We start from the raw sequence: 72089 nt of genomic DNA on the forward strand, positions 1-72089 counted from the left end.
TACTAGCAAACTGAATCCAACGGCACCCCAAAAAGCTAATCCATCACAATCAAATAGGTTTTATCCCTGGGATACAAGGTTGGTTCAACATATGCAAATTAATAAATGAATTCATCACATAAACAGAACTAAAAATGAAAACCACATGATCATCTCAATAGATGCTGAAAATGCTTTCAATAAAATTTGGCATCCTTTTATGTTAAAAACCTTCAACAAACTATTAATAGATATTGAAGGAATAGATACCTCCAAATAATAAGAGCCACCTATGACAAGCCTACAGCCTATATCATACTGAATGGGCAAAAACTGGAAGTATTCCCCTTAAGAACTAGAACAAGGATGCACACTCTCAACACCCCTATTCAACATAGTACTGGAAGTTTTAGCCGGAGCAATCAGGCAAGAGAAAGAAATAAATAGCATCCAAATAGAAAGAGAGGAAATCAAACTATCTCTGTTTGCAGATGATATGATTTTATACCTGGAAAACCCAACAGCCTCTGCCCCAAAACTCCTAGATCTGATGAACAACTTTAGCAAAGTTTCTGGATATAAAATCAATGTATAGAAATCAGTAGAATTTCTATACACCAATAACATCCATGCTGAGTGCCAAATCAAGAATGCAATCCCATTCACAGTAGCCACAAAAAAAGATAAAATACCTAGGAACACAGTTAACCAAGAAAGTGAAAGATCTCTACAATGAATATTACAAAACACTGCTTAAAGAAATCAGAGATGACACAAACAAATGGAAAAACAGTCCATGCTCATGGATAGGAAGAATCAATACTGTTAAAATGGCCATACTGCCAAAGCAATTTACAGATTTGATGCTGTTGCTATCAAAGTACCAATAACATTCTTCACATAACTAGAAAAACTATTTTAAAATTCTTATGAAATCAAAAAAGAGCCCAAATAGCCAAAGCAATACAAAGCAAAAAAAAAAAAAAAGAGAGACAGAAGCATCACATTACCCGGACTCAAACTATACTACAAACCTACAGTAACCCAAACAGCATAGTACTGGCACAAAAACAGACACATAGACCAATGGAACAGAAGAGAGAGCCCAGAAATAAAGCTGCACACCTAAAACCATCTGATCTTTGACAATGTCAACAAAAATAAGCAATGGGGAAAGGAATCTCTATTCAATAAATTGAGCCAGGATAACTGGCTAGCCATATGCACAAGATTAAAACTCGTTCCATTCCTTACACCATAGACAAAAATAAACTCAAGATAGATTAAAGTCTTAAATGTAAAACCCAAAACTACAAAAACCCTGGAAGAAAACCTAGAAAATATCATTCTAGACATAGGCCCTGGCAAAAAAATTTATGACAAAAATGCCAAAAGCATTTGAAGCTAAAACAGAAATTGATAAATGGGACCTAATTAAACAAAAGAGCTTCTGCACAACAAAAGAAACCATCAACAGAGTAAACAGAACCCACAGAATGAGAGAAAATATTTGCAAACCATGCATCTGACAAAGGTCTAATATGCAGAATCTATAAAGAACTTAAACAAATTAACAAGCAAAAAATAAACAACTTCATTAAAAAGTCAGCAAAGGACATGAACAGACACTTTTCTAAAGATGACATATATGTGGCCAACAAGCATACGAAAAAAATGCTCAACATCACTAATCATTAGAGAAATGCATATCAAAACCACAATGAGATATCCTCTCACAACAATTAAAATGGTTATTACTAAAAAGTCAAAAAAGTAACAGATGCTGGTGAAACTGCAGAGAAGAGTGAAAACTTATACACTATTGGAAGGAATGTAAATTAATCCAGCCACCAGGGAAAGCAACTTGGCAATTTCTCAAGAACTTAAAACAGAACTATCCTTTGATTTAGCAATCACATTACTGGCTATACACCCACAGGAATATGAATTGTTCTGCCATAAAGACACATGCATGCATATGTTCATTGTGGCACTATTCACAACAGCAAAGACATGGAATCAACCTAAGTGCCTGTCAATAGTCAACTGAATAAAGAAAACGTGGTTCATATACACCATCGAATACCACACATCCGTTAAAAACAACAAGATAATGACCTTTGCAGCAACATGAATGGAGCTGAAGGCCATTATCCTAAGTGAACTAACACAGGTACAGGAAACCAAACACTGCACATTCTCACTTAAAAGTGAGTGCTAAACACTGAGTACACATGGGCACAAAGAAGGGAGCAATAGACACTGGGGACTGCTTGAGGGTAGAGGGTGGGAGAAGGATAGGGATCGAAAACTACCTATTAGATACTATGTGTATTACCTGGGTGATGAAATAATATGTACACCAAACCCCCACAACATGAAATTTTTCAATATACCCAACCTGCACATGTACCCCTGAAACTAAAAGTTAAAAAAAAAAAAAACCTACCCTTCTGAGAGAAGTGCTAAATATGGATGGCTATCAAGCTGTCATTTAGATACAGTTCTTGGCTAAATTATATGTCTTGAAGTGTATTCTTGCCTCTGCTACATGATAACTCTGAAAGTTCCCTGATTTTTTCTAGTGTCAGCACCTCTAAGTAAGCTTTCAATAACTGTTACTACTAATATGACACAGAAAGGGTAATCTATAAGTGTTTGTTGGTAATGATAGTTGTGATTACTCCCCTAGAGCAAAAACTGGGCTAGTTTCTCTGTTTTGGAATGTTCATTACTTAAAATTGATAGAGGGTAGGACTTTTGGGGGCATTAGGCAAGAATTTCTATATATTTTTATAGAAATAAAATGAGAGATTTAAATGACTATGAAAAGGACCTTTGTAGAGAAAACTGAGTAACCAAGCAGCAGTGCAATGAAGTGGAATGAGAAGAGCCTAAGTCCAGCACTGCCTTCTTCTTTGGGAGGAGAAAAGGCAGTGTTTTAGACTCAATGTTTGATACATACTTCAGGGAATTTTTAGCATCATCAGTAAAGTTGCATTATTTTCCCTCTCACTGTCTTCCAGAGGGTCGTAGTCCATTTTCTGTTGCTTATAAAAGAATACCTAAAACCAGATCATTTATAAGAAAATGAATTTATTTCTTAAGTTCTGGAGGCTGAGAAGTCCAAGGTCAAGAGCCCTCATGATTCAATCGTCTCTTCAAGGTCTCACCTCTCAATACTGCCATATCAGGGATCAAGTTCCAACATGAGTCTTGGAAGGGACATTCAAACCACAGCAGAGAGTCACAGTCCAAGCTCTCCCCAACGAAGATGACTGTCCTGCATTAGCCAGCAATTGCTCTGACCACTAAATCCTTTCTTAGCATTGAAGACATATTTGGTTTAGTTGTTTTACCAATGCCTGACATGAGTACCAAGGCTGTCAAACTTCACACAACAAAAGAATAAAGCCTCCCCTCCTGCAGAAAATGGATACAACCAAAAATGACATACCTAACATTATGGATTCTAGACTGGAGTGACTCTGCATATCCTCTGCCCCGTCCCAGGACAGACTTCAAGGTTGAGGTGCTTCTCATATTCTCCATCTGGCAACATGTGGGATTTATCTGTTTTTTAAACTTGTAATTACCTAGCTCATGTAGGTATGGCTAAAGGCATTTTTCTAACATTTGTCACTTTAAGAAAAGGGACTTTTATAGAAATTGTTCATTCTTATACAATCCATTCCAAAATCCACCAATTTCCTCTTTTCATTCCTCTTCCCAAAATCCTGTATCCAAGACAAATGGGATTTAGTATAGCATGCCTTCAGTGATACCACAATGAATAAGACTATTTTAGGAATTCTATTCATCAATTCTCAATAAATATTATGATACTAGCACTTAGGCATTCTAAAGTGACTTTCCTAAGCAGATCTCAAGCTCTTTAGCAACACAGATGCATTAAACCTCCTAATTCTCTTGCAAAACAAGCTAAGAAGCTAAAGCTGAAACATGATTTCTGTAACATAACTGCATAACAAGTCATCTAGAAATGGCCCATCTCTGAAAAGAGAAAAGGTGGAGAAGGAGGGAGATTATGATACCAGCAAATTGATTTGAGTACCAGCACTGTCTCATCCATTTCCAAGTCCAATTTATCTTGAAGCATTAAGTTACAACAAAAGATCCACTTGCTTGTCAATCAGCTATTTAAGAAACATTTATTAAGTGGCTATGGGAGACTGGCTCTGGGTTAGACTCTAGGGCTATAATGAACAAAAGCCTTTTTTTTTGTGAAGTGTGCAATCCAGTAGAACAGAAACACCTACTTAAAAAACTATAACAAAATACCATGTAATAAATAATGCAAGTGTGTCTAGAATGCAGAGATAGCATGTGGGAGGTAGTGACTAACTTCATTTGTGTCAGAGGATGAAAAGATATTTTTTTAATTGCCCTAAGATGCAATATCCAGTGTGGAAGGTTAAATGGGAGTTTGACAGTGTTATAAGCATTCTGTTTCTAAAGAAAAGGTATCCTTGTTGATCGTAATCAACGTGTTGCAACAAATTTTTGTGGCTTCCCTGAAGACAGAATGAAAGATCTATGTGTGAGTTAGAAGATAATGGCCCTTTCTGCCTCCATCTGCTACTTCAAGTGTAGTGTTGTGAGGGCCTAACCAGTAAATCACAGAAAAGTACTTCTTTTTGTAAAGATATGACTGTCCTTATGGTCTCTGTTTCCTTTACTCTCACAGCTGCTTATAAACAGAGCTGGAATTAGAGCAGGAAAAATGGCAAATCCTTGCATTGTATAAATGAGGAAATTGTGGCCCTGTGAGGCTGTTTTTCCTCCAACTCCTACATAGTGAGAGTCCAAAACTCAGAGGAACTAATCGGATTGCACTCTCATTCCATAAAGAACCTCAAGGTCCACAGGTCATTCTATCTCCCAGCCACCTACTCAAAATTAATCAAACATGTGCTTACTTCACACAGACTGTGAACTGCTTAAAGTCAGTGTCTCAAGATAGAATGGGTTTTGCTGTGGAAAAAATAGACCTGAAAATCACAGTGGTTTCAAGCAACAAAAGTTTATTTTTTACTCACACAAAGTCTGAGGTGGATCATGGGAATGCCCCAGTGCTCCTCCATCCAGTGACACAGGCATCTAGACTCCATGTTGTGATATATTATCTCAATATTTGGCTTCCAACATTGCGACATCAAGGTAAGGGAGAGTAGTAGCACCACACTCACTCTTTTTTATATATATATATATATACTTTAAGTTATGGGATATATGGGCAGAACGTGCAGGCTTGTTACATAGGTATACAAGTGCCATGGTGGTTTGCTGCACCCATCAACCCGTCATCTACATTAGGTATTTCTCCTATTGCTATCCCTCCCCTAGCCTCCCAACCCCTGACAGGCCCCAGTGTTTGATGTTCCCTGCCCTATGTCCATGTATTCTCATTATTCAACTCCCACTTATGAGTGAGAACATGTGGTGTTTGGTTTTCTGTTCCTGTGTTAATTTGCTGAGAATTATGGTTTCCAGTTTCATCCATGTCCCTGCAAAGGACATGAACTCATCCTTTTTTATGGCTGCATAGTATTCCATGGTGTATATGTGCCACATTTTCTTTATCCAGTCTAACATTGATAGGCATTTGGGTTGGTTACAAGTCTTTGCTATTGTGAACAGGAGCATACTCACTCCTAACTGTCTCAGCTCAGATAAACATTCCCTGTCTATTGGTCAGAACCAGTCACATGGCCCAACTGCAATGTTGGTTGAAAAATACAGGGAACTATGTGAATATTTTACGAGCACTGAGACTATGTCTAAGAGAATGAGGAATCCACTGTGTTCAAAGAGCTTTTTTAGCACTATCAGGGGATACAAAGATATACAGGGAATAATTACTGTGTTTGCGAAGCTAAGGATCTAATTTTGAATTTAAACATAAATATACAGACAAACCGAATAAAATTAGTCATACCCAGCAATATGGACTAAATGAGAAGTGAAAAATTGTTGAGATAAAGGAAAGAGAAACCAAGATTTAGAGTGATTAGGAAATTCAGTCCTGTATTAATTTTATGCTGAACTTAAAGCATTTTTCCCAATAGATCCAAAAGCCACTTGCTTCGGGGTATTGTTTTAACTCTAAGGACAAGAACAAAAAATACTCAAATAGAAACTTTAATAGTTTTGGAAATCTAGTTGCAATCACAGGAACAATTTTTAGGGATTATTTCTAACATTTTTTTTAAACCTAGAGAGACAAATAGGCCATATCCTATATGAATATGAAGTGGAGAATCTGCAGCTCTCTAGAGCATTCTCTACTTCATATTCGTATAAGACAGACTCATGAGGTAAGTGATCTGATGGCCACTAATACATATTGAGACTTCCTAATTGTGCAACAATAGGAAGCGATAGCCAAGGGACAGCAAAGGACACTATTAATAGAAACTCCATGGCATTTGGAGTAATATATGAATCACTTGAGAAGTATTCATTCTCTGTCCAAATGCTGGCCTTTTTCTTACCAGTTACTATTAACCTTAAGGATGGGAAATTAAGAGCCAGCCATAACATTTTATAGCAACATTTTAGCCTGATCTCAAGCTCAAAGGTTTGCAGGTACCAGGTATGTAAACTGATACAATACTTCTGGAAAAGCAATTTAGCAATATAAGTCAGAAGTCTTTAAAATATTTGTATGGTATACCAACTAATTTCCTTTGTACAAATTCAATCCTAAAGTAATGCTGGCAAAGATTTCACATGAGGATATTCATGCAGCATTATTTATCATTGGGAAAAACTGCAAACAACCTAAGTTTGCAATTCTGGGAAATGATTGAGCAAATGAAATTACGTTTATATGTGAAACTATTATGCAACCATTAAACCAAATTATTACAAATGCAGCATTATCTATCAAAATGTTAAATGGACATCCTTCAAACCCATATTTTCATTCCTAGGTCTCTCCTACAAAAATGATTTACAAGCATGCAAAAATGTTTTCATGTTCAAAGATGTTTGTTGTGGCATATTTATAGTATCAAATATCAGAAAACATGGATAAGGAATTATGTAAATCTAGAAATGTTGAAGCGAACGTTCAACATTTACTAATGTCAAGGAGGAAAAAGTTGTAAAAAAAAAAACTAAAATCCTATTTTCAAAAAAATGTTAGTTATATATCTAGTTATAGACAATAACTCAGATTTGCTTGAGGAAGTAGATTTCTTTTTAAAATTTTATGCATCTGTGTATTTTCAACTTTTATCATGAGCATGTGTTGTTTTAATTGAAATTTAATTTTTTCATTTAAAAACCTACTCATAATAAACACAGTGACAGGAACTCATACAATGTAGAAATTCCAACTATTATGTAGCAGAAACAAGATCATCCATTCTTTGCTCTGTCCAAAATCCTCACCCACAGAATTCATGAGCAAATAAAATGGTTGTTTTTTGATGCCTCTAATTTGGAGGTGACAGTTATGCAGCAATAGATATGTAAAATATCCCTTCTCTCAATATATAAACATATCCAGAATCTTTTAATAAGCTTCCATAATATTTTCCTTAACACAGAAAGAATAATTATAGTCTGAGGACCAGGCATGGTGGCTCACACCTGTAATCCCAGCACTTTGGGAGGCCAAGGCAGATGGATGGCTTGAGCCCACGAGTTCAAGACAAGCTTAGGCAACATGGTAAAACACCATCTGTACAAGAAAAAAAAAAAGGAAAAAGGAAAATTTAGCCAAGCATGGAGAGGCTAAGGTAGGAGGATGGCTTGAGCCTGGGGGGCAGAGGCTGCAATGAGCCAAGATCGCGCCACTGCACGCCAGCCTGGGGAATAGAGCCAAACCATGTCTAAAAAAGAAAAAAAAATTATACAGTTCTTTATTCATCTTTATTCATTGTAATTTCCACTTAATAATAACAGTTAGCATGTATGGGAGATTTTCAAGAGTTTATCATATACTATTGATTTTAAACCTCCATGTCACATGGAGGTTTTAATCCAATAGGATTAAATTTAATATTTTAATCCATTAGGTACTGTTGGTGTCTTCTCATTTTAAAATGAGGAAGTTGAAAACAAATAAGCTAAGTAACTTACATAAGGTCACACACTGATAAATAGCAAAGCTAGAATTCAACCCAGACAGCTGGTAACCAGACCCTTGCTCTAAACCACAGAGCTAGACTCTCTCTTCCTCTGTTTCTGCTCAACATACAGAAAGGCTAACCTGCCAGGAAAATACATCTCAGAGCCAGTTATGAACACAAGACAGTAATCTCATAATTCTGCTTCCTGAAAGATAGATTGTATTTCTATGTTACTGTTATTTCTTGCAGAAAAGACAAAAAAGAAAACCCCAGAGTTCTAAAGCTACATAAATTAGAGGAGAACAAAGAGAATGTAAAAAGCAAAAGGTAGAAATGGATCCCTGTGCATTGGACCCAAGCGAGTGGCCAAGAATTTCTAAAAGGAAGGCACCTAATAGTAAATCAGTTCTGAAGCATTTATTAGAATTTATAAAGGAAAGATGGATGGAAGGCAGAGAGAAATGGAGGGAGAGAAGGAAAGATGGAGGGAAGGAGGGAAGGAGGAAAGGAAGGAAGGAAGGAGGGAAGGAAGGAAGGAAGGAAGGAAGGAAGGAAGGAAGGAAGGAAGGATGGAAGGAAGGAAGGGAGGGAGGGAGGGAGGGAGGGAGGGAGGGAAGGAGGGAGGAAGGGAGGAAGAGAGCAAGAGAGAGAGAGAGACGAGAGAGAGAGAGAGAGAAAGGGAAGGAAAGGGAAGGGAAGGGAAGGGAAGGGAAAGGAAGGGAAAGGAAGGGAAAGAAAGGGAAAGGGGAAGGAAAAGGAAGGGAAAGGAAGGGAAAGGAAGGGAAAGGGGAAGGAAAAGGAAGGGAAAGGAAGGAAGGAAGGAAGGAAGGAAGGAAGGAAGGAAGGAAGGAAGGAAGGAAGGAAGGAAGGAAGGAAGTTAGTTTTGTAATAATGGAATGGTTGAAGATATTCAAGGCCAGTGTGTATGAGAGAGGAAGGGAATATGAAAAAATAAATAGCTGAAAAGAGGAAAACTACTTATAAACCCGGTTTGAGGACTTAAAAATGACCTCAACAAGGGTTACAAATAAGAGATACTGACCACTGAATAAATTCAGATCATGAACAAATTTCCACTCAATTAATTTCAGAGGTGAGAAATGCTCTGCAGTGATGAACAAATAAAAAGGAAATATATTTTCATCTGGAAACTTTACAGGACTAAGTAGAGAGGCCGGTTATTTAATAATCTGTGACCCAATTATATCTAAATCTATTTCAGATTCTCTGTGCAGTAAAGAAACTACCATGGCAAATAAGATGGAAGGGGGTAGAATGTGCTAACATTTAAGAAAATACAACTTCAACCATGAATAATATTGACTTTTTTTTTTAAATAGTTTACCTTATTTTTTTTGTTTTGTTTTGTTTTTTTATACTTTAAGTTCTAGGGTACATGTGGATAACGTGCAGGTTTGTTACATATGTATACTTGTGCCATGTTGGTGTGCTGCACCCATCAACTCGTCAGCACCCATCAACTCGTCATTTACATCAGGTATAACTCCCAATGCAATCCCTCCCCCCTCCCCCCTCCCCATGATAGGCCCCAGTGTGTGATGTTCCCCTTCCCGAGTCCAAGTGATCTCATTAATATTGACTTTTTTAGAAAGAAGAAAGTTAATCTTTTAAAGAAACATGAAAAGTAAATCAAACAAATTTGAGAAAATGAATAAGGGACCAAATGTAAACTTTTACAGAAAAAGATGCAATAACTATATCACACATAAAGTCCCTTTTAAAAAATGTGTGGCCATAAATAAGAAAATACCACTTTTAAATGTTCTTTTATAATAAAAAAGGAAATAGACTTCTGGGAGCTCCTTTTTTTGGGGGGGAAATGTTATTGATTTAAATGAAGGACTCTGTAATCCAAGCAGAAATTATCTCAAATATTCAACTGTTTACTAAACACGTATTGACTACTCACTGTGAAGTGGGCACACTACCAGGCAATGGGAATCTAATAAATAATTGACTTAAATCCTTCTCAAACACTTCTCAAAGACTATAATGAGAAAGAAAAATCTCTAATGCATCAATTCTTGGTCTAAAGTGTGGGTCAGTGTTTCACTGCCTTTTCTTGTATCTAATACTAAGTGTTTCTCTGCCATAAAAGAAATATTCATTCATGACCTATTATTACCATTTTATCCATGTGAATTCCCAAAGGTCATGGAGAGTGTCAATCAAATACCATAAAAGGAAACTAGTCGTGAGAGAAAATCTTGTGAACAGAACCCTAAAATGAGAACATAGGTCAGCTGTTCCTTATAGGACTGTGCTAGAAACTAGCTGAATGGCTCTGTAATCATTTTGATCCTCAGTTAAACAAATAACATTGAAAAAACTTTAGCTTCATTTCACAAGTAAAGAAAAAGTCCCAGAAGTGTTTAGTTATGGAACTGGGGCTAATAACCCAGGCTTGTGCTCTTTCCACTTGCTATTTCAGGCTGCTTTTATTTTTCTTATCTTCTGCCTGCTCTTTATATGAGTGGGAGCTCCTTAATTTATAACAAAAGTCCAAACCAAATTTGAATAAAAGGAGGGGATTCATTGGCTCAAATATCCTGAGAAGTCCAGAGGCAGCAGAGCCTCAGGCATGACTGAACACAGGTATTCAACTTATATTGTTAGTACTTAGTTGTTACTCTCCTTATCTCTTGATTTTGCTTATCTCTGTTGCTCCTTCCACACACAGGACCTCCAGTTGTCCTATCAAAATCCATGAGATTTTAGCTCATTGGATCAATTTGGGTCATGCAGCAATTCTCAATATGCAAAAAGTAGACTCAGTCCCACCCAAATCACACAGAATGAGGGTAGAGGAGGGGTGATTTCACTTAAGAAAAATGAGATTACTAGTATCAGAAGACTGGAAAATGATGCTGGGTGGGAAATAAAATCCAGTGCCCATGCCACTCTCATATAAATGTAGCTGCATATGTCTGTAATTTGTATCAAGGTTTCATTAACTTTCTATTTAGGTGTCTTTAATCTTGGGTTGCATCTTTGCTTTGATCTACAAAAATTGATTTGGAAGAGTCCTATTAAAGACATGTCTACATAACTATACAAGCTTGAGGAATTATTTTCAAGTCTAATTTCTCTGAATTACAGAGGAAGTACACTTCAGGATAAGCTTTCATATCTTTCATCCTCTACAAACACATAAAAAAGTGGAGCTTCATCTTAGACTTGTCCAGGATACTCAAATCTGAAAAGAAGTGTGGACTGGGTCAAGATGGAGAAATTAAAGGAAAGAATTACCGTTGAATTGATGGTTCTTCTGTCCACCCTCCTGCTGCTCTGAAAAGAAATAACTATTAACACCTTGAAAAGACCATAATGACTTCCTGCTCTAGACTACTTGCTGTGAAAGTCCTTGCACCCAGATGGTGAAAGAGCCGGAGTGAGGTCCGCTCGGCTACCTCTGCACTGCCCAGAAATATATAATGTATAATCCAAAAGTAGTGAAACTTTAACACATGGGTGGCAGTCAGCAACTGATCTGTCCCAGCTCCCAATAATGTGCTACTGTCATAATCAGCTTCTCTGAGCCCACTCACAGGGCTACAAATGCTTAGGTTGCTCATCACTGTGGTTACCACTCAACTATTTGTCATCTGCCTTCTCAGGTTATTTTTGACATTTGGCATTTAGCCATTCATGTATATAAAAATGAACTATTTTATAGAACATGAAACAAGCTCAATAAGATAGGACTAGAGTTGAGAGTGTCTGATAACTCTCTACTTCAAGCTTTATTCTTTGCCTCCCTTTAAAGTAATGTTGGCAAGTTTGAGGTTGCCAATTGCACCCCCTCATATTATAAATTTGGAATCAGTTAAGAAATAGACACATAGGTCAACTAGATATCAAAATATCAGTTTAATGTCTGGCAGCACCAGATTCAAGACTGCACTTGAACCTTCCCCTAAATGGGTTTTCTAATAGTTTCTTTATGGAATAAACCCATCTACCCTTTACAATGTTGGGTCTCACTGCAGGAGCAAACTTCTTAACATATAGAAGGAGAGAAGGAAAACACAAATGTACAAAACCCAGATCAAGAGGATAAAGGTCAGAGGTTAGGAGAAGACCAGCCCTCATCACCTGAACCTCACCCAGAAGAACCCAGGCAGTGGATGTTCAACACTTGCTGCCCTGGCATAAACGTAAACTGCTTGCTGTGGTCTGAATGCTTGTGTCCCCCCAAAATTCATATGCAATATGCAGGACCCCACCTCCCGACACAGAAGTTGAAAAGTTGAGACAATTGCTTTCCCTGAACTTATAACCTAGATTTGGCCAATCAAATGTTTGTACCTAGGACATTGACACTAGATAGGTGATTTAAACAAAATAAAAAAGGAAGAAGCAGTTTGGAATTCTTTAAGTGGTAATGGCAGCCTCCTGTGCCCAAGAGCCAGTAGTAGCAGCCCCCAATATAGAAGAACTACAAGGAGGCTGACCTTGTGTTAGGTAGATCACCCTGGCTATGGTTCAAGTCTGCCAATTCACTTGATCCCTGTTGGTAATTGACTGGATTATAGTTCAGTTAACATCTATTCTCCTCAACCCCTACCTTCCACTGTAGGCTGACCATGCCTCCCTTGCCCCACTGACGTTGGGCTTGGCCATGTAACTTGCTTTGGTCAAAGGAATTAGACAAGAGGATGCACAAAGCCCTTAAAGATGCTTGTGTGGCTTGACTTAATGTGTATGCTCCAGTGACTTGCCACAAGAAAAGCATGGCCCAGGAAAGGTCTTTCCTCTCCTAGGGTCTCCGGAAGTACGCACATGGAGCACATCTAAACCCAACTCAAAGCCTGGAGCTGAGCCAGCCAACTTGCAACCCAAAGCAGAGCTACACAGCTGTATTAGTATCTTACAGCTGCTCCAACATATCACTGCAAAGATGGTAGCTCAAAATAACACAAACTTATTCTCTTACAGTTTTGGAGGCCCAAAAAGAAGTTCCACCGAACTGAAACCAAGGTGTGGGTAGGGCCATGATCCCTCCAGAGACTCTAGGGAAGAATCTGTTCCCTTGCCATTTTCAGCTTGTAGAGCTTCCTTCTTTGGCACATGGCTCCTTCTTCCATCTTTAAAGCCAGTAGCATGGCGTCCTCAAATATCTCTCTCTCGTACCTCACACATCTGCCTTCCATGGACAATCTGCTTCTGCCTCCCTCTCATGAGGACAGTTATGATACATTTAGGACGCACTTAGATAATCCAGGATAATCTTTCTATCACTAGGTGCTTAATTATTACATGTTTGCCATTTAAGGTTATATTCTCATGTCACAAGAATACCTATTTTGGGAGGCAAATACTCAGCCTACCACCCCAACCAAGCCCATCCAGGATCCACCAACCCACAGTCAACCTTGTTTCAAGCCTCTGAATTTTGAGGTGGTTTTTTATGTAACATTATTGTGGCAATAACTGATTAACACACCGCCCCTTTCCTGAAGGCCTCCCCTTGATTTTCAGAGCACCTAATATCCACCAATAAATTGTTATTGTGTGTTTAAATGAACTAGAATCAGCATCTGTTATTTACAGCCCAAACAACCTACCTACACATTTGAGAAACTCTGACAGTGGAATATCAAATGATAATGCTGAGAACAAAAAACTCAAACTGGTTGTTTTTCTTGGTACTTGTACCATAATGATCTGTTTGGAGAAAATTAACAAAATAGAGAAGTCAGTAGAGGCAGGAAATTTACATGACTTTAAGTACTTTTAAGTGTATGTCATTTATTTTCTAACCAAAGGAAGCTAAATCAAAACTGTAACCTTCAGGTAGAGGAGATGAGTAATTAAGATATATGTTTTAACACAGAAAGCAGTTGTTAAAATGATTGCAGTAGTGTATGCTGTCCCAAAGAGGCAGTGACAAGAACTCTGACAAGACTATTGAATCAAATTGGTATTTTTTTAACTTTATTTTAACTCCTAGTCATTTCTATCCAGAAGAGATTCAGTAGGTCAGAGAAGTGGCAATGAATTAATGTCATAAAAAAGGTATAGAGACAGCAGGAAATTGCAGACCATCAGTTAAGCCCCTGATTCTTTGCCCTCATTTTACATCTTAAACAAAGTAAAAGAGGACAGGAGATGGAAAGTAACTTTAAAATGTGCTGCTCCGTAAAGGCCAGCCAACAGAGCTTCGGGACATTTATTTGAAGTCAAGACATTAGTGCCGGGGTGAGTAAAGGGACTGTAATAAGTTTACATTTTACAAAGGGGCCTGACAGTTCTGTATCAAAGGAAGAATGTCCAGGAGACAGACTGATGGGATAATAGGAAGTGGAATTAAAACTTGGCTTCCAGGGAGACAAAAAGCAGTGATAACTTGGATTACTTCCAAGGCAATGTGGGAGTAATGTGGGGGGTTAGGGAGGACGTCAGAGCAAAGACACCCCTAATATTGGGTGGGCATAAGCAAAGGAGACTCCCCCGATAGGAAGCCTGTGTCTGCCTTCTTGAAAACAAACAAAGACCCCACTGCAACACTTCACAAGAAGAGTCACAACTCTTTCTTCTTGAATCCATATTACTTGGACTAGGAAGGTCTTCCAGAAGACTGCTGACAATTGAACTAAGCTGATGGGAATGGGTTCTCCTTTCCAAAAAGAAAGATAGATGTTCTGGATAAAATATGATCCCAAAAAGTAATGCATACATAACTGAGTTTGAAATATAGAAATAGAAATATCCAGGTACTTAAAAGCAGAAAGAGATTTCACAGAGCAGGAAGTGTAAGCTAATCCCACAGTCTTTCTACAAAGCTATGCTCCTGGACACGTGCCCTAGGACCAGGAATAGGGAGGTAGCAAAGATTCCAGGAGACGGGGAAGCTGGAACCAGTTCTCCTACGTTAGCCCACAAAGCAAATCAGTAGGAAAAGTGCTTATTTTTCAAATGATGTTTTAAATGGCCACCACATAACCATCCAGCCAGATATACTAAAGCTCTCGATTACTTTTGCAAACCTACCGAGTAAAGCCTGTTTGTGGATAATAGGTAATTCCCTGGTATACACCTACACTTTTGGGTCCCTCATCTACCACGCTTATCAAGAACCAATAATACTGGTTTCTAAACCTGTCACCACCTGGGTACATATAATTTTAACTCCATAATTTAATTAAATATTAAGGTAACTGATAAAATATGAGCATATAAAGAGAAGAACTTATTCTTTCTATAGAAGCAGCTTGAATTCTTTGGAAAGACTCAATAAAGATGAGTTGCTAAAAATATTGCTAAGTTAGCTATTAACTACAAAATGGCAAAAGAGTTAGTCTTAAAAATTTAGAATTCTGCAGTCAGATTGCTTAACAAATGTCTACACATTTTAGTCCACTCAAGTTCCTTTAAAGAAAGTGAAAATTAAAGATGATACTTATGGTTATCCAATTAGGACAGCTTTCACAAAATACCTGCAAATGAAGGGATATTTCACATGTTTTAAGGTAAAATAAATATTGAAGAAGTATATCTTTTTTCAACTCCCACATTAATTTATGATGAAAATCCTTATTTAAAAAGTGAATTTTAAAAATACTAATGGCTGAATCCATTTCTAAATGGAAGTCAAGAGACTGTATTGTACTAACTAGATTTCTGACTTTGAATAGCCATTCAAATATCCTAGCCTATTTTACAATCCATAAAATGAAGGTAGTAGACAATATAATTTCTAAAAATCCTTCCAGTTGGTATATTCTATAGTGTTACTATCCTGTGGAATATACCAATTGGAAGGATTTGTATTTCCTCCAATATTTCCAAGAATTGGCCCGTTTGGAAAACTATTGAGCTTGGGCTGAATTTAGGTGAAGAATCTAATCACCCCAGCAAAGGGACTTCCCTTTGGTTGGTTAACACAGAAAGCAGTTGTTAAAGTGATTGCTGTAGTGTACACTGTCCCAAAGAGGCAGTGACGAGAACTCTGACAAGACTATTGAATGTCCCAGTGTGTGTAGACAAAGCACTCACTGCAAATAACAGAGACGCTCCCTGGGACTAAAAGATATTCAAGTAAATTACAGGACTAACTTAAACCTACTAATCCAGGATGCACAGTGTTAAGACTGAAACCCTAGTCTGGTCCCCAGCATTAACTAAAGCTTTTTGTCTTTTTTCCACTACAATAGTGCCAATTAAGAATAGAGTGTCAGCCGAGAGAGGTGTATAATAGAAAACGCTGACAAATTCTTAACGCTAACAGCTAGAAGAGAGTTGCTTTAATAAGGTGTCCAGAAGCAAAGGAACTTTTTAAGAAATGGAAAAAAGAGAAAATTACTAAGCAGAGATGAGATGAGCCGTAGGCAGGAATGGGAAATCTGATGTGGGAGTCCTGCCTGAGGCTGAGCAAAAGCAAAATCAAATCACACCGGAAGCAAAGTCCCTTCTTTTAGACCCCACTCCATCCCCATCTGGCTCAAGTTAAGCCCATTCCTGGCCTAACACTGTCCTAATCCAGAAGCCACTGATGAAGGCTGTGAGCCTATCCCGGAACCCTTCCCTAGGGCTTGGCACTTTCTGCACACAGAGGAAATGTCCATGGGATAGACTTTTAAAAAAATAAAATCATGTTTAATGTAATGTCTTGTAAAGTCTCTTCAGTATGAGCAAGGTCACGTTAAGTAAAGAAAATATCTCAAGTGGACCATCAAAGCAAAAACACTTGGAGTGACATTATGTAATGTGATTACCCAGAGGTATAGCAGGACTCCTCTCTGATCCTCCTTTGGGGACTTGTCTTTTACTTTTTATTGTAAAAATTTTAAACAAACCAAAAGTAGCAAGAACAGCAAAACGTCACCACATAGCCATCATCCTGTTTCAGGAATTATCAATATATAGCAAATCTTGCTTCATCTACATACCTGGCTATTTCTCCTTTCCTCCTCTGGATTATTTTAAAGAAAATTCACAGAGAAAATTATTTCACCCATAAGTATTTTGGTATGAATCTCTAAGAGAATCCTGTATTCAAGATCATTATCCTATCTCAAAAAGTAGCAATAATTCCTTAATCATAAAATATTCAGTCAGTGTTCAAGTTTATCTGGAGTATTTCTTGGAAATAAGGGTCAGACAAAAGACAGAAGACAAGCTGAGAGTTCTACTAATAGATGGTAAAGAATACAGATAACAGCAGTAGCAAAATAAATAAAACAGCTAACCTTGAAGTGCATATGCAGTTACACCAGAAACGCTTTCTAAACCAACAGCCTGCAGTCTACAGCCAGGCAGAACCGCCTCCTGCCTCCTCAACGTCAGTCCCTCAAGTTACTCCGTTGTGGCTTATCTTCTCCTTTGAGGCCATTACGTGTAATACTTATTTTACAAACAAGTATGTGCTGAATAAAAAATCCAGAGGAAGACCCTATATTAATTCCCAGAGCATGATAGCAAGACTAAAGTTTGTCACCCAGAAAGGTCAGTATTAAACAGGTCCCAACAGAGAGCCCCAAATAAGACCCTTTGAAAGGACCCTTTTGCACCAACAGCGGTGACTCTGCCATTAACTGAAGATGTAAGAATGACTCTTGAAAGGAATGGGGGAATGAATAGTGATTAAGAAAAAGGGTTCTTGAGTTGAATTTTCTAGAATCTAATCCCAATTCTCAACTTGCATGCTGAGTAAACTCGGGCAAGCTCATTTATCTACTTGAACCTCAAGTTTCTGAAATGTTAAATGAGGTCAGTAAGAGGATCTATCTCCTAGTTTGATTTTGAGAATTAACAGGGACAGTGTATGAAAAATGCCTCAATGCTCAATCACCCTGGATGCAGGACTTTTAGTGTTAAAACTGGAAGAATACTAGACAAACCAGGATAGCTGGTCCCCATAACAGAGTATCTGTGACACAGAGAGCAACCAATACATATTATCACCTACCAGTAGCAATTGAGGCACAGTAGTGTTTTCGTTCTTCATCAAAGGAGATAATAATTGATCATTTCCCAAGCACCTCCAAAATAGAATTTACTCTTTCTCTAACTAGTGATTTCCCCAACTCTGCAATATTCAAATACCTTGAAAGCAGATATCAGGTCTAATTTAGCGTACTTGATGCATCATTGCCAAATTTAACTGACCATCAGAATTTTCTGAGGAGTTTTCTTAATATGCAGACGCCTAGGCCTCCTGGATTAACATATTTTGGTTGGGGTATGAGAATGTATATTCTTGTTAAAATTCTTTGGCTGATTCTTAATTCCAAAATGTATTCTAACCAGAAAGTTTTATGATTCCAAGTATCTCCAAAATTTTCTTATTTCACACTAAAAATGTATTACCAGGAGAAGCAAAAGTCTAACTCTTAAAATTTTACAAAACTTTACCTCAGTGTTTTGGGGAGATGTTGTAGGGTTCAGGATTTTGTTTTGTTTTGTTTTGTTTTTAATTGGTTAAAGTAAAAATCGCACCATCTGCTTCTGAGCCTGCGGTAGATTTCTCCAAGGCAATTCAATCATATGAGAGCAAACGAGTCACTGAGTGCCTGACTCCCCTGAAAGTGACATAACTCTGTCCTGTTCTCCAGCCTACAGCAAGAGACTGGCTGTGACATTGGAGACAGGAGAGAATGTTCCAGTGGCTGTCCTGTGGTCAGGATAATGGAGAGGTGTAAGTGATTGATATCAGGTCACCCAGCAAGTCTGGAGGCAGTGCCAGAAATAGGATTGTGTCTCCCACTTGGTGGTCTGTGGTCCATGTAGTATACACCCTGAGGATATGGGAGCAAGGTCCCTCGTCTGAGTGAAAAAGCAGAGAGGGACTTCCATTTAGAGGTTCATAAATGCTACTCTGAAAGGAAGAAGAAAATTCCCCTTTCATGCTCAAGCAAGCCTAAACCAACATGAAGGAGCAAGGAAAGGTTATTTAGTTTTATAAAATGAAAGACTGCTGTATTTACTCACTTCCCACCAGTACCATGGAGGGCCTTGTTTTTCCCAATCATTCTTCATGCTTGGCCTCACACAGTACTTCTTGGAAGGCAGACTGGGGCAAAAAGATAAGAGGTGATTGCTCTAGCTGGCCTTAGAAAAAACGGTATTTTTCATTTTCTTTATAAAGCCATATACTATCTAAGATGATTCAATTTTTGAGTGCATGACTCAATGCAGTCACTTTAAAGGTATAATAAGTAAAGTACTAAATGTCACTGGAGGGCTTGAAAAAAAGATAATTTTTTTTAATTTTATTTTATTTTAAGTTCCTGGATACATGTGCAGGACGTGCAGGTTTGTTACATAGGTAAACATGTGCCATGGTGGTTTGCTGCACCTATCAACCCTTCGCCTAGGTATTAAGCCCCGCATGCATTAGCCATTTATTCTGATGCTCTCCCTCCCCTGACACCCCCGACAGGCCCCAATGTGCCTTATTCCCTTCTCTGCGTCCATGTGTTCTCATTGTTCAGCTCCCACTTATGAGTGAAAGCATGTGGTGTTTGGTTTTCTGTTCCTGTGTTAGTTTGCTGAGGATAATGGCTTCCAGCTTCATCCATGTCCCTGCAAAGGACATGATCTCATTCCTTGAAAAAAAGATAATTTATTATCCCCAAAACTTAACCTATTTTTAAGAAATAATTCTGTTTAGGCTAACCTGTTTATGTGTAGTCATGTATTTCTTTTTAGAATATTTTCGTCTTTTTCATTTCTGTATTTCTGACACGTAGTTAATCAATTTAATCAGTTCCTCAAGGGTAAGAATTAAGTTTACCTTTAGACACACAAACACACACGCACTTCCTGCAGCCCACTTTAGTACCCCATACTCATGGTACTTAAATAATATTTTTAAATTGTTCAATTACAGAAGTAAATAAACATATTATATCATTTCTATATTTAAGTAGATTAAAAAGAATTATGGATTGGATGGCAAGGTGTTATGAATTGAGGGTATGAGTAGAGGAAAGAAATGTCCATTTATTTTATTTATTTATTTATTTATTTATTTATTTATTTATTTTTGAGATGGAGTTTTGCTCTTGTTGCCCAGGCTGGAGTGCAATGGCGCAATCTTGGCTCACCGCAACTTTCACCTGCCAGGTTCAAGAGATTCTCCTGCCTAAGCCTCCCGAGTAATTGGGATTACAGGCATGCACCACCACGCCCGACTAATTTTGTATTTTTAGTAGAGACGGGATTTCTCCATGTTGGCCAGGCTGGTCTCGAACTCCTGACCTTAAGTGATCTGCCCGCCTCAGCCTCCCAAAGTGCTGGGATTACAGGCTTAAGCCACTGGCACCCGGTCCCATTTATTTACTTTTTGTACCTCAAAAATTGGATAAAATAATGTTAGAACTATTGGTGGCATTTTTATGCTTTTCTATATTCTTAATATGTATATAATGAAAAAAATAAAAATGTACAAAGCTAGCAAGTATGAATCATGGTCCACCAACACAAGTGTGCAAGAAACAGTACTATATTTTCTATAACTCAAATTGCTTTTTGACTCCAAGGCCTTTTCTCCCTGGACTGATAGCTTGTCTCTTTTTCTAGTGTCAGGGATATGGAGCAGCTGAGCGAGGATATCGGTCCATACCAGCTGGACTTATGCTTACTTATTAAAGCACAGTGGTATTCTTCCTCCACCAAGTCAGAGTTGATCCTTGAAGATGTAGTTGGACCCTAGGGGAGAGGAGAGGAATGGAAAAGACAAAGCTGGGATCTTGGTATGATGGGGTGGTAGAAAGAAGAGGAAAGGGCACCAGAGAGGGAGACTCCCATGTAAAGCATAGCTAGCTCATTTCCAAAGAAAACAATCCACCCTGTAGATGACCATCAACACACAAAGTCCTGAGGATGGTATAAAAGATCTGTTTGGTCTTTCCTCTGAATCATCTTTCCCTCCATATGGGGGTCTCCTCAGAAGAAATTCCAGGAGTTCCTGCTTTTCCTTGATCTTTTTCATTTTCTTCAACTCCCCAAGATCCATCTTTATCTCATTTCCATCTTGGATATAATTTGCAATGTCCTTGACTCCATGAATGCCATTCAAGGCTCTGTTTTTGTCAGGTAGAGGAGGAATCCCACAGTTCACTGCGTGCGAAAGCTTAGTTTCTTTATATCTTTTAGAGTTCAACGAGATAAATCTTTATCTTGCTAATACTGAATGACTCTTACAACTTGAGTTGAATGCGTGTTATGCAAAGTCATTGTTTATTTACTGCAACTAACAAAGATCTTCTTACCACCAAGAAGATAGGGGAGAAAAATCCCATCCTGCCATGTATAGACAGAAAGAAAATGGAAGATAAGGAAGTTAGTTCCCTACTTTGTACCCAGCACTTTATGAAAAGGAGTTAATTAACATACTTGCATGTTCTCAGAAGGTTCACAGTCTAGTGGAAAGGATAGGCACAAATATCTAGCTACAATTTGATGAGTGTCTTTAAATATATATATATTTAAATCATGGTGGGGATCACAGATTACATGAAATTATTTCTGTCGAAAAGTATCTGAAAAACTTCACAGAAGAGTGATATTTCAACCAACCCTTCAAGTATGACTTGGAGATGGGCAAGTAGAAACAGTGGGATGGAGAATCACATATGCAAAGCTTAAGAAATCAAACCAGGTGGCATGTTTGTGGAATCAAGTAGAACAATGTTCTTAGCACACACAGGTGTATCAGGGAAGAGGGTAACAGTAGGGAAAGATAGGCTGTGGACAGATATCCTAAAGTCAAATAGCAAAGAGACAATTATGAATATATGTATCAATTGCTGCTCTGCTTCCTGGCCTATTAAATAAAGAACATACTATCTCTTATCTGCTCTTTATTCTGTTGGGTTTTTTTTTTTTCTATAAAAACCTGTGGGCTTTGTAGTATTCTCATTGAACTGAAGAATGTACTTCCACTTTACTCTCCATCTCTTCTCAAGCCAACTATTCCTTCTCCAATGGATGAATTTAAATTCAAAATCCACATTCTTATAAGAGAAATGGTGTCTTTCATTTTTATTTTTTCCCCTCAATTTGCTAGTGACGAGATTGGAAGAAACTGCTTGTGCAATAGGTATTGATGCCTCCTCTTCCTTTATATTCAGTTTCTCACAATTGCAGCCAAATCCCAATAACTGGAGAGCGAGGACTGGAATAAACAAGTAACCAGTTGTATGAATGTTTATATCCGTTCAATATCTGATATTCTTCTTTTTTCTGAAATGATGGCATTTTTGACAAAATCAATAAGCTTTTGTGAGGGGAAAAAGCTGAACACATTACAAAGTTAGGTGCTAATTAGAGGGGGCAAGCTGATGTTGATGGCAACATTCTCTCAAAAGACAGGCTGCTGCTCTTATAAGATTCATCCAATGCTCGTGTTTTGGGAATTTTTTGTCTATAGGCTGTAAATATAAGTGTTTTAAATGGAAGGTTAGAGAACTGTTTTCCATCATTTCATTGCCTTTTCATGTAATTATTACTTTTTCTCTGCACCCTAATCTCTATTTGAGCCTCTCTTGGAGGAGATAGGGTATAAATTCTGGTAAATAAGAAGGAACATACACAACATTTTGCTTTAACTATTCAACTTTCCTGAGATTTCCACAGTTGACTTAACCTTGGACCAATGCCTTTTCAGCTGACTCTTGCTATACACAGAATTAACTTACCCACGTTTACAAGCTTTCTTGTTTTCCTTATAGAATAAACTATTCACATAATAATTGAAATAATTTTCATTAAGGAAATCAAGTGGTTTCGAGAAAAATGTAAAAACAATTTGATCTGGGCGCACCCAAGATGGCTGAATAGGAACAGCTCCAGCCTCCAGCTCCCAGCATGAGCAGCACAGCAGTCAGGTGATTTCTGCATGTTCAACTGAGGTACCGGGTTCATCTCACTGGGGCATGTTGGACAGTTGGGGCTGGTCCATGGGTGCAGCCTGACCAGCGAGAGCTGAAGCAGGGCGAGGTATCACCTCACCAGGGAAGCTCAAGGGGGAAGGGAATTCCCTTTCCTAGCCAAAGGAAATTGAGACACTCAACACCTGGAAAATTGGGTAGCTCCCACCCTAATACTGCGCTTTACCAAGCGTCTTAGCAAACGGCACACAAGGAGATTATATCCCACACCTGGCCTGAGGGTCCCACATCCACGGAGCCTCCCTCATTGCTAGCACAGCAGTTGGAGATCTAACTGCAAGACAGCAGTGAGGCTGGGGGAGGGGCGCCCACCATTGCTGAGGCTTAAGTAGGTAAACGAAGCCACTGGGAAGCTCAAATTGGGTGGAGCCCACCACAGCTCAAGGAGGTCTGCCTGCCTCTGTAGACTCCACCTCTGGGGACAGGGCATAGCTAAACAAAAAGCAGCAGAAACCTTGGCAGAGGTAAATGTCTCTGTCTGACAACTTTGAAGAGAGGCAGCAGATCGCCCAGCACAGAGGTTGAGATTTGAGAATGGACAGACTGCCTGCTCAAGTGGGTCCCTGACCCGTGAGTAGCCTAACTGGGAGACATCCCCCACTAGGAGCAGACTGACACCTCACACCTCACACAGCTGGGTAAACCCCTGAGACGAAGCTTCCAGAGCAAGAATCAGACAACAACACTCACTGTTCTACAATATTCTACCTTCTGCAGCCTCCACTGCTGATACCCAGGCAAACAAGATCTCGAGTGGACCTCAAGCAAACTCCAACAGACCTGCAGCTGAGGGTCCTGACTGTTAGAAGGAAAACTAACAAACAGAAAGGACACCCACACCACAAACCCCATCAGTATGTCACCATCATTAAAGACCAAAGGCAGATAAAACCACAAAGATGGGAAAAAGCAATGAAGAAAAGCTGGAAATTCAAAAAATCAGAGCACATCTCTCCCTCCAAAGGAACACAGCTCATTGCCAGCAACAGAACAAAACTGGACGGAGAATGACTTTGAGGTTGAATGAAGAAGCCTTCAGTCAAACAAACTTCTCAGAGCTAAAGGAGGAACTATGTAACCAGCGCAAAGAAACTAAAATCCTTGAAAAAATACTTGACAAATGGCTAACTAGCATAACCAATGTAGAGAAGTCCTTAAAAGAACTGATAGAGATGAAAACCATAACACAAGAACTACGTAAAAAATGCACAAGCTTCAGTAACTGACTTGATCAACTGGAAGAAAGAGTATCAGCAATTGAAGATCAAATGAAGGAAATGAAGCAAGAAGAGAAGTGTAGAGAAAACAGAGTAAAAAGAAATGAACAAAGCCTCCAAGAAATATGGGATTATGTGAAAAGACCAAATCTACGTCTGATTGGTTTGTCTGAAAGTGATGGGAAAAATGGAACCAAGTTGGAAAACATTCTGCAGGATATCATCCAGGAGAACTTCCCCAACCTAGTAAGGCAGGCCAACATTCAGATTCAGGAAATACAGAGAACAACACAAAGATACTCCTCGAGAAGAGCAACTCCAAGACACATAATTGTCAGATTCACCAAAGTTGAAATGGAGGAAAAAATGTTAAGGGCAGCCAGAGAGAAAGGTCAGGTTACACAGAAAGGGAAGCCCATCAGACTAACAGCAGATTTCTTGGCAGAAACGCTCCAAGCCAGAAGAGAGTGGGGGCCAGTATTCAACATTCTTAAAGAAAAGAATTTTCAACCCAGAATTTCATATCCAGCCAAACTAAATTTCGTAAGTGAAGGAGACATAAAATCCTTTATAGACGAGCAAATGCTTAGAGATTTTGTCATCACCAGACCTGCCCTACAAGAGATCCTGAAGGAAGCACTAAACATGGAAAGGAACAACAGGTACCAGCCATTGCAAAAACATGTCAAAATGTAAAGTCCATCTATGCTAGGAAGAAACTGCATCAACTAGCAAGCAAAATAACCAGCTAATATCATAATGGCAGGATCAAGTTCACACATAACAATATTAACCTTAAATGTAAATGGACTAAATGGCCCAATTAAAAGACACAGATGGCAAACTGGATAAAGAGTCAAGACCCATCAGTTTGCTGTATTCAGGAGATCCATCTCACATGCAGAGACACACATAGGCTCAAAATAAAGGGATGGAGGAAGATCTACCAAGCAAATGGAAAACAAGAAAAAGCAGGGGTTGCGATCCTAGTCTCTGATAAAACAGACTTTAAACCATCAAATATCAAAAGAGACAAAGAAGGCCATTACATAACAGTAAAGGGATCAATTCATCAGGAAGAGCTAACTATCCTAAATATATATGCACCCAATACAGGAGCACCCAGATTCATAAAGCATGTCCTTAGAGACTTACAAAGAGACTTAGACTCCCATACAATAATAATGGGAGACTTTAACACCCCACTATCAACATTAGACAGATCAACGAGACAGAAAGTTAACAAGGATATCCAGGAATTGAACTCAACTCTGCACCAAGCAGACCTAATAGACATCTACAGAACTCTCCACCCCAAATCACCAGAATATACAATCTTCTCAGCATCACATCGCACTTATTCCAAAATTGGCCACATAGTTGGAGTAAAGCACACCTCAGCAAATGTAAAAGAACAGAAATTATAACAAACTGTCTCTCAGACCACAGTGCAATCAAACTAGAACTCAGGACTAAGAAATTCAATCAAAACCACTCAACTACATGGAAACTGAACAATCTGCTCCTGAATGACTACTGGGTGCATAACAAAATGAAGGCAGAAATAAAGATGTTCTTTGAAACCAATGAGATCAAAGATACGACAAACTAGAATCTCTGGGACACATTTAAAGCAGTGTGTAGAGGGAAATTTATAGCACTAAATGCCCACAAGAGAAAGCAAGAAAGATCTAAAATTGACACCCTAAAATCACAATTAAAAGAACTAGAGAAGCAAGAGCAAACACATTCAAAAGCTAGCAGAAGGCAAGAAATAACTAAGATCAGAGCAGAACTGAAGGAGATAGAGATACAAAAAACCCTCCAAAAAATCAACCAATCTGGGAGCTGGTTTTTTGAAAAGATCAACAAAATTGATAGACCGCTAGCAAGACTAATAAAGAAGAAAAGACAGAAGAATCAAATAGACGCAATCAAAAATGATAAAGGGGATATCACCACCAATCTCATAGAAATACAAACTACCATCAGAGAATACTATAAACACCTCTACGCAAATAAACTAGAAAACCTGGAAGAAATGGATAATTTCCTGAACACTTACACTCTCCCAAGACTAAATCAGGAAGAAGTTGAATCCCTGAACAGATCAATAGCAGGCTCTGAAATTGAGGCAATAATTAATAGCCTACCAACCAAAAAAGTCCAGGACCAGACAGATTCACAGCCGAATTCTACCAGAGGTACAAGGAGGAGCTGGTACCATTCCTTCTGAAACTATTACAATCAATAGAAAAAGAAGAAATCCTTCCTAACTCATTTTATGAGGCCAACATCATCCTGATACCAAAGCCTGGCAGAGATACAACAAAACAAGAGAATTTTAGAATATACCTGATGAACATCAATGCAAAAATCCTCAGTAAAATACTGGCAAACCGAATCCAGCAACACATCAAAAAGCTTATCCACCATGATCAAGTGGGTTCATCCCTGGGATGCAAGCCTGGTTCAACATATGCAAATCAATAAGTGTAATCCAGCATATAAACAGAACCAAAGACAAAAACCACATGATTATCTCAATAGATGCAGAAAAGGCCTTTGACAAAATTCAACAGCCCTTCATGCTAAAAATGCTCAATAAATTCAGTATTGATGGAACATATCTCAAAATAATAAGAGCTATTTATGACAAACCCACAGCCAATATCATACCGAATAGGCAAAAACTGGAAGCATTCCCTTTGAAAACTGGCACAAGACAGGGATGCCCTCTCTCACCACTCCTATTCAACATAGTGTTGGAAGTTCTGGCTAGGGCAATCAGGCAAGAGAAAGAAATCAAGGGTATTCAGTTAGGAAAAGAAGAAGTCAAATTGTCCCTGTTTATAGATGACATGATGGTATATTTAGAAAACCCCATCGTCTCAGACCAAAATCTCCTTAAGCTGATAAGCAACTTCAGCAAAGCCTCAGCATACAAAATAAATGTGCAAAAATCACAAGCATTCTTATACACCAGTAACAGACAAACAGAGAAAAATCATGAGTGAACTCCCATTCACAATAGCTTCAAAGAGAATAAAATACCTAGGAATCCAACTTACAAGAGATGTAAAGGACCTCTTCAAGGAGAACTACAAACCACTGCTCAGTGAAATAAAAGAGGACACAAACAAATGGAAGAACATACCATGCTCATGGATAGGAAGAATCAATATTGTGAAAATGGCCATACTGCCCAAGGTAATTTATAGATTCAATGCCATCCCCATTAAGCTACCAATGACTTTCTTCACAGAATTGGAAAAAAACTGCTTTAAAGTTCATATGGAACCAAAAAAGATCCCACATTGCCAAGACAATCCTAAGCCAAAAGAACAAAGCTTGAGACATCACGCTACCTGACTTCAAACTATATTGCAAGGCTACAGTAACCAAAACAGCATGGTACTGGTACCAAAACAGAGATATAGACCAATGGAACAGAACAAAGCCCTCAGAAATAATACCACACGTCTACAGCCACCTGATCTTTGGCAAACCTGACTAAAACAAGAAATGGGAAAAGGATTCCCTAATTAATAAATGGTGCTGGGAAAATTAGCTAGCCATAAGTAGAAAGCTGAAACTGGATCCTTTCCTTACTCCTTATATGAAAATCAATTCAAGATGGATTAGAGACTTAAATGTTAGACCTAAAACCATAAAAACCCTAGGAGAAAACCTAGGTAATACCATTCAGGACATAGGCATGGGTAAGGACTTCATGTCTAAAACACCAAAAGCAACAGCAACAAAAGCCAAAATTGACAAATGGGATCTAATTAAACTAAACAGCTTCTGCACAGCAAAAGAAACTGCCATCAGAGTGAACAAGCAACCTATAGAATGGGAGAAAATGTTTGCAATCTACTCATCTGACAAAGGACTAATATCCAGAACCTACAAAGAACTCAATCAAATTTACAAGAAAAAAACAAACAACCCCATCAAAAAGTGGGCAAAGGATATGAACAGACACTTCTCAAAAGACGACATTCATACAGCCAACAGACACATGAAAAAATGTTTATCATCATTCTCCATCAGAGAAATGCAAATCAAAACCACAATGAGATACCATCTCACACCAGTTAGAATGGCAATCATTAAAAAATCAAGAAACAACAGTTGCTGGAGAGAATATGGAGAAATAGGAACACTTTACACTGTTGGTGGGACTGTAAACTAGTTCAACCATTGTGGAAAACAGTGTGGTGATTCCTCGAGGATCTAGAACTAGAAATACCATTTGACCCAGCCATCCCATTACTGGGGATATACCCAAAGGATTCTAAGTCATGCTGCTATAAAGACACATGCTCACGTATGTTTATTGCGGCGCTATTCACAATAGCAAAGACTTGGAATCAACCCAAATGTCCATCAGTGACAGACTGGATTAAGAAAATGTGGCACATATACACCGTGGAATACTATGCAGCCATAAAAAAGGATGAGTTTGTGTCCTTTGTAGGGACATGGATGCAGTTGGAAACCATCATTCTCAGCAAACTATTGCAAGAACAGAAACCAAATACCACATGTTCTCACTCATAGGTGGGAATTGAACAACGAGATCACCTGGACACAGGAAGGGGAACATCACACACTGGGTCCTATTGTGGGGAGTGGGGAGGGGAGAGAGATAGTATTAGGAGATATACCTAATGTAAATGACCAATTAATGGGTGCAGCACACCAACATGGCACATGTATACATATGTAACAAACCTGCAAGTTGTACACATGTACCCTATAACTTAAAGTATTTTTTAAAAAATTGATCTGTAATTTAAAACTAAGAATATATTTTACAGGCTGTTGACCTAAGGTAGTAAATACCTGCTAAATAGCTCTGAAAATAAGCAAAGAACTGGGAAAAAAATATTTGGAGATGGCAACAGCAAAAGGCTTAAAAACAAGAAAGACCTGTGCCCATCATAAAAGTTGTTGAACACAGAAATACCCTCCTAATGTAACCAGCTGAGCTGAGCACATTTCCATTTCATCTATGAATGTGCTTCCAACGGGTAAACAGAACCCTGAACGTAAAGGGTTTCTGAATTCCTCTTTTTTTGGTAATTTGCTTTTGTATGAAATATCTCTTTGACTGTCCAAACACAAAATAACCAATATTAACAATAGAAGAAATTGGTCCTCTCAACATGCCATTTCTCTGATACAGTACTGGCATGCCAAACTGTCCAGCCAGCTCTAGAGAGATGACAACAACTGCCAGCAATCCTAAAATAGGCCAGAAACTGCTACCATTACAGAACAAAGCAATAATTCAGAAAGCTTTGGAGCAATGTAAAATAAAATGTTTGAAGTGCAGAAAGCAGTGGATTTAATCATAAATGATCTTTGTACAATTGGCCAATTCTGAAGTCTTATTAAATAGTCCATCATAAAAGGTTTGCTTGATCCTAAAGTAGAGACACTTAGAGCTAAGAAGTGGCCTGGAATTATAAGATCAGCAAATCAGCAACTGGCTTCTACTCCTTGCTGCCTGAGTCTGAACCTCGCTTATATAATCAAATAATCACAAAATATTTCAGTTTCTGGAGACCACCATAGAGATGATAATCCAAGCTCTCAGCTTGTGGGTGATGAAACTGAATCCTAGAGAGACAAGGAGGCTTATCCAAAACCACGAGAAACTAAAATCTCCCATTCATTCAGTTCTCTTTGGCTGAATATAAAGAATACAATGGTAAATAGTACTGACACAGTCCTAGTTCCCATTTATTCATTCACTAAGTATTTACTGAGTGTCTACTATGTACACATGGTAGACACTCAAATACAATACTAAAAGTTTATATCTACTAGAGAAAACAGATGTTACAACAAATGATATTAGTATCTACTTCCTTTCTTTTAAAATAAAATACTGGTAGTTTACAATAAAAGTAAGATATGTCATTGATAAAAATTTTGAAAAATATAGAAAAGTTGAAAAGGGAAAAAAATCACCAACCACTCCAACAAATCGACTTTCAACATTTGGTGTATTGCTTGACAATCTTTTTCTTAAGTACAGGGTTTCATTCTTTCTTCCCTTATTTCCTTTCAAACAGTTGTGATCATCCTGTATTATTATGTATTCTATCTTGTAGCATACACATTTCCTCATCTTATTAAAAAAATCTGAAATCATCATTCTTAACAGCTGCAAAATATTTTATGGAGTGGATATTATCATTAATCCAGTGTTATTTCTATTTAGAGGAGTATATGCACTTACAAATTGTAAGCATCTTTTCAAAAACATTTCTGTATTTTAGACTATCTCCTTGAGAAATCAATTAATGATTAATTGACACCTCACTTTCTTCTAGGGGATTTAAGGTGGTTGTTTTACAAAATTCTCAGAATCGTAATGCAAGTTAGAGGGTATGACTCTTCTGGAAACATATCACCTCACGGTTTTTTGACAGGACACTTTTACTGCCATGAAGGACGTGAGAATTACAGTTTCACTGCCACCTTGACAACCTTGGCTTGCCCACTGCTTTCTCTTATTCAATATTCTCAACAACTGATTTGTCTAGGATGATTTATTCTGACCATGAAGTTCCCTGCCATTAGTATCATAGAGAGTGCCCACCTCTTAGAGTTGCTCAATAAAATTCTGGACATTGAATTAAATTTGAATTTCAGATAATGAATAATTGGGACATACTTATAAAGTCTTCATTGTTGCTATGGCTTGAAAATATGCCTCTTCCAAAACTCATGTTTAAAATTAATTCCCATTGTGGTGCTGTTGGAGAGGTGGGCCTTTTAGGAGGTGATTCAGTCATGAGGGTTCCCTTGTGAATAGGATTAAGACCTTTATAAAAGAGACTTCACACGGAATTTGGCCCTCTTGCTCCTTTGCTCTTCCATCATGTGAGGTGACAGTGTTCCTGCCTTCCGGAGCCTGCAGAGACAAGGGACTGTCTTGGAAGCTGAGAGAGCAGCCCTCCTCAGCCAGTGCCTTGATCTTGCCTTCCCAGCCTTCAGAACTGTGAGAAATAAATTTCTATTCTTATAAATTACCCGGGCTGTGGCATTTTGTTATAGCAGCACAAATGGACTAATATAGTCATTTATCGGAAATTCAAACGTAACCTAGTGTTCTGTATTTTTATTTCCTAAATCTGGCAACTTGATCAATTGCTAATTGCCTTTTGCTAATTGCTAGATTTGGGTAATTTTCTCACATCCCTCAACCTTTTATGGAAAATGAAAATTATGTGCACCTCACAGGAGAAACACATCTCACAGAGAGACTCATAAATGCAGCTACCAGACAACGTTTTCTTTCCTTGCTGCTTCCTTGATGAGTTTTGTATTCTCTTCCTTTCCCTTAGTTACCCCTCCCCCCAGCTCTGGAGCCCACCTTGGGTTTTTTGTTGTTTGTTTGTTTTGAGATGGAGTCTCACTACCACCAGGCTGGAGCGCAGTGACATGATCTCAGCTCACTGCAACTTCTGCCTCCCAGGTTCAAGCGATTCTCCTGCCTCAGCCTCCCCGGTAGCTGGGACCACAGGCATGCGCCACCATGCCCAGCTAATTTTTGCATTTTGAGTAGAAACGGGGTTTCATCATGTTGGCCAGGATAGTCTTGATCTCCTGACCTCGTGATCCACCCGCCCTGGCCTCCCAAAGTGTTGGGATTACAGGCGAGCTCACCTTGTTTTATCCCCACCTCCGTGTAATAGGTCTAGGATCTCCAACCCAGCCATCCATCCACCTATCCCTGTAACTTCTAAGTTTGAGGCTTTGTTCCAAGAGTGGTCCACATCAAAGGCTGCCTAGAGAGACGCTAGAATATCACAACAATTTAGTGTGATGGTGAAAGCTAAGTAGACATATTATGAGGGTACATACAGCAGAGAGAACTAACCTTGGCTACAGAATCAGGCAGGGCCTTCTGAAGGAAGTAATATCTGAGTTGAGAAATAAAGGATGTGGGAAAGCTGGCCAAGAAAGGAGAAAGAAGCTGGGGTGTGCAGTCTTCAAGGCAAAGAAGAGCATGTGCAAAGACTCATGGGTCCCACACCTGACATGGACTTGACAGAGCCTAGTGGGGCTGGAACAAAGGAGTGCTGAGAGAAGGAGACTAGATCACCAAGCGTATGGGCCTTGTTAGATAATTGGATTTTTATCCCAACAACACTAGTATATCATGGGAGAGGGTCACACAGATTAAGCACAGGAGTGATATAATCTGTTTTGCAAATCAGAACAATTCCTCTGGCTGATAATGAGGGAAAGATTGGAGTGAGGATAAGACTGAAATTAGAGAGATGAGTTTGGGAGGTTGTTGCCATAATTTAGCAAAGGATGACAATTTTTTCAATTTGATTTAAATCTTAAATTAAAACTTTTTAAATTCCAGATATAGAATTAGAAATAGGTGGATACAGGGATTCAACTGACATCACAAAGGCCAGGTTTCTCTCATTCTCCATCTCCTGGTGCTGTTGTTTCTGGGCTGACGCCATTCTCAGATTCCACATGTTAGCAAAGTGGCTTCAGGTGCCCCAGACCCTCCATCCTCACAACTGTAAGACCAGTGGAAATGAAAATCTACTTCAAGGCCAGTGGTCCCAGGAAATAATTTAGGGCCTCTAATGAATATGATGTAATCAAATGCTCCTGAATCAATGTGGCAAGGTCTGAAACACATGTCTGAGATGAAGTCAGCTCTCCTGGGACCTCACAGACTGAGATGAAGAGGAATGAGCCCCAAACAAAATCTGGGGGCTCTTACCAGAAGTAGAGTCAGTAGATGCCGGGCAGGTAAAAATAATAAAGGTTCACCACACCCTGTTTTTCTTCAACTTTGGAAACCCAAAGTGAAGCTGAAAAGAAAAGTTCAGCAAGAACTATCCAAAAGAAAAGTTCATTTGGATAGAAGAGAATCCAAATATGCAGTCAGCTCATATCACATAAAGCAAGGGATGGGCAGTAGTCAAAATCTTTAACAACCAGTATAGTACAGCGACTGACAACTCAGAATGGATGCCAGCTGTTACGTCTGTCGGTGGGAACTGGTGCACATCAGCCCTGCCAGGGATGGCTGTGCAATTTGTCAGGGTGGGGTAGATGGATTCAATACTTAGGAGTCTCCAAAGCAAACAAAATGGAACAGTTCAAAGAAAAGGAGAGGAGAAAGCAGAGGAAGGAAGGACTGAGAGATCCTATTACATAACTCATCTTTTTAGAGTGATCTTAACATAACTCAAACTCAAGATTAACATTTTTTCACAATCATTTATGTCTTCCATTCATTGACAAGTAGTCTAATTATGTTATCCGTTTATTTATTTATTTATTTTTACAAATCTGGAAATCATATAGACCATGCACAGTTAATTGAATAAGTAACTTAAGATTTGAATTGTTAGGATGTGCTGGTCCCCTACACATTTCCAGTTTCCCAAGCAAATGTTCACGGGGAGCATAGAGCATGGTTTCTATAATTTTTTTTACATAGGCAAATGATCCCCTACGGTGATTATCCCATATACCAACCCTGCTGAATGTGTACATATGGAATGATGTCAACATTGAATTTTGTTAAGTCTAGTCATATCTCAAAAGTAGTCCAAACACAAATCTCTCCTGGTAAGAGAAAAATTTCATTTTGTCATGCAAATTGGAATCCTGCAGTTTGGTCACCTAATTTACAAGGTGTCGTAATAGGAGCTCAGAGCACAATATTTATTGAGGGCTGACCCAGACGCCTAACATTGTGTTGATTAGGAGAGAGGATGCCAAAAGAAATAGACGCACGTGCTTTCTGCTGTTTAGGAGCTCACCACTTTATCAGACACTTAAATCCTTTACACAAATGGAACTTGTAAAGAAGAAAACAGAAGCACATAAGAGCAATATAGGTGCTAAGTGGTGTGATACATCCTGCAGGAGCCATAGAGACCAGGAGGAAAAGGATTTCTATTCATGAAATGCTTTAGCAACCTTGGATGAAAGTGTGTGATAAACACATCACCGGCATCCGCTCACAAAGGTGGTGGAATCTAAATTCACCCCTGGGACTATAGCTTTCATTTCGGGCCTGCCACCATCTCATTCTTCCACTTTTGGTAAATTACCTCACCTCTCACTCCCTTCCCTGCAAAATGGAAGTAGCAATCAAGCCCTATTCTTCAGGGCTGGTAAAGAATAAATAACAAAGAAATTGAAAACTCAGAAAAAGATGAGGGCCTAATAAATCCCGACCAGTTAATGTCCAGCACCAAAAGGAATGCTGAATAGAGCATATGGCATATGGGTTTGTAGACGGTTATGTATCACCAATTTGGTTGAATTTGTCAGGGAGGTGAAAGGGTCTGCTTATACAGCCTGTTATTAATTATCATGAAGGATATTCACAACATTGAAATGCAGATAATTTCTTGGATTAAGTGCAGACATCTGCCCCCATTGTAATGTGAGAGCATAATTGCCAACAGAAAAACCATGTTTTTCTTACATTGAAATGAAAGAATAAAGTACTACAATTGAATATGTTGACCAACACAGTGATTAAAAGGATATTTATGTTGCAGGGGTGGTTTCTAAATCAACTTTGGTGCTTTCATCTTATCACATAAGTCATATAGAAGAGAGGGTAGTGGATTTTTTTCTAACAAATTTACTTTTGTTTTTTAAAAAATAAAAAGCTTCTTTCTAAAGATGTGTTTTTTGGAAGCTGTATTTACAAATGCTTTGATCTTCAGCCTTTTCTTTATCTTTGTTTTTGCTGTTGTTGATATTAAATATGTACAAAGGAATATTTATAATACGCAAGGTATGGAGAAAAACAATGAAATGAATGCCCATGTAACCATTACCTTGCTTAAAGAACTACAACATCACCTTCACACCTTCTGCAGGCTCTACCTTAATCCTAACCTCTCAACCACTGTTGTAAATTATGCATTAATCAATGTCTTGCTTGTCTTTCTAGCTTCACATAACTGTATCTCTAAGAAATATGCAACTTTTCGTGTTGTCAAACTTTACATAAAGGGATTATACCGTACGCACTCTGCAACTTTGGCTTCTTTTCACTCAACATTATGTATGAGATTCATCCTTGTTGATGTAAAGAGCCGTGGTTCATGAATTTTCATTGCTATGTAGTACTCCAGGGTATAAGTATTCAGTAGTATGTACATTGCTGCTACAAACATTCCTTTCTGTTTCCCAGAGAATATGTGTAAGAGTTTCTCTAAGATAGTGTTTTCCAGACAAGACTCCATCCATTAGTGGAGTCAGTTTAGCAAGTCTCAACCACCAGTGTAGACTATAATTTAAAACAGCAGAATGGAATGTGAGTTATCTGGTAAATACTGTTTCATGAAACATTTGTTTCACTTTGTGGGATGCGAGACTATGTTATGTCCTAGAATGTATTTCTTACTTTAAGACTTTCTTAACATAAGTCTGTGTCAAGAATGTAAAAGAAATAGTGTCCTAGAGAAGATCCTCTAAGGCTGTAGTGTGCACATAAGTCACCTGCAGATCCTGATTCAGTGGTCTGAGCTGGAACTTAAGACACTGCATTTGTAGCAAACATCCAGGTAACCACCTCCCATGGCTATTGGTTTGGGGACCACTCTTTGAACACAGGTGCTCAGCTAAGGGATGTACACTGGTGTGTAGGATATACACATATTCATCTTTACTGGACTAAACCAAATCTTTTCCCAAAGTTGTTGGACCAATTTTCAAGTTCCCAATGATCCATATTTTCACTAAAAATTGGTATTAACAAGCTTTGCCTTGTCAACTGACAAACACCAAAGGGTATCTTTGTAGTTCTATTTTGCATTTCCCTAATTATTCATGGACAGAGTATAGTTTCATAAGATGATTGAAATATTCATAATTTAAGTGAAATGCTTGATCAAGTCTTTTGCCCATTTTTATGTTGTCTTTTTCTTATTGATTTATAGGGGTTCTTTATATATTCTTGAAACTAATCTTGTGATAGTTATATGTATCAAAAATATCCTCTTTTTTCTTACCTCTTTGTCACTTTTTTTAAACCAAAAAGGCCTCTGTTTCCCTTTGACCAGTAGCCTTACCCAGATGCCATGAGGCAGAGACAGGACCTGATTGAGATGGACAGATTGCCTTTCAGAGAAAGGAATAGGATTCTTTCCGGGTCGTTTACTTGTATGCTCCTGGACAATGAGGGAAACTAAGAAAGCCTTAAACATAAGGAGCCCACCAATGAGCAAATTTAGCAATTTAAAGACACGAATACCATAAACTTAGTGATCAGCAGAACTACAAACTACAAACAGTGACTTCAGAAAACCACTGAGCTAAGTATTGGACAGGACCAGCACCTGGACCACCTTCATGGTTGTGTGACCTAACGTACTCATGCAGGGCCTCAAGATCAGTCACTTGGTCAAATGCTCTGTCGTTGCCATCTTGAAATCTTTACTAATTTTTGAATAAGGGCCTCTGCATTTGCGCATTGCTCTGTCCCACAAATTATGCAGTCAGCCCTGTTATGGTAGCCCTGGGGTGTGGGCGGCATACTTCAGGATAATAGAAAATGAAAGCAGGGAGACCCCAAGAGAACTTTAAGTAAATGAAGACACTTCCCAACACCACTAGATTTGATGTACATAGATTTAAAACAACCTCATAATATCTGTGAGGATCAACTCAATAGCAAACCATGAACAAAGTTTACTAGGTAAGGGCTCTCACCCTTACCAAGGTGGTATATATTTTACTGCTACTTCTGTTTTGTAAATTTTTTTTTCTTTTTTTCTTTTACAAAGTCTCGCTCTGTCACCTAGGCTAGAGTACAGTGGTCCATTCTCGGCTCACTGTAGCCTCCACCTCCCGGGTTCAAGCAATTCCCCTGCCTCAGATTCCCAAGTAGCTGGGACTACAGGCATGCACCACTTCACCAGGCTAATTTTTGTATTTTTAGTAAAGATAGGGTGTCACCATTTTGGCCAGGCTGGTCTTGAACTCCTGACCTAAGTGATCCACCTGCTTTGGCCTTCCAAAATGCTGGGATTACATGCATGAACCATCGTGACTGGCTCTCTGTTTTGTTATTGATAAAAGGTGTTTACTGATCTTTGTGAAAATGGGTTGGAGCAATTCTAAATTTTGTATTGATCCAAGATTTCCTCCTACTCCAGAAAAATGCCTTTCACTCTAAATAACTGGATCTGGAACAAATAGGGTCAATAATGCATAGTAATTTAAAGCATTGAGAAAGCATTAAGAATATGAACCCAGAAATAACTACCTGCTTCATATTCTGTCTTTGAGACTCACATTCTTGCTATTTGGATTTTAGGTGAGTTACTGAAATTTTTCTGTGCCTCAATTTTTTTATCTGTAAAATGAGGCACACCTGACCTCCTGACCTTGCCTCCAAGACCCCCTCTTTCTGGCTCCTCAGGAGGCCGTCTCTGTACCCAGCAACTTGCTCACATCTTGCTGACTCTGTTGCTCAAGTCCTCTTCCTCACACACATATCTCACCCAGCTTTTTGTATCTTCTGTAAAGTGTTTCAGTACCTCCTATAGGGAGACCATTTACACTAGGGGTTCATTGTATAGGTTCTGGAACTAGACTGCAGAGGATTGAGTCTTAGAGCCATCAGTTACTACCCATTTACACAAACAATCTGTGCCCCAGTTTCCTCATCTATAGGATGGGGATTATAACAATGTCTTTTTCACATGGTGGTTGTGAGGATAAATCAATGGCTATACTTTGCACATAGTAAATAATATTCAAGAGTTTGCTAACATTTTATTTGTTTCATAAGAAAAAAGATATTTTAAATTTTAACCTTCCTGGACTACTTTAAAAGTTTCTTAACTGATCCTTCAGCCAGTGTTCTTGGCCTGCTCCAATACATCTTTCACATAGCCACCAGTGGAATATAGATTAAATGAAAATTATCCAAATTAGAATCTTTCAAAGGCTCTCATGGCTTAGGATAAATTCTTGGCCCCTCACTGTTCCATAAAATGCTTTCTATGACCTGGCCCCATCTACCTCTACAGCCAGCCTCTCTCCACTCTCAGCCTGGACCTTGATCCATGATATCAAACTACTTGTAGATCCTGGGAAACACTAACATGCTTGTCACTGTTCTACCTTTACCCATCCGGTTTCCTCTGCTAGAATTCTTCCTGCCCCAAAACTGGATAACTCCAACTTGGCCATTATAGCTCAGTTCAGAGATTATCAACTGCAGAATACTCCTCATTCATCCCACTCCCAGCTGGGTCTCCCCTGCAGTCCTGGACACTCTGTACATCTCTTCCTCATTACAATATAATGTAATGGTTCAGTGTTGAAACTTTAGAGATAGACTACCCAGGTTTCAATCCTGGCTTGGTCACTTGTTTGCAGTGTAACCCAGAGCAAATTCCTTAAACTGTTGCGCTTCAGTTTCCTGTGTATGAGGTAAAGATAATGGCCTGGTGCGGTGGCTCATGCCTGGTATCCCAGCACTTTGGGAGGCCAAGTTGGGTGAATCACGAGGTCAGGAGTCTGAGACCAGTCTGACCAGCATGGTGAAACCCCATCTCTACTAAAAACACAAAAACTAGCCAGGCATGGTGGCGTGCACCTGTAATCTCAGCCACTCAGGAAACTGAGGCAGGAGAATCACTTGAACCCAGGAAGCAAAGGTTGCAGTGAGCTGAGATCATGCCACTGCACTCCAGCCTGAGTGACAGAGAGAGACTCAATCTAAAAAAATAAATAAATAAAAATAAGAATAAAAGTACCTACCTCATGAAGCTATTTTAATTTAAGAGCATAAATTAATTTAGTCTCGTTAATACTGAAGTATATTTAGTTTTCTGTTTATGTGTGTATTCCACAGTGAGTAGGTCTAATACTTGTTTATACTGTAGTACATTTAATTTTCTGTTTATGTGTGTATTACAGAGAGTAGGTCTATACACACCTACCCCCCAAAGGCCGAGGAAGCTGAGAAGTGGAAGAAAGAGGCTGACAAATCCAGTTTCTCAGAAAGAAACATTTAATAACGATTTGTGAACAGAAACCATGTCTCAGGCAGCCTTGAGATGAGATGGTGGATTCCCGCATTGCTACCTTCCAGACCCAGAGCTTATATACCACAGGACATTTCCCTAAGAGCAGGATTTATGGTAAGTATGTGTTTACGATAACATCAAGATTGTTTGACCTAAGGGCAGAATTTATGGTAAGTATGTGAAAGTAGAAATCTCAGATCCATTCCCAGAACTGGGGTTAATGAAAAGTCAGCATGGTGGATTAGCATCCAAGATAGAGTTGCTTCGGTCTCCACAGTGTGTCTGGTCCCCTGGACTCTGAGCTCCTGACACTAAGCATTATTTATCTTGGTTTAATTCCCAGTACTTAGCAAAGTGCCTGGCATTGTGTTTATCAATCCTCCTTGTCCTGGATATTCAACTTTATTTGTTTATTTATTTATTTTTATTTATTTTTATTTTCGAGACAGAGTCTCACTCTGTCATCCAGGCTAGAGTGCAATGGCGTGATCTTGGCTCACTGCAACCTCTGCCTCCCAGGTTCAAGGGATTCTTTTGCCTCAGGCTCCTGAGTAGCTGGGATTACAGGTGCCCACCATCATGCCCAGCTAATTTTTGTATTTTTATAGAGATGGGTTTTCACCATGTTAGCCAGGCTGGTCTTGACCTCCTGACCTCAGGTGAACTGCCCACCTCGGCCTCCCAAAATACTGGTATTACAGGCATGAGCAATCACGTGTGGCTGATATTCAACTTTAATACATGTTTTTGTACTCCTGCATCCACTCGCTCCCAACCTGGAACATGGAATTGCATGACAGGGTTCTGTCTGATGGAACATGAATGAGTGTAATATATTGCACTAACAGACCTGGCAATCATACATCTCAAACTTTTATAGGCTGTTTCTCTATCCATATGGCTGGATGCAAACTCCCACAGTCTTGAATATAGCTATGTCACAAGATGAAAGAGATGAAATCTCTGCCTCATCCATGGGAGGTGAACTGCCTTAGCAGGAACATGCACACTGAACTTTAGGCTTTAAATGAGCAAGAAATAAACCTTTGTTGTGCAAAACTCCTGAGAATATTGTTAGCATTGCTTACCCTGACAAATATCCTAGGTATTCAATTAAATCTGTTTGAAACGATTGATTGAATGAATGAATTCAAGAAATAACAAAGAAATATTTAAATAAATGTGATGGAACCCATGAGCAGGAAAGATAAAACTAGGAATAGGAAAAGATGGTTTTAAGAGTTAAAGAAACCTAGAGACAAGAAAGAATAAGAACAAACCAAGTGAAGCGTCTCTACTACTCCTGCCCCTGCCCCAATCAGAAACAGAATTCACTTCACCTGCTGTTCTCCACCCTCCTTTTGTCAATCAGCCCTAAAAAATCCCAAACAGGGAAGAGTTTTCAATAGTTTCTGCTGCTGCTGGACAACTTTCTGACCCTTCAGATGGGTCAATATCGCACTGGGGATTTCAGGGTGAAATGATTGAGGTTCTTTAATAAGTATATATAGGCAGCTTTTCAAGGGGAAAAAATGTAGTCCTGGAGTTTAATCTCTCCTATTTTCAGATACTATTGGAGATCAGATAACTGGTTATGGACCATGACCACCTACTGTTCTCAAGTGATCATAGTAACTTACCTATTTGCCAGGAGGCATCAGAAATCCAGGCAGCGGAGGGGGAAGGACTTCTCCAAAATGGAGAAGATAAAAGAATATTCACAGAGTCTGAGAGGGTTGTTGAGTGTAACAGTCTGTAAAGAAATGTAATTTTGTGTTTGTCAAGGATATTAGGGAAAGGAGAGGGGGTAAGGAGGATGATAAGGCGGGGCCCTTGAGGGGGATTCAGTCCAATCCTAGTATCCCAATACCAACCCAGACTTGTCTTTAGGTGCTTCCCTAACCTTTGCTTTGGTCTCCTCTTCTGTGGCATTTGTTTGGACTGGGAGAAAACTTTGGATGTTGTCTTGAAGGAGTCAAATAGAGTGGGACTGTCTATATGGCTGGTCAAGCTTCAAAAGCAATGTTAAAACTATACTGATAAGTAGATTTTAAGATGGTGAAAAAGGGGCAGGTGTGAGAAAAATGGAAAAGACAAAAAAAAAGTTTGTACTTTTTCACAATTTTGTCTTGAGCTATATCAATGAGGAATGGACATAGAATCAGTTTTAGCAACAATTCAATTCATCTCAATAAACATTTACTGGGCGATTGTCATGTGGCAAGCACTGTGCTAAATGCTGGGAATAAAAAAGCAAAAATGCAAGTTTCTGGTCTTCAAAGAATTCATAACACAGCAGAAAGAAGAAATGTACAATCAATTTAAGGGAAATTTAACATGGCTGGCATTTTGCTGGGTGATAGAGGAAGGGGCAGAGATGTCAGAGAAACTTAGGAAGGAGAGGACATTTGAACTGAGACTTGAAAAATGTATTGATGGGATATCAGACAGACCCAGTGAGGAAAGGCTTTCTCTAAGAGAAATGAGGGAAGAGAGAGACCCTTTCATATTGTTTGATACTGCTTTATACCCAGAAAAGGAAGGAGAAGCAAAACTAAAGGCAGGTAGCCCAGCGCCCAAACCAAGGAACCAGACCTGAAACCAGGCCTGGGCCTGCCTAACCTAAGCCAGGTAGTTAAAATTAGACCCCCGACCTAGCAACTGTTGTTATCTATAGATTCCAGACATTGTTTGGAAGGACACTGTGAAAACTCCCATTGTGTTCTGTTTCATTCTGAGCACTGGTGCTCCCAGCCCCTGTCATGTACCCCCTGGCTTGCTCAATCGATCGTGACCCTCTCACACAGACCCCCTTAGAGTTGTGAACCCTTAAAAGGGACAGAAGTTGAGCACCTGATGAGCTCGGATTTTAAGACGCTAGCCTGCCGATGCTCCCAGCTGATTAAAGCCACTCCCTTCACTATCTCGGTGTCTGAGGGGTTTTGTCAGCGGCTCATCCTGCTATGTTTCTTGGTTCCCTGACCAGGAAGCGAGGTGATTAACGGATGGTCGAGGCAGGTCTTTAGGCGGCTTTAGCCTGCCCTGTGGAACATCCCTGTGGGGCACTCTGACCAACCTGAGCGACATGGATCCTGAGAGTGCTCCCAGGTAGGCATTTGCCCCTGTGGGACACGTCACCAGAGCAGTGTGTGGCAGGCCCCCATGTAGGATCAATGCAGTGGCTGAACACCAGGAAGGAACTGGCACTTGGAGTCCGGACATCTGAAACTTGGTAAGACTAGTCTTTGGAACTTCCCCACTGCATTTGAGTAGAAGTGTTGCCTAATCACCCATGGCAGGCCTTTATCAGCACCTTGGTGTTGGTTTTGGTTTTGACTTGGTTTGAATTGCTTGACAGGACTGGTCTTGGGAACTTGCCTACTCCACTTGAGTGGAAGCGTGGCCTGAACATCCACCGTGTGCCTATACCTGCACTTTGGTTTTTGTTTTTGACTTGAGTTGGATTGCTTGATACTTTGGTTTTGGTTTTGACCTGGCTTGGATTTCTTGATACTCTGATTTTAGTTTTGATTCTGGTTTGGCATAAACTGTAAAAGTGTGTGTGTGCCCTTTTTACCCATTCTTTGTTTTGTAGTGTGCATGTGATGTGAGTGTGGTGTTTTGTCTCGAGGAGAAATGGGTCAAGCACAAAGTAAGCGCACCCCACTAGCAACTATGTTGAAAAATTTCAAGAAAGGATTTAAAGGAGCTTACGGTGTTACTATGACACCAGGAAAACTTAGAACTTTGTGTGAAATAGACGGGCCAGCATTAGAAGTGAGTTGGCCATCAGAAGGAAGCCTTGTTTCAAAGGTATGGAGCGGCAGCTGCTTTGCTAACAGAAAAAAAAAAAAAAAAAGAAAGGCCATCTACACCAATTCTAAGTTAATTTAGACTAAACAAAGTCTTATTAATAGCAAAGGATAATTGAAATCCCAAACTTATAAGGTTTTCAACAAAAGTAAAGTTTCCTAAACGTTAACAGTGTAACATGTATTATAGTAACTTCTAATCTTGTGGCCTTAGACAATCTCGTCCACAGACATAAAGAAAGTTCACTTTAAAAAAAAAAAAAAGGAATGGTTATCTTCCAAAAAAAAGGGAGGGAAGCAGAATTTATGTAAAAAGAGTGTTATATGGTAAATTCTTGTCCTGAAATAAATTAACTGGTTGCTTAAAGAAAGAAATGTTTGTAAGAAGTCAGAAAGTTGAGACATGTCGAAGAATTGTCTGCAAAAGTTGCGAAAGAAAAAAATGTTATAAAAAAGAATTTATGCAAGAAATGTTGTATAATTTAAAAGTAAAAAGGCCTCCTGAGTACTATTGTAAAAACAGTTTATGTGCAAGGTGTAAAGAAAAGTAAAATAAACCTTTAGTAAAAGGATTATAAGGAGGCATAAGAATGTGGATTTTTACCTACATTAAAAGTATTGTTTTGAAAGTTTAAGCAAGTTTTAAAATGTTAATTGTAAAGAAAATTCTGCATGTAAACATATTAGCTAAAGTCAAAAGGATATCATCCAGTTTTTCTGTGAACTGTACACTAAAGTAAAAATGCAACAGGTTTTTCTTAAAGCACCAACTTGCTCTTTAACAAAAATTATAAAAGGTTAAAAAGAGTCTATAAAATCTTACCTTATGGTTGAACATTAAAAATTAGGTAACTATGTCTACAAGGTTTTATTAAAATTAAGTTTAACATTAATAACACACTAATATAAAGGTAAAATTTAGCTTATCTAGTATAAAAATCACACAAAAAGCATTGTTAAATATCAAATGGTGTTTAGCTTTCTTTGATCTAAAAACTAATAAAAATAGGTGCTATGGGAAACATTCATTTTACTAGAGGATCATAGAAGTTAAAGACTTAAAACAAACTTTGGCAATTAAGACAGCATACCAAGATGCAAATGCCTGGTTGGAATAGATCAAATATTCCATTTGCACGTTAAACAAAAGCAATTATTATGCTTGTGCACATGGAAGGCCAGAGGCCCTGATTGTCCCCCTTCCACTAAGGTGGTCCTGCAGTCGACCAGGCGTGGGCTGCATGGTAGCTCTTTTCCAGGATTCTACAGCCTGGAGTAATAAGTCATGCCAAGCTCTCTCTAATATATCCCAAAGTCCGGCACCCTGCGGGTCAGCCCCTGAGGGCCATCCAGCCTTCATCTCCCAACATTAAGTTCACTTCGTGTCTCTCACAACAGGGAGGAAACTTAGCATTCCTTGGAGACCTGAAGGGATGCGATGAGCTTAAGAATTTTCAAGAGCTTATCAATCAGTCAGCCCTTATTCATCCCCAAAAGAAAGTGTGGTGGTATTGTGGTGGACCTTTACTGGGCACTCTGCCGAATAACTGGAGTGGCACTTATACTTTAGTCCAATTGGCTATCCCTTTCACCCTGGCATTTCATCAACCAGAGGGAGGAAAAATAAGAATATCGTAAAGTGAGAGAAGCCCCTTATAGGTCTTTCAACTCTCGTATCTATTTAGATGCAACTGGAGTCCTGCAAGGAATACCAGATCAATTTAAAGCTTGAAATCAAATAGTTACAGGATTTAAGTCAATATTTTGGTAGATGACAGTTGATAAAAATATAAATTAGATAAACTACATCTATTACAACCAACAGCAACAAGCTTTTCATGAGTTAAAAGAAAAACTCAGGTCGGCCCCAGCCCTAGGGCTACCTGACCTGACAAAACTTTTTACACTCTATGTGTCAAAAAAAAAAAAAAAATTGGTAGTTGGAGTTTTAACCCAGACTGTAGGGCCCTGGCCAAGGCCAGTGGCCTATCTCTCAAAACAACTGAATGGGATTTCCAAAGGCTGGCCCCCATGTCTAAGGGCGCTGGCAGCAACGGCCCTATTAGCACAAGAAGCAGATAAGCTAACGCTCAGGCAAAACCTAAACATAAAGTCCCCCCATGCTGTGGTGACTTCAATAAATACCAAAGGACATCATTAGCTAATGCATGCTAGACTAACTAGTACCAAAGCTTGCTCTGTGACAATTCGTGCATAACCATTGAAGTTTGCAACACCCTAAACCCTGCCACCTTGCACCTGGTATCAGAGACCCCAGTTAAACATAACTGTGTAGAAGTATTGGACTCAGTTTATTCTAGTGGGCCCAACCTCCAAGACCATCCTTAAACGTAAGTAGACTGGGAGCTGTACGTGGATGGGAGCAGCTTCACCAACCCCTGCAAAGTGACTCTGAAACAGATAACTAGCCCTACTCCAGTCACACCCCGAAGCTGACTGGTCCATACACAGAGCATGAGAAAACTCATTGCTGGACTCATTTTCCTTAAAATTTGGGATTGTACAGTAAGGGCTTCAACTGACCTTCCTCAGGCTGAGGACTGTTCCCAATATATACATCAAGTCACTGAGGTATGACAAAAGATTGCTACAGTCCTATTATTTTATGGTTATTATAAGTGTACCAGGACTCTAAAAGAAACTTGTTTGTATAATGCTATTCTATCCAAGGAATGTAGCCCAGTCTCTAAATGTTATGTTTGTGAAAGAACTGTAATAGGAGATCAATGGCCATAAGAAGCCTGAGAATTAGTGCCTACAGACCTGGTTCCTGATAAATTCCCAGCCCAAAAGAATCACCCTGATCATTTATAGGTTCTAAAAATCTCAATTATTAGACAATATTGCATAGCTAAAAAAAAGGAAAGAATTCACTCATTCTGTAGGATGACTTAGTTGCCTGGGACAAAAACTGTATAATGGTACCACAAAAACAGTTACATGGTGGAGTTAAAACCATACAGATAAAAATCCATTCAGTAAATTTCCAAAGTTGCAGACCATTTGGGCTCACCCAGAATCCCACTGGGAGTGGACAGCCCCACTGGGCTATACTGGATATGTAGACATACAGTCTACACTAAGCTGCCTGACCAGTGAACAGGTAGTTGTGTTATTGGCACTATTAAACCACCTTTTTCCTACTGCCCATAAAGACAGGCGAACTCCTGGGCTTCCCTGTCTATGCTTCCCGCAAAAAGTGAAACATAGCCATAAGTAATTAAATAGATGATGAATGGCCTCCTAAAAAGATTATACAATACTATAGGCCTGCTACTTAGACACTAGATGGCTCATGGGGATACTAGACCCCCATTTACATGCTCAACTGAATCATACAGTTGCAAACTGTTTTAGAAATCATCACTAATAAAACCGGTCAAGCCTTGACTATTCTGGCCTGGCAAGAAATTCAGATAAGAAAGGCTATCTATCAAAACAGATTGGTTCTCAACCACTTGCTAGCAGCTAAAAGAGAGTTCTATAAGAAATTTAACCTTACTACTTACTGTCTATGCATAGATAACCAAAGGCAAGTAGTTAAAGACATAGTTAGAAATATAACAAAACTGACACATGTGCCCGTACAAGTGCAGCATGGATTCGACCCTGAAGACATGTTTAGAATGTGGTTCCCAGCACTAGGAGGATTTAAAACTCTTATAATAAGAGCTATAATAGTAATAGAAACCTGCTTACTGCTCCCTTGTTTGCTACCTGTACTTCTTCCAATGATAAAAAGCTTCATCACTACCTTAGTTCACCAAAATGCTTCAGCACAAGTGTACTATATGAATCTTTATCAATCTATTGCACAAGAAGACATAAGTAGCAAAAATAAGAGTGAGAACTCCCCCTAATAAAAAATGGGAGTCTCAAAGGGGGGAAATGAGGAAAGAGAAAGACCCTCTCATATTGTTTTATATTGTTTTATACTCAGAAAAGGAAAGAGAAGCAAAACTAAAGGCAGGTAGCCCAGTGCCTAAGAACCAGACCCAAAACCAAGGAACCAGACCTGAAATCAGACCTGGACCTGCCTGACCTAAGTCTGGTCATTAAAATTCGACCCCTGACCTAGCAACTGTTGTTATCTATAGATTCCAGACATTGTATGGAAGGACACTGTGAAAACTCCCATTGTGTTCTGTTTCATTATGAGCACTGGTGCTCCCAGCCCCTGTCATGTACCCCTTGGCTTGCTCAATCAATCGTGACCCTCTCACGCAGACCCCCTTAGAGTTGTGAACCCTTAAAAGGGACAGAAGTTGAGCACCTGATGAGCTCGGATTTTAAGACGCTAGCCTGCCAATGATCCCAGCTGATTAAAGCCACTGCCTTCACTATCTTGGTGTCTGAGGGGTTTTATCCATGGCTCGTCCTGCTACAGAACTGGGAGGACAGGAAAAACAAAGTCAGAAACAAAAGAGTTGACCGACCTTGCTCAGGGAACATCAGTAATCTGGTATGTCTAGAATTTGTGTGTGTGAGGAGAAGCAAAGAGTGATAAGTTTAGAGGGGTAGACCAAGCCGGTTTGTTGAATAGACAGCCACAAATTCATGTCAAAAATTTGATTTTATTCTGATTCTGGGGGGCCATCACAGTTTCTCAAGCAGCAAGAGCACTCAGGCATCACTCAGACATGACGATGGATTGAAAAGGTGCCAGGTGACAGGCAGGAGCTGGGTTGATGAACTCTTGTCTAGATTAGGGAAGTGGTAATAAGAAGGAATAGGATGGGAGAAATACAAAAATCATTTTGTCAGTAGAATTTGGGGGTATCCAAGTGGGTTTGGGAAGGGTAATTTCTGAAGTTTGGGCAACAGTGTGGATGCAAATACCATTCTATCTTCTTGCTACCTTCTATTACCATTTAATTATCATGTAACTTTTACAACAGAAGCCCCCAACCCCAAGGCCATAGACTGGTAGAGGGCTGATAGGAACCTAACTACACAGTAGGAGATGAGTGGCAGGTGAGTGAGCAAAGCTGAGCTCTGCCTCCTGTCATGTCAGTGTTGGCATTAGATTCTTTTAGGGTCACAAACCCTACTGGAAATGCACATGCCAGGGATCTAGGTTATGCGCTCCTTTCAAGAATCTAATGCCTGATATCTGTTACTGTCTCCCATCACCCTCAGATGGGACCATCTAGTTGCCAGAAAACAAGCTCAGGGCTCCCACTGATTCTACATCATGGTGAGTATGTAATAATAATAGAAATAAAGTGTACAATAAATGTAATGTGCTTGAATCATCTTGAAACCATCCCCCTTGATCCCCACCCCATCCATGGAAAAAACTGTCTTCCACAAAACCAGTTCCTGGTCCCAAAAAGGTTGGGGACTGCTACTTTAGACCACCAATTAAGGGGTCCACACGTAAGTTTTCCCTTTCCCTTGTGGGAAGAGAATCATCCCTGTGCTTTACCCTTTCCTATAGACAGGTGGGTGGATACCCACATTTATACGGGGTCTGGCTATAACTATTTTCCCATGAGTTTTGTGAACCAGGGGTTAAAAAAATAATAAAAGAAATTCAACAACAAAATCTTGGTCTTTAAAGCTCTGGAATTCATTTGAATCAAATGTTGCCATGGTTTTAAGAGTCTGAAATCAACATTTCAAGGTAATCCCAAGATCTTGATATTGCTGCAGCATTCAAGTATCAAGGAATAATCAAAGTGCCATACCCCATTAGTGACATAACTCTGTTAAGGCTGTGCAAGTGCCTCAAATTGGTATTCAGCTTAATCACTGATACTGTATTACTAATTATAGCATGACACCATGCAAAACTGGTACTTTTTAAAAAGCTGGCAAATGGCATTATTTTAATAAGTCATTAGGAAATTGCTTTTTGAGGATGCAATGAAAGTACAAGTTTCTCAATTAGGGGAATTATGTGGAATTGATGAGATATTTGAGCATGCATGATCTGCAGCTAGCGGTCCATTTGAAGCAGGCCAAGCCATTGAGAGGGCTGGCTAATGAGTTCCAAGATGATCTGATTCATTGTAGGAGAAAAATGATAATAAAGGCTATAAATGGAGGGTGTTACAGGACTACTTGTCTCCCAGGCTCCAACCAATGAAGGTTCCCATCTTTCACCTTGTATTCAGAGCTAAAATAAAGATGTCAAGATAGGGCAGGCACAGTGGCTCATGCCTGTAATCCTAGCACTTCGGGAGGCTGAGGGGGGTGGATCACAAGGTCAGGAGACAGAAACCATCCTAGCTAACACGCTGAAACACCGTCTCTAGTAACAATACAAAAAAATCAGTCGAGCGTGGTGGCACATGCCTGCAGTCCCAGCTACTCTGGAGTCTGAGGCAGAAGAATCGCTTGAACCCTGGAGGTGGATGTTGCAGTAAGCTGAGATCGTGCCACTGCACTCCAGCCTGGGCAACAGAGCAAAACACTGTCTCAAAAAAAAAAAAAAAAAAAGATGTCAAGATGGACCTGATTTTTGAGAGAATTACGCAACTTTGTCTAATGACATATGAGCAAGAAAAATAAATGATTATTAGTTGGCTGGACAACTCAAAAATATGGAATTCGTGTTTAGGACTCATTAGTAACCTAGAGAATAGTTGTTTGAGACAGGAAGCAAAATGAGAGGTGGTAACAAGTTCAAGAATAAAAGATCTTGCAGTTCTTTCCATGCCCATAATATTTTGTTTAGAAACTTCCATCCAAAAAATTTATACCTAAGTTTGAAAAGCATTATGTGGGCTCTACATGTATGTGTACTGTGTGTGTTCAAGTGCGTGTATGAGATAGGATGAAGCAATGAAAGAGAGCACATTTCTTGCTTTATTTTCACATTTGGTGAAGAGTATTCATCCTACATCTCAGATTACCAGTTATACTATTTGGAAAGGCTCAGGAATGTTTTCTTCGACCATTTTTGCCTTCAAGAAACTGTCTTTTTCTAAGGCTCCACTTATTGATCATTCTCAGAAATGGGTTTCTATATATAAAAGCCAAGACACTTTTCTAAAAGTATGAAATTTTCACCTGGAAATTGGGAACCCTGTTTGAGTTCCTCAAGGCTCAGTGTTCCTGGAGTTTGCAGTGACTCAGCAGATTTGGAAAGGCTTGCTCAACTCTAACGTCCAAACACTTCAAAATCTTTTGAATTTGATCTTTATTTTGACTTTTGAAAGAGGTTGCTTTTGACAGATGTGTTACAAATCTTCCCAGTTTGTCATCTGTGGGTGAGATTAATTGAAGTCAAATAGGAACAATAGCCATTAACACATTAGGAGCTGATGAACAATTCTTAGATTGGAGGAAGTTATATATATAGACATATAGTATGTATATACATACATACATAACATCATTCTTAAGACCAGTTAGAAGGAAAACATCTGGTGACATTAATGGAGCAGCATATATGGGCCTAAGTGGCTCAGGGCCTGTAGACTGAACTTTTCCTCCCTGAAACTTCAGGACAGATTATACATTATCTACTTGAGTTACCAAAGATACAGAGTTCAACTCTGTATTTTAGGAAATTAAACTATGAAAGAAGATTCTTAAAAATAAAATAAAGACATGAATATTGCTTAGTCATTCTGTTAGGTATTTGACATAATTTGTAGTCTGAAGACACTGCGACTTCAGTCTTACACAGAGCAAAATTCGTGGAATGACTCGGTTGATCTCAGCATGAAGGAGAACAGACACATTTTTCAAAAGAAGCAATTGACTTGTTAAAGGTTTGACATATCACAAACATTTTGATTTTGTGATCAGACTGGATAGTGATTTACTTATCCCCTGACTTCACTGTCAGGTAATTTATAAGTTTACTTCTCAGCTGAGAACTGTGGAAAATCTTAGGAGGAATTCAGAGGGCAAAGAAGAAGGAAACACAAAGATGTAATAAAGCTATAGTGGTTGCTAAAACGACAAGAAAAACAAATGGAAACCATTTGATTTGCACTGCACCTGTGAGAGAAGAAATTATGGTCCCTTTTTATAACTGAATCTCACAGTTCTATTTTGAGAGTTGAGAGATCTGTGTGAGGTACCTCATTCACTCTTCTCAAACAGCCTTCACTTTAAGAGAACTCAACTGTGAAATTTATAGAAATTATTTCTGAAGCTAAGATGAAAGTTCAAATACCTTTTGCTTTTCACTATTTCATCAAAAATCTTCTAAAATCTCGAGACACAATGTAGTGTGGTGTGATTAAGATAGGCCAAGTCATAGGTTGCTATAGTTATTTAAAATCTTGGTTTATGCAGCACTTGTGTATAAGGAATAGAATCTCTCAACCTATCTCATGTCATTAACCTTCCCAAGGAGCAGGGTAATGTGGTTACTGCTTTTGGTACCTGAAAGATTCCAAGACTTGAGGCACTGAGAACAAGGTATCTGGCTGAGTGATCAGATAGGAGAATAGCAGAGGAACCAGTATGGATGGTTCCTGGCCATGCCTGTCACTGTCTCACCAGAAACCATGTACTTCTTTTAAGATATGACATTATTAGTTTACACTGTAGCATCAAACAAGTTACTCAAATGTTAGCTTACAAACAGTGATCATTAATTTGATATTTAATGTTGTTATTCAATAATAGTAATACAGTACATGTATTTAACAAGTATTTCTTAAATACTAACTGTGTACCAGTTATCATATTAGGTACTGGGAACCCCAAAATAAATGAGAAGTGGTACCTGACTGAGGAGCTGAGTCTCATGAAGGAGACAGACATGGAAATTAATAAACACAATTCTTGAAAGGGCAGAGAGAAACACAGTAATGTAGAAGCCCAAAGATACAGTTAATGTCAATTAACCAATATTTCATTCTTAGACCTTTCTATACGTCATTCCCTAGCATGAGGCTGGGCACATACAGGCACTTGATAAACGTGTGTTTGGATGGATGGATTGATGGAAGGATGGATGGATGGATGGATGGATGGATGGATGGATGGATGGACGAATGGATGGATGGATAAATGGGTGGATGGGTAGATGGATGGATGGATGGATGGATGGATGGATGGATGGATGGATAAATGGGTGGATGGGTAGATGGGTGGATGAGTGGATGAGTGGATGGGTGGATGAGTTAAGAAGAGTGAGTGAGTAAATAAAAATAAATAGACAACTCAGGAAATAATATTCTGACAGGTCATATGTTCTCACTTTAGGTTTGGGAAATCTGGTCAAGGCAGTTGGAAAGTACAGTAGAATTCATTGACATATCTGGATATTCAGAAAGGCTTAAGATAATACTACAGATGGTAAAATAAAAAGTTAGAGAGATAGTTAATTTTTTCTCCATAGATATACATACCCAGTTAACTTCAACTCACTTGTTTATTTATTTATGATTATCCTCAGCTCAATCATCATTTTTTCAGAGATAACTTTCCAAGCTCCCAATTCCACACATGGTCTAGGCCAGGGCATCTATTAAACAATCTCAAAGGATCATGTACTGTTGCTTCACCATACTGGTCTCTGCTTGTTCTTATATATACAATAGTTTGTGTTATTTATTTTTAGATTCATGCCTGTCTCCCCTAGAAGAAGATAAGATCAATAAGAAGAGTCGTAGCCCCATCTGCTTTTGCTTCCCAGAGATAGCATCAACATCTAAGATAGTATTTGGCATGTAAAAGGTGCTAAATAAATATTTGTTGAATAGGTAAAGAGAAGCATACCTGTCTCACTGACTGAGATACTGTGAATACGCAAGAAGCAATGCTTTTTCAAAACTCTGTAAATGTTTGTTTTTTAAAACAAAAAGTTTTTTACTGCTCATATATAGACACTAAAGAAATGTTCATTTCTTTTAAGAAAAATGTATATGGCTTCACTTGGATCACATTGGTCTCAATCATTCAGATAACTCCAGCAAGTGGAGGCTGGAAAATGTCATCATTTGGATTGTACAGAATTAATCCATAATACTCTTTTCTTCTTTCTCCTGGTTTAGGACCAATGGATAAATAAAGGTGATGCATTGATACTTATGGTACAGCACTGGCAGGCCCATTGAAAGACTGGCCTTTTTATTAGTCCATTTTCACACTGCTATCAAGAGCTACCTGAGACTGGGTAATTTATAAAGAAAAGAGGTTTTACTGACTCACAGTTCCACAAACTTAACAGAAAGTGTAACTGGGAGGCCTCAGGAAACTTACAATCATGGTGGAAGGTGAAGGGGAAGCACGCATATCTTCACAATGGCGGAGCAGGAGAGAGACAGAAAGTGAAGAAGGAAGTGTCACACGCTTTCAAACAACCAAATATTGGAAGAACTCACTCACTAGCACGAGGACAGCAAGGGGGACGTCCACCCCATGATTCAATCACCTCCCACCAGCCCCCTCCCCTGACACGTGGGGATTACAATTTGAGATAAAATTTCGGTGGCGACACAGAACCAAACCTTATCAGCCTTTCAATCTGTAACTCAAATAATTTATGACCTTTTCATGCCCCTCACCCCAACACTAGACCTTCGGAAAGCTCATGTGCAGGAAGATATGCCACTTCCAGCAAGGGTTTTCTCATTTTATGTAGAGTAGTGCAGAAAGTAAATAAGAGAACATATTCCAAGATTTAGGGTCTTTTTCTTCACTTAAGAATCAGAGACCAGTGCAGGTTACTCATGTAACTCATAAAAAATAATGGGTGAGACAAGAGGCCAGAGGTCCCTGCACATAGAATCACTAAGGCCAGAAGAAAGGAGAAATCCCCATGACAGGCAAATCCTTGGTGAGCTTCCCTGTTCCAACCACTGTGACACAGTACAGTAAGTGGCAAATGAATGTGGGAAATAGGGAAAAAAAAAATGAAATATGCAAGTTTTGCTTTTCCAGATGGCACAATTCATGGAAATGATCACCTTCATTTCTGATAAGTATCTGGTAGCAAATACCCAAACTTTTCTTTGCAGGAGTCATGACGTCATTTAAAAGAATTCAGGCTAGGCATGGTGGCTTATGCCTGTAATCCCAGAACTTTGGGAGAACCTAATACCAAGGAGTTGAGCATAAAGGCATAGGATAGGGGGAGGTCACAACCAGATAGGAGGAGATCCTCTAAGCCAAACATCTTTGAAGTAAGAGCAAATATTGCTGTACCAAATAGATTGCCTATTCTCTCTTTTCTTTTCTTTTCTTTTTTCTTTCTTTCTTTCTTTCTTTCTTTCTTTCTTTCTTTCTTTCTTTCTTTCGAGATGGACTCTCGCTCTGTCACCCAGGCTGGAGTGCAATGGTGCAATCTCGGCTCACTGCAACCTCCACTTCCTAGGTTCAAGTGATTCTCCCACCACAGCCTCCTGAGCTGGGATTACAGGCACCCACCATCATGCCCAACTAATTGTTTGTATTTTCTTTTTTTTTTTAGTAGAGGTGGGATTTCGCCATTATGGCCAGGTTAGTCTTGAATTTCTCCCATACATTCATTATTGCATAATAGCAGCTACAATTCCCCGAACCTTGTTGCATGCCAGGCACTATGATAAACACTTTATATGCATTATCTCAATTCTCACAGTCTATACAGTAGAATGAATATCCCCATTATAAAGATGAGGAAACTGGGGCTTGTGAGTACCAATTTCTTGCCAAGATTCACATAACTTGTTATTGAAGGAGCTGAAATTCAAAGCCAAGAAACTTGAGTTCAAAGCCTGCATTCAACCTTCATAGCAGCAAAGAGAAAGGAGAAGTACCTGGAAAAACCTTCCTAGACAAAAAGAGTGCAGGTTGTCACCTGTTGGCTCTACTTAATACATAAGAAAATTCAACAGAGAGGTAACATTGCTTCATCTTGTAACAACTTTTACCTCAAATCTATTCCTGTTAAAGAAATAGCCCTGAGAAAGCTTATGTTGGTGGGAATGTAAATTAGTTTAGTCACTGTGGAAAGCAGGTTAGAGATTTCTCTATGAATTTAAAACAGAACTATCATTCAACCCAGCAACCTCATTACTAGGTACACATCCAAAAGAAAATAAGTCAGTCTATCAAAAAGACACATGCACTCATGTTCATCAAAGCGCCATTCCGAATCATAGAAAAGACACAGCAAATACATGGAATTAACCTAGGTGTCCATCAATGTGGATTGGATTTTTTTTAATGTGGTGCATATATACCATGGAATACTACATAACCATAAAAATTTTTTTTTAAAAATCATGTCCTCTATAGCAACATGGATGCAGCTAGAGGCCATTATCCTAAGTGAATTAACTTGGGAACAGAAAACCAAATACCACATGTTCTCAATTACAAGTGGGAGCTGAACTTTGGGTACACATGGACATAAAGATGGCAACAATAGACATTGGGGACTACTAGAGAGGGAAGGGAGAGAGGGGAGCAAAAGCTGAGAAACCTAACTGTTGGGTATCATGCTTACTACCTGGGTGACAGAATAAACCATACTCCAAACCTCAGCATCCCTCAATATACCTTAGTAACAAAGCTGCACATGTACCATAAAAGTCAATTTTAAAAAAGGAGAGAGAGAGTCGGGCTTGGTGGCTCATGCCTGTAACCCCAGCACTTTGGGAGGCCGAAGCAGGCAGATCACCTGAGGTCAGGAGTTCAAGACCAGCCTGGCCAACATGGTGAAACCCCGTCTCTACTAAAAACAATACAAAAATTAGCCAGACATGGTGGTGGGTGACTGTAATCTCAGCTACTCAGGAGACTGAGGCAGGAGAATTGCTTGAAACCAGGAGGTGGAGGTTGCAATGAGCTGAGATTGCACCAATCTCAGCCTGGGTGACAAGAGTGAAATTCCGTCTCAAAAAAAAAAAAAAAAAGAGAGAGTGAGATAGCTCTGAATACATACCCTTGATTCCAGTTGAAGTCACTGTAACAACCAAAGAAGATAGTCACATAGGAAAAATAAGACACAGTTTTCTCTAGAACACTTCAATGAAATTCCTTTTTTGCTTTCTTTTCAGTTTTATTTTGTCTTTAGTCAACACATATTAATTGTATGTATTTATGGGTATCGTGTGAGTTTTGATACATATATACATTGTATAATGATTAAATCTGGCTATGAAGCATATCCATCACTTTAAATGCTTGTCATTTCTTTGTGATGGGCGTATTCAAAATCCTACCTTATAGCTATTTTGACGTAAACTATATTTTATTGTTGACTATAGACACTCTACTATGTGATAGAATGCCAGAACTTAATTCTAAAGCGGAACTTTGTACATGATGACCAACCTCTCCCCATCCCTTTCTTGTTTCTGATTAGATGCTGTGCTAGCTAATCTCCAAAGACAGTCCCAGTGACCACACCTCCTCATACATCCTGGCACAACCACACTGGATCTGGACTGGCCCTGTGAATCACTCTGATTGCTACAATGTGGCAGAAGGGAGCTAGGTAACTTTCAAGACAGAGATCTGCACCTCTCCTTGGCACCTCTGCTCATCTCCTCTCTCCTCTTGAAACATTTCCTCTTGTAGCCCAGTCACTGTGCTTTAAGAAACCCACATGGAGAAAACCAAGACACTCCTGTCAATTGCTAAGCTCCAAGTAGATGACCAGTACCTACTGCCAGCAGTGTAAGCACACAAATTTGCACTTTTCAGCCCTGTTGGGTCCCTAGATGTCTGCAGCCCAGATGACATGACATCACATAGAAGAGAAGAATAGCCTGGCTGAGCCCAGTCAACCCACAAAGTTGTAACAGAAAATAAAATGCTTGCTGTTTTGTGCCATTACATTTAAAGATGGTTTATTGCACAGTAATAACTGGAACACAACCCTTCTCTGGCCCCTGGGTTTCTGGAATAGAATTATTCTTACCATAAGGTTTTACGTGCAACATCATTTGTTTAAAGGATTTAACTGACAAATGTTTTCTTTTGTTCTATCTTCCTTGCTGAAAAGGTAAAGCTGAAATATTCCAAAGCAAAACATAATTACTATATTGAATGACCCTTCTACAAAGAGCTTATAGGTGAATATTATGTTTCAGATGAAAGCTATCCAGAATTAGCCTCAACCCTTTAGGAAACAAAAATTTCTAAGACTAGTTAATGGTGAAACTGGGAAGCTGGCATGTAATCAGGAGTTTAGAGAAAGAAAATGTGTAGCTTGTGGCTCTTGTCACAGCTCAAAAACAATTTGGGCTGATGTCTGTAAATAGAATATAGCTATTAGCAAATCAGTTAATTAGGGTCTTGTTGGCTTTTCTAGTGTCAACTCTAATTGTTTGTTCGATCTGAAGTGTCCTTAGATTATTTACAATCATTCCTGCCAACCAACAAAAGATAATAAAGTTCACTCTCACAAGTATGTGGAAGTTAGAGGATAGCTTTTATCCTAGATGCTTAGTCGTTGGCAATAATTTCAGAGCCTAAGCCTTTTCTTCAAGACAAAGTCTCCTATTGAAGTTAATAAATGACTAACTTTCATAATACATTTTCTAAGAGGGAAATAATTAATTAAATTTGCTTGGGGAAAAAAATCTCTAGATCCAGAGACATTTGTTCAGAATAAAATGACAAGAATATTTATTTATGTCTTATTTTTTTCTCGACAGTTATTTTCTTGCATAGGGTCTGAGAAAGAAATCTACACTTCTGGAGGGAAACTGAGGTAGAGCATGAGTAATCACTCTATTAAAAAGCATAATCATACCTGGTGGCAGTACTCACAATCTGAGAAACTTTAATTCTACCTTCATTTCTCAAAAACACACTTATCTTTTATCAATACACAAGTCAAGTTTATTTTTCTTCGTTCTACAGCACAATCTCAGCCTAATTCTTTATCTGATCGTTTTCTACTTTGTCATAAAAGAAAATAATACAAGTTCCATTTTTAGCTTGAGAAAAATGGAAAATTCCCTCTCTCTAGCAAGCTGGAAAGTGGCTCTTATAACAAAATAATTACCTAATTAAAGTACTCAATTGAATCAGTTACCACAAGCCCAATTAAATCAAGCTGCCAACAGGAATATATAATACCCGATAAGAAGGAGAGTTAGTGAGTGGATAGACACAGAGCATGAAGATCATGCTCTCTATTTAACTCAGGGAAGATATTATGTATTCTTCCCTTTAAAACAGTGAAACATTGTTTCTTAATATGCCAATGAAGCTACATACCTGTTAGTGAGAATGCTAAATACTTACTTGCTAATTCAGGAGCTCAAGGTCAGGTGTGTACTTTGCCAATGAACTTCTAGCCAGGGGCTTATGGAAATGAAATACATCAGTGACAAATTTATCATAAAATCATCTTGTTTCTTTTCCTTCGTGGAGTAGTGCGGGCAGGTAGTGGTCATTCAGTGTGACTGAACGTATGACCAACAAAAAGAATGCCAACCTTGAGGCAGCACAGAAATGATGGTTCTCTTTGACCAAAGGAAAATATCCATCTACTCACTTCCTAACCAGATAACCCTATTTATTTGACTTCTGTGACACTTCTTTATCATGCTAGCCAAGCCAGCTTTCTCTTCTCACATCATCCTTGCCATAGGCAAGAATTCTGGGCTTTTTTTCTCTTTTCTACTCTCAATGTCATCTATTTTGGTTTGTTTCCACATTGAGAGGAGCATCCAGGACACCCACCATTTCTCCCTGCTCTGCCAGAGTTGCTGTTCCAGTGGAGGAAATAGAACATTCCGGAAAACAGAAAAAAAGAATATTGAATTGACATGTCGGACATGTCTGCCAGCTAACCAAAAAAAGATAATAAGGTTGACTTTCAGAGGACAGCCTTTATCCTAGATGCTTTTTCTCCAATGACATATTCACAGCCTAACCCTTTTCTTCAAGATGAAGTCTCTTATTGACATTAATACATGACTAACTTTCAAACTAAATTTTCTAAAAGGGCAATTATTATTGCTTGAGAAAAAAAAAAACCCCTAGATCCAGGGACATTTGTTCAGAATGAAGGAACAAGAGTATTTCTTTAAGTCCCAACTGGCCAAGTGGGAGGGAAAATACCTTGGAAAAAGCAGGTAAACAACAGCAGAAGAGAAGTTTTTGAGATCAATTTTTCAAAGAGACAGCAAAGAGTCAGTTCCCAGAGCCTCACTGTCTCTATTTCCAGTTCCTGTCCCCATGTACCCTTGTATCTTTAGAACAAGTTTCCTTTTTTCTGAAGATGTCTGAGTGAGTCATAGTTGCAGCCTAACACAGGTGTGTGATACTCTCCAAACTGTGAAACAACATTAGACACAACTAGCCAGTGGCTAGATCCAGCTTGAAATGCAGAGTAAATTTTCCTGAGAAATTTGAAAAGTTTATAAAAATTCAGAAACTATCTACTTTAAATTATTTGTACCATATATCTTTCTTAAAATAGTTTATAGTTTTTACATTCATGTTACAAAGGTAATGTGATAGATATTTGACATGTGTAAAGCAGGGATTGGATATAAAAGATTCCATTTTTATGCTTTTGAAACCACAACAAAACCTAAAAATTTCTCCCCAGAAGGATGAATGAATTTGCCAACTATTACTAATTTATAAGAGCTTTTTTCTACTATCAGAGGAGAATTTTTTGACTTTGGTTCACTGGCACTCATAATATTCACTCATTTTCCAGAACTAATATTCAACTCTTTTTTAAAACATTACCAATGCTTTTTCATAAATCCAAAATATCTTTGGGAAATGTCTGTGAGTCATTTCTCACTATACTTCAGAGCCCTTTGAAGTCAGTGTGAGCTCCACGTGTGAGTCAGCCTCACGGAAAGAGAAGCCAGAGGAGAAATGGGGGAGGTACAAAAATATTCCAACATACAGAGTGAGGCCTTCCTGTCTATGATGCGTTCCACAGGGCTGGGCTCACAAATGGCTCTCAGGAGAGAATCCTTCAAGGAAAAAGAAAAACAGTTGCAAAAAGTAGCCAAGAGCTAGTTGAAATAGGAAGGAGAAAAAACAGCAATTTAATATGAATTTTAATGAATGCTGATTCCAAGTTTCAGGAATTAGTTATATATGAAGTTTGTTGGAAAGAGGTGGACTGAGCCCTGACTATAGTTAAAACACAAGGTTGCCCAGAAGGCACAACTTTGGAACTTAACAGGTCTTCTCATGTCTCCTCCTAACTCCCCATTCCCAACCTCATGGCCCAAATCTCTTTCCTACTGATAACTAAAACATCCCCTGCAGTAACCCATTCCTCTGGATTAGCTCTGCTTCAGCAGGTGTTCTCTAGGAACAGGGTACTGGGTTTTGGTGGTTTGAGTGGTATTGAGAACAGGGGACAATAAAGTAAGGAGAAACATCCCACAGAGCAGACTGAGACAGGCACTCCCTTAGTAGTACACACAACAGGTGCAGGAGATGTGTTTAAATATTTTGTTGTCTTTCCAGAAAGCAAGTTCCCTCTTTTTCTTCAGCTGGCTTCCAGAAGTCATGTAGGTGACACCATTGGGAATGTCTAGTGCTCCCTACTGTAAGAATTACTAGAACCACTCATACCATGGGCCTTTGGAGACATTAATGAGGTCGTAAGAGTGGGCTCCTGATCTGATAGGATTCATGTCCTTTTAGGAGAAGACACCAGAAAGCCTGCCCCAGCTCTCTTTCTCTCTCCCACTCTATTTTCTCTCCCACTTGCTCAGAAAAAAGGACATGTAAGGACGTAGCAAGAAGGCAGCCATCTGCAATCCAGGAAGGGAGCCTCGCCAGAAACCAAATTCTGCTGGAACCTTGATCTTGACTTGCCAACCTTCAGAACTGTGAGAATATATTTATGTTGATTAAGGCCCACAGTCTGTGGTATTTTGTTATGGCAGCCAGAGCATATTAATACATAGTACATATTCATATTCCTCCAAATTATGAAAAAAAATTATTGTATTGCTATTTGCTTTTTTCAATGTGTGATCTCATTGAAAATCACGTATTGCATTTGTAATGTCTCTTTAGTCTTTTTTAATACAGTACCCCCCATACACTTTTTTTTTAAATCATTCAAGCTACACCTTCGTTTAAACTATCACTAAGGAAAAAACAGTACTGCCATTTATAACAGTAAGATGTCATGAATTATAAAATGAATCCTATTAAATGTTGAAATTTAGTATGTTAAAATGTGACCAAAACATGCATCTTAGAATTGAAGAAATACAATATTTCTGCCTAGATTTTTATGAAAAGAAAATTACAGATAATAATTAAAAGTTTAGAAAATACATCCCATAAGAAAAAGATTTTTTTTAACTGAGAGTACTTAGCTGGGAGAACAGGTTAGAAGGCAATTTTATAACAAGCTTTAAATTTACGAAGCACTCTTAAATGGAAGAGGATGGCAGCCTTTTTCTCATAATTCTAAGAAAACAGAAGAAGAAAAAAGAAAGCAAATGAGTTTAAACCATAAAGTAAGGGCTTTAATTTAGACATAAATTAAAGACATTTTTGGCCAGAAATATTTCAAAAATTATTAAAAATAGCTGGTGAGTCTCTTTCTCCAGAGATGCCATCAGAATGTTTCAAGCAGAGAAATGAGCTTTTAGACAAATTTTGTTGAGCAAAGACACATGGCCTGGTGGGACAGGAGACAAAAAACATTTTGGAGGTAAAATATCAAGGGCTGAGGCACAGAAGTCATTATAAGCAAGTCCAAGACATGATAATAATTTGTTTGGCTGAAGAATAAAGCCCAGGGAATCATGAGAAATGTGTTTGTTAAGAATAAAAATGGAAGATCCAGAAGGTTCTTGACAGAACAAAAGAGAATTCAAGGGTCAGTACAGGACTACAGGAGTCAGACAAATGGGCTGTGATGGTGACAGTATATAATGGGCAGTCACTCTTGATTATAGAATTGTTGGTTGCCTTGGAGTAAAAGAGCAAGGGTGTGAAAACCAGCTAGAGACGGAATGCAGTGAGCCAGCCTCACACATCAAGTCTGCGTGTAACCACACCCTCCCACTCCCCCACAGAGATAGCAGAAGCCTAAAAGTCCACTGTTGGAAACTTTTTCTCCGACACTGTATAAACCTATTGTATTAGTTCGCTAGGGCTGCCAAAACACAAAAACCGCAGACTAGGTGGCTTCAAAAACAGAAATTTATTTTCTCACAAACTCTGGAGGCTGGGAAATCCAACATCAAAGTGTCAGCAGGGTTGGTTTCTTCCGAGCCCCCTCTCCTTGGCCTGCAGATGGCCACCTTCTCTCTGCGTTTCCACACGATCTTCCCTCTGTGTGTGTTGTCTGTGTCCTAATCTCTTCTTATAAGGAGACCAGTTATATTGGATTAGGGCCCCCACCATGACTCCATTTAATCTTGACTGCTTCTTTGAAAGCTGTATCTCCAAATACAGTCCCATTCTGAGGTACTGGAGTTGAGAGCTCCAAAATATGAATTTGGGGGGACACAATTCAACCCATAATACCCAATAAGCTATTGTCCATTCTTCAGAACTGAGGATCCTTCTGTTTCTGTCCTAAGGAAACATTAAGATGGGGTAGATGATTAAAACTTTGAGGACAGAGCACCCAAGGAGAGTACAGACTGTGCATTCAGAAGCCAAGCTTTGCCTCCTACACAATTTTGCCTGCTACTAGGCACCACACTGGAAATAAAACCAAAGGAGGTTTTCCTTGTTTTTCTCATACTCATGGAAACAAGGTGTTATAACTGAGATTCCATGCCCACTGGAAGCCTTTACTAGTTGTAAGGTCGGGTCAATTTTAACAATATGAAGCATGTTCCAAAATCTATTATCTAAAATATAATTCAAATCTCAGCTCCACGCTTCTTTAATTTTTGATAATGAGCATTTGGTGTTCAAGAGTATATAGCGTTGTAAATTGAGGCAGCTAATAACCCTAAGAATTAGCTCCTTTGAAATCAGTGACAAGAGTGCCCTCTCAGACTTTTTTTTTCTCCTGACCTTGACGTTCCACAACTGCAAATATTGCTGATGCTTTTAATTTCCTAGATGATAGTTCTCCTTTAAGTAATTCTAAAGAACAGAAGTCTGTCTCTGGAAACAGCCTCTGATTAAACCCACCACCTTCTTCAATTCACCGGATCACCCAATCATTCTGCCCTTAACCCCAGAACCTGGATATCACCACAGAGTATAATGAAAAGGGGAAGGGAGGGGATGATTCAACTCTGCAGTAAGATGTGCCCTAACAGTACGGTCCCATCAGAAGTCCACTAGTTTAACAACTTTACACATGAGGCTGGGCTTCCATGAGATTTTTTTATACTGGGGCACCTTCTCTACTGGAGCTAGTAAGTGGGTATTGCCCTAAAGAAAATCCTCTAATTAGCACAAGGAGTCTTAAGAAAGTGTAACCTAAAATGTAGTCAGTGCCACAGTCCTTACTGATGAGAATTCCTAAGAGGCTGCCACCAGCCCCTTCAGAGGTATCCACTCTAGGGTGGATAGGAACTGCTGCCCCCACTGCATAAGTGTTACAGGAATCTGTTGAGTTTCTTGGAATTCTTCTCCAGGGTAGAGCACGTCATCCACTGACAAAAACAACACTTTCTTCATTCCAAATCTGCAAATGAAATGCATCTTCCCAGTTCCCTCTTTAGGGCCTTCTTTATGCCCCCAAAGTAATTTTGAGGCATTCTACTTAATTTCCGTGATAGCTCATTTATGAATATTAACAGATAGAAAGCAATGGTTATAGGGGAGCCCCAGGAGAGGGCTCAACTTCACTGCATTAGTTTTAACAATAATGAAAGTTTCAAACGAGTCAACATACCTTCCTTGGCGCATTACAAATAACATGCTACAGCTTAAGGATCTCAAAGCAAATGACTGAAACAATAAAATATGATAAGGTAAAGAAAGGGGAAATTCATCTCCCCCTAGAAAAAAAAGTCACGAGTCTCAGAGGTTACAAAAAGTGCCTCTAGGTCAGAAAGTGCCAATTGCTTTCTTTTCCTGGGCTTCTTTTAGTCCTTTGATCTGGGTCTTTAATGTGCCTTTCATTTATATGTAGATTTCTTTTAGGATGTAGATTTCTGCTTTCAGTTGGCTTTACAGCAACTTCCGAATTTTGACTTCTTTGGAATCCCAAATAGACTTCTGCTGCTCTCTGGATAGATTTTGAATATTTGCTTTTCAATAGCTTAGGTACAAAAGTTCCTGAGAACCTCTAAGTTTCTATACAACAGTGAGGTATAATTTTTGTTGTTCTATCCTAACACCAAGAGTGAGATTAGTGGGATTTAACAAATTAAGACTAAAGAATCCATCCATGGTCAAACAAATTCGGTATGTATGTACTGAGTGCCAACTACACACCAGGTACTTTTCTAGGCCCTGAGGACTCAGCAGTGAACAAGACAGAAACAAATTAGAGACATAATAAGTGACAGGTGGATCACGAGGTCAAGAGTTCAAGACCAGCCTGGCCAAAATAAGGAAACCCCCCCTCTACTAAAAATACAAAAATTAGCCGGACATGGTGACACACACCTGTAGTCCCAGCTACTCAGGAGGCTAAGGCAAGAGAATCACTTGAACCCGGGAGGCAGAGGTTCCAGTGAGCCGAGATCACACCACTGCACTCCAGCCTGGGCAACAGAGCGAGACTCCATCTCAAAAAAAAAAAAGAGAGAGAGAAAAGAAAATACATTGTATGTGAGACAGGGATAAGTACTAAGATGGAAAATAAAGCAGAAAAAGGAGTTAAGGAATGCCAGGAAGAGCACTGCAACCAGAGCAGAGCTCTGGCTGGCTGGAACTCTGGGTAAGGTCGAAGCCACTGAAGGCTGCTAGGGAGTAAAGTGAGGAAATGCTCTGGCTGCTGTCCTGAGAATTGAATTGTAAGCAGACGTTGCTAAACAGGCCTCCACGTGAACCCAGATAAGAAATGGTGGCTAAGAAGCAAGTCACTCACCTACAGCCTGGCCCTTGAGAGAAACGGGCTTTTAGAATATTCTTTGGGGTCCCAAGGAGTGGAACACTCTGTGTAAGATAGCATCACTGGGGGAAACCAGTTTACGATACAGGGAGCCTCTCTGCACTACCTTTGCAATGTCTTGTGAGTCTGTATCATTTCTAAATAAAAGGTTTACAATGGAATTATTTTATCAAGTCTAATCTTCCTGCCTTAATTCTGATCTTACCTTATTTCCTACTAATAACTTAAATCATCCTAGAACAGCTATGATGAGTAACCATTAGCCTTTGTGGTGGGGAAAAAAAAAAAAAAAAAAAAAAAAAAAACAGCTTTCCTCTTAAAAGAAGACTATTTCAAGACATTCTTTACTCTTTTATGAACTCGTGAGAAAAAGGAAAATGACTTTTATTCTGTTTCAGAGAACACGCCATGGAGATCAAAATTCTATACACTAATCTTTAAACAGATTTAACTGCTTTAGAAGAGAGGATATCTTGGGCCTGCTGCATATACACACTTCTCTGGCAGGAGAGTGGATGGATGAGATGGTCCATAAACGCTGATAGAAAACCCATTAGCCGAATCACATTAGATTAGCCAAGTAGTGTTATTGAGGGCATCTGAAAAACCTCAAGTGCTTTAACATCAGTAGACTATGCATTAAATAGAGGTGAGATGGCACTGGAAGGACAAACAGAAATTCTTTTGTTATTTAAAATAAATGTATCCATATTTCCTAAGCAATTACCTATTCCTTTGATCATACACACGAAAGCTGCTTATCTATCAGGAGAAAGCAGTTTCTAAAGGCAAAGAACCAACCAGGTTTTTGATGGTTTGATACACAAGTCCCTTGCTGAAATGACTCCCATTGAGTCCGCCAAGTGCCTAGAATTAGGTAGTGCTTTGCGCTAAGTCATTATCTCTCTAAAAGACCTTTGCAAAAGCTAATAGCTTAGTTTAGCACATTAACTTCCCAGGCCCTGGTGATGCACACGAGCTAGCTGAAACCTTGGCAAGCATGGTCCCAAAGGAAAGTAATATAAGCGGGCACTGGCCCAGCTACATAAATTTTTATCCTTTTATTGACAATAGCACTTATTGAGCTCTTACTATGTGCCAGCTCCTAAGCTTAGAACACCCAGACATAACTATTATTCTTCTTATTAAAGAGGTTGAGTAAATCTCCCAAAGTCCATAGCTGTAAGTAGTGAATCTGGAATTCAAACTCAGCATTTAGTGCAGTGCTAGGCGTATAGCAGGTAGTCAATTAACAATCCACACATGAATGAATGAATGAATGAATGAATGAATGAATGAAAACCCCCAGGTGTGTCTGATTCCAAAGTTCAGACTCCATGGGCATTTATGCAGTGTTTCACAGTTTTTAAGCACATTCCCATGTGCTGTGGTGACTTCACGGTTGAAACAGTCCATAGCATTATTTGTCTCAAAAAGTACACTTTTGTAGGATGCTTCTTCCCCCCCCACCCCCCACCCCCGGCTTATTCTATAGGACCCCAAGACAACCTGGAGAAGATCTGGAACACAAAGCATCCACAGGACAGAGTGTTGCCTTGTGGGGGAGCAGAAAGGAGGAAAAAGAAAGGTCACTAGGTCTTCCCTGTAGGTTGCAGGACAGCTTTGCAGACGAAAGGTTAAGAGGACACATAAAGATGAAGGGCTGCTGTGATTGGTTAAAGAGCAATCAATAGTCATTCAGGCTTAGGTTGGCACCCAGCCCCATCTCTTACTAGCTGTGTGACTTAAGCTTTCTGCATCTATAAAATGGAGATCATTGTTACCTCCCTCCCTAGGTAGTTATGAAATTATGCGAGAAAATGTGTGTGAGGTACAGTGCCTGGCACACAGTTAGTGCATACAAGTTAGCTATCTTTATTATTAAATAGTAAGATGATGGTTCCCATAGGCAAATGTCATCATTTGATCTATGATTCTCATTGGAGTTATAAATCACCATAGTTCCCACGCTTGAACATCTTCATTAGACAAGAAACACCAATCCAACCTGAAGGATTTAAAAATATTCACCCTTCTGAGAGCAGGAACCAAAGTGGACCTCTAAACAACCTATTCCACCCTCCCATGCTAAAATGCCCCAGTTTTTAAGCCCTGACTATGGGAGGGTGAAGTGAGCCTTCCTTCAGACTTTCCCCTTTAAGAAATTCTGTTTCGTGCCAGTGTTAATTTCACAGTCCTTAGTGTTCTTTCTATTATTCATGAGTTCTCTGCAATTCAATTTTACAAAGCAAAGGAGGGCAAACAGATACGTTTTCCCCTTTGAAAACAAAACAGTTCTAGCCCCTGTGGAACTGAAGGCCTGCGGATCAGATGAGTCTTGTGCAACCACAGCAATTGGATTTGAGCGCGTTTCTTGAAGACAGCCCAAAGACAAACTCCACGCTTTACATTTACATTTGGGGACATTTTACATTGCATTTCTTTTTGTGGGAGTGTATCAATTCCCTAAAATTTACTCTGCTTTTCTTTGTAACTCAGCATCCCTCCCTTTACTAGACAACCATGAGAGCTGCATACAAAAGAAAAATGGAAAGTGAGAGTACTCCATTCTGCCTCCACTTGTCCTGCTTCCTCTGAGCCCTCCCATAACATGATTACGTTCCTTCCTAATCAACTGTGTCAAATACTTTGCTGCTAATGAAATAACGTGACCCCTAGGAGGGGCAGGCTTTTAGAATATTCTTTGTGATCTCAAAAAATGGAACACTGCTCTCGGTAAGTATGATGACTCTACTGGGGGAAGCTGAATGATTGCCAGTTAATGGATTTCCTTAAACCTTTTCTTTAGTCCCTGTGCTGGCTCTGCAATGTGCAATGGGACCCATGGCATGCTAGATGCAGAAGGATCTAGGACCCATGGCATGCTAGATGCAGCATGTAGCAGTCCCCTCTTATCTGTGGTTTTGCTTTTGGCAGGTCGAGTTACCCACAGTCAACCACAGCCCAAAATAATGAAATATTGAGAAGGAGAGTGAGAGAGACCATACTCACATAATTTTTTTTACAATATATTGTTGTAATTGTTCTATTTTATTATTATTATTCTCTTACTGTGTCTAATTTATAAATTAGACTTTATGATATCATACATATACACACACATATACAGGAAATAAGAGTTTATATAGGTATAGAAAGTTCAATACTATTCATGGTTTTAGGTATCCACTGGGGGATCTTGAAACATATCTCCTGTAAACAAGAGGGACCTATTATATATAGGATCTGTGTGCAAAAAAATAAAAAGTCACTCCATGCAGGGCTTGGCAAACAGATGGTGTCTTTTTTGCAAATTGCGGGGGGAAAAAGGCACCACCTCCTGAAAGCTGACATTGTCTTGAGACACAGACTAAATTTCAGCCCCTGCTCTTCCCTGTTGAACTATAGTGTAGCTCTGTCCTCCAGCACAGAAGATGACAGCTGCACTCTGCCACCCATCTCCAGAGTCTTCTCACCTAAAACCAGGTCTGAGGGCCTTGTTGATGAATCTAGGGAGCAGCTGCCAAGCTTAGGGAATGGTTTGTGAATTTCTCATTTCATTCTGAAACTGAAAACTATTCCGCTTACTTGGCTAAAAGAGAAGTTGATTAGATGAAACTGAAGGATAATATACATGATGGGATTGAAGCCTAGACATTCCTCCACTCTGAAATGTGTCTGCTGCTGCAGACTAATGTAGAAACATCCAGTACCTCAGCTCCTGTTTTGGGGGACATAGGCCCCAAAGCGATGTTGAGAATGCAACTGCCATAATCAGATACTTATATGGGCCAGAGTGTTTGATTGGGTGACTCAGGAACAACCACATCCAGTTTATCATATCTCACCTTGGAATCCAGACAGGCTACTGTGGCTGCATGGGAGAATGTTGATTGTGATAAGGCTGTAGACCTATCACAGAAAAGGGGGGCTTTGCTATTTGTTCCTTCACACAGTGAAGAGCATCAAAAATAAAGGAAGATACCAAAAATGGAAAGCAGAGAGTGTGACATACAGATGTGCCCACCTCCGACTGGTTAGGAGCAGTAACAGGCTTGGAAAAGAACTATCAGGAGAATAAGACCTATAGAAGTCACCTGAGTACTGTCCTGGTATGAACCAGAGATCTTCTCACATGCCAGCAGCTGGAGTTCCCAGCATCACTTTCATGTCTGAGATGAACTGGGCTGGGTTTTCTGGGACACACCTCCCTGTTCGGTGGGCCTGAATGGCTAGGTTGAGCATTTGAGCCGTTCATCAGTGAGCAGACAAGGTATTGCTACTGCAGCAAGTAGTGAAGGGAACGTCCTGTCTTCAGAGGCTTCCACTGGTACAAAGAGACACATCCTCCAAATGACAAGCTCTCCTTGATCAGGAGCAGCCTCTAAGTAAGTGACTGTTAAAATTCAACAAAATAAAATAATGAACTATTCATCCACTCTATGCTGATGGCAAACAGTGGTCTCCATCCTTCTCATAATAAACATTCCTGGGTCTAGAGGCCGTTGTTACATTGTCCAGGGCCTTCTATCACCAAGTTGAAATAAGCCAGCTCTCTTCCCCTTTCCTGCCTGAGCCTAGCCTCCTCTCTCTTAGATTTGTGTCTGGCCTGTGAATTCCATTTAAGTCATCGAGTTAATAAATGACTCAATAGAGCTCTCAGCAAGGACTGAAAGCAGTGCTGAGCACAATCTTGATTAGATTAAATATGTGGCATACAGCTGAGTCCTCTAAGATAAAAGTTAAAATTAAGTTGAATGTTTTTTAAAGAATTGAAATTTAGCCTTCAGAGGCAAATATTAGTTGCTGGTGATAAAGACAAAGAGTAAATTCACCCCTTGGTCCTCCATCTTTTTCATCATCCTCCCACTTGGTGCCCATTTCTCTTTCCTCACTTCTGCTTGGATTGGACACCAAGGGTAAAAATCAGGAACAAAAGCATTTTCTGAAGGACTGGGAGAATATTTATGTTCCTTCTTATTTCTCATGTTCCTCCTGCATGACCCTCTCCCATCCCTCCACCACACATGTGGGTGCACACACACACAAACACACGCACAATCAGCCAGTGAGTGCAAAAGTGGTCCTGTCCCTTATCCCCCCATCAGGGGGAAATGGGGTTGCTAACCCAAAATGCATTTTCAAATCTAGTCCTGTTCTATAGAAACAAATGTTCTTTCCAGTAAAACACCCTGTAATTCTGGGGGCATTATTACCAGTGGATAAATGAGAGGTTGTGATTTCAGCTCTCCCTCTGATTGCCCTATTACGTGGCATCCCCACTGTTGCTGTGGCTACCCTGTTATTCTCAGAATGTTCAAACCACTCTCTTTGCCCCTATTTTGTTGTTGTGTGTGGTTTTTTTTTTTTTTTGTTTGGTTGGTTGGTTGCTTTTTTCTGTGTTTCTGTTCTCTCACAATTTTTTTTTTACGTTTCTAAACTAGTCTGTCTTTAATCCATTCTCTTTTATTTTTTGACATACAAAATTGTAGGTATGATTTTTATCATGTATATCATGTTTTGAAGTATGTATACATTGTGGAATGGTTAAATCTAGCTAGTTAACAAATGCATTATCTTACATAGTTATCATTTTGTGTTAAGAACACAACATTCCACTCTCTTGGTGTTTCTTAAGGATACAATATATTGTCATTAACTGCAGTCATCATGCTGTAGAATAGATCTCTTGAACCTGTTTTGAAAATAAGCATTGAAATGCAAACCAAATGAATGTCAAATTTGACATTGCAAAACACGATTGTTGTGCTTTGTGGAAACTAACTGCGTCTTTATATAAGAAAAAACAAAACAAATAAAACAAAAGCTTCTGTAATTCAGACGTGCATTTCCAGTTGGATTCGAAAGGCTTCCCCAGTAAGAGACTCCAAGCCTTATTTTCTTTGCCCACTCACACTCCACTCGAGCTCCCTCAACAGCCCCTTCACAGTCAGCTGTGCTAAGATACTTCTGCTCAGATGCCTCTCAAAGAGGAAGGAAATGAGCTTCTGAAACTGACTTTCTGTCCTTTTTGCAAGACTGCTTGGCAATAAAGCAGAGACTGGTGGTCAAGCTAAAGTCATTACACTGGGATTATTCATTGGTCTGGAGGCAAGAGATAGTTATGAAAGAGAAAGAAAGCTATTTTCCCCCAAATCACACCCAGGACTAACTTAAGAATTAAAACACAACTTTAATATGTAATAATTTAAAAGGAAAAAAGACATCGTGATAGGCCACATTTCTAGAAACTGGAGCATTTCTGTCCGTGCCAGTTTGGCACAGCTTAGACACCCTCCAGGACAAAGCAGTTGAGAAGAGACAAGGAATCTAAAAACGTCTTCTAGGGGCAGACAACTCAAGGTTCCTGGAATCAGGATTAAGGACATCTAGAGCGAAAAGCAGTGGCTCTGAAATTTCAGCAGTTTTGCTTCAGTCTGTGCTGAAGTTTAAGCAATTCTTCCTCCTGGGGAGCAGGCGTCCTAGGTTCCTAGCAAGCTGAGCTTTGGGCCTAAGGAGAACTACTATTAGTTACGTATAAACTGTTATAAAGCTCGTGTGCTCTGTAATTGCCATTTCGAAGTTGGAAAAGGTAAAGGAAAAAAAAAACTTTAATTTTCCAATTAATTTCTGGTCATTAGCAGACTGATAAGAGCTTAAGGTTCAAAAGTTTTGATCCTAGGAAAAAGCCACTCTCCAACCCATTCAGCCCATTTTCACTTGGACGAGGATACTGAAAGCTGGAAATAGCCCTTGGGTGAGGATTTCCATCATTTTCCACCCTTCCTGGGCCACAAGCACAGCAGTCAGACCCAGAAGGCAGCAGTTAGGGGGGATGGTGCGCCATCCACTTAGGGGTAGCAGTGCCTGTTCCCTTTTGCCAAGTCCCTGGGTCCAGGGGGATCTCCTGCAGAGGACAGAAAACTCATTCGTCTCCCATTCTCCCTCTTCTCCACCAGCTACTCATTGGATGGTGGCAAAATAAGTCACCAAACATCATCTGACCATCCTCAGAAGACACATACGTGGCAAATAAATGACAAGGTATATTCTCTTCACGTTCTGACAGGAAAATAACAAGAGGCT

This window comes from Macaca mulatta, chromosome 5, assembly GCF_049350105.2.
Source record: "Macaca mulatta isolate MMU2019108-1 chromosome 5, T2T-MMU8v2.0, whole genome shotgun sequence".
Lineage (NCBI taxonomy): Eukaryota > Metazoa > Chordata > Mammalia > Primates > Cercopithecidae > Macaca > Macaca mulatta.